The sequence below is a fragment of the Equus quagga genome, chromosome 11 (genome assembly GCF_021613505.1).
Source record: "Equus quagga isolate Etosha38 chromosome 11, UCLA_HA_Equagga_1.0, whole genome shotgun sequence".
Lineage (NCBI taxonomy): Eukaryota > Metazoa > Chordata > Mammalia > Perissodactyla > Equidae > Equus > Equus quagga.
The window spans coordinates 57,308,962-57,379,239 of record NC_060277.1 but is presented as its reverse complement, the minus strand read 5'-3'; the positions used below and the strand labels follow the sequence as shown (position 1 = coordinate 57,379,239).

At 46.5% G+C, this 70,278-nt stretch overlaps 3 protein-coding genes across 6 annotated transcripts in view; 2 read left to right on the top strand and 1 right to left on the bottom strand.

Annotated features, from left to right (window-relative positions):
- The first annotated feature begins 17,034 nt into the window (after positions 1-17,034).
- On the top strand, positions 17,035-43,870 carry SHMT1 (serine hydroxymethyltransferase 1). Of its 2 annotated transcripts, none has more exons than XM_046674982.1 (12): positions 17,035-17,186; positions 23,121-23,235; positions 24,711-24,856; positions 31,294-31,409; positions 31,795-31,955; positions 35,312-35,393; positions 36,191-36,403; positions 37,805-37,921; positions 39,325-39,447; positions 41,593-41,709; positions 42,290-42,400; positions 42,746-43,870. In XM_046674982.1, exons 2-12 carry the CDS (start codon positions 23,140-23,142, stop codon positions 42,916-42,918), a joined length of 1,455 nt encoding a protein of 484 aa, XP_046530938.1. In that variant the 5' UTR covers positions 17,035-17,186; positions 23,121-23,139; the 3' UTR covers positions 42,919-43,870. The 2 variants fall into 2 exon arrangements, with proteins under 2 accessions (XP_046530938.1, XP_046530939.1); XM_046674983.1 differs by lacking the exon at positions 17,035-17,186 and adding an exon at positions 17,258-17,435.
- Positions 43,871-45,935: 2,065 nt separating this feature from the next.
- On the bottom strand, positions 45,936-57,152 carry SMCR8 (SMCR8-C9orf72 complex subunit). Its single transcript, XM_046674981.1, has 2 exons — positions 54,353-57,152; positions 45,936-48,732 (listed from the first exon to the last, which is right to left on the bottom strand). The coding sequence occupies exons 1-2, from the start codon at positions 56,710-56,712 to the stop codon at positions 48,279-48,281; spliced, it is 2,814 nt and encodes a 937-aa protein (XP_046530937.1). The 5' UTR covers positions 56,713-57,152; the 3' UTR covers positions 45,936-48,278.
- Positions 57,153-57,503: 351 nt separating this feature from the next.
- TOP3A (DNA topoisomerase III alpha) overlaps positions 57,504-70,278 on the top strand; it is a 36,337-nt gene continuing 23,562 nt past the window's right edge. The window contains exons 1-3 of one of the 3 annotated variants that reach the window (XR_006890536.1): positions 57,504-57,869; positions 68,279-68,338; positions 69,233-69,306. Coding sequence is in view for 2 of the 3 variants with exons in the window: in XM_046674979.1 (XP_046530935.1) it covers positions 57,690-57,869; positions 68,279-68,338; positions 69,233-69,306 (314 nt within the window). In the remaining variant the exon portion in view is untranslated. Of the gene's footprint in view, positions 57,870-68,278; positions 68,339-69,232; positions 69,307-70,132; positions 70,240-70,278 lie in introns of those variants that run through there. The other 2 variants (XM_046674979.1, XM_046674980.1) reach the window with 2 other exon arrangements.

Sequence of the window (70,278 nt, the reverse complement as noted above, 5' to 3'; positions counted from 1 at the left end):
GAAATAGCATGTCTTCAGAGTTATCAGCATCGGATATCATGCAGATACATAACTTTCATTCCACCTGGATTTATTAGTCAAATAAGCTCATATTATCCCTGTTACAAAATTTGTCTGAAAAACATAACTTAAAATGATAGCCAGTTTTGTCTAATATTTCATGAAGTTTTGGCAGACATGCTATACATAATTATTGGAAACAAACTGAATAGATGCAAATAAGAGAAAAGCTTTTGGGTGAACATTTTAACAATAATTATGTGTTATGGTATATGTACTTAAAATAACTTCAAAACCTTTTGGTAAATTGAAGCCTTACATTTTTGTTAAATTAAGTTAAATGATAGAAATTTATTGATTATCTAGGTCATTTTCACATAAGGTAAAATATTAGATATAAATTACTAAACATAGATTTATCTACCTTGGGCTTCTTATTACAGAGAAACTACAAAAATATTTGAGTTTATTGATAAACATGTTTTGTGCCTTGCAGAGAAATTTTCTATGAGAAAGCAACATTTCTAGACAGTATTGGTGGATCTGCCAGTCCATAGGATGCCAATGTATAAAAAAAATAAGGAAAGTAAGATGTTCATTTTCCGTAAAGAAAATTTAAGGAATGGAGATATTTTTGTTTGTTTTGTTAAGAAGGATAAATTTATCCTAAAGTACTGGGAGGGAGGGAAGACATGGGACAAATTCTGAATGTAAAAAGAAAGTTATAGAAGGCTTGCGGAAGAGGAACCTTAAGGAAAGAGTTTTGTACACGGTCAGGTTGGCTAAGATTAAAATGAATTTAATTAAGTGAGTAAGTTTTAGTATCAAAAGGAAGCTGATAGAAACATTAGCATTTGATTTTCTTTCTCTTAAAAGAACAATTTCCTTAGACTTTTAGTCTGCTTTTGATAAAGAGATTATAAAAGGTTTTTCTTTACTTTTGAGTAGTCTACCAGAAGGGTAGGGATTTTATGTTTTATCAAAATAAATTTCCTGTATTGTTTTTATCAGATCTTTAATCATGGGAGCTGAGGTTTTTCTTATAGCTATTTACTTTTCTGCATTTTCCTGAAAATCTTTAATTGTCACCATGGCTAAAGGGATAACTAAGCATTGTTTCACAGTGACCTATGATCCTGTTTGACTAAGTGTTTTAAAATCTTTTGATATTTTTGACAAGCTTCCTCAAAATTCAAATCCTGAAGCCTTTCTTTTGACCTGAAAGTAACTTTGGGATTTTCCAGTGGATCCCTGGGAATTCTCAAAGAATTTGTTCTCTCTTCCTATAGAGAGATGTTAAATTAATTAGGTTTATTTGGTATATTAAATTGCAAGGAAGTATCATCAAGTAAATGATGATGTACTTTCTTAGGTTATATTGAGTAGATAAATATTATTCTCTATCTTAACTGTGCTACCTTGCTTCCAGCACCACAGGAGAAAAATGACTACAACCGCATTTTATTGTCTAATTTTTTTACAGGTGGATCTTCCTTAAAAGACGAGCAGAGACATTACCAGGCTGGATATGCAATCAGCCTTGGGAATGCCCACTGCTCTCTGTTGACCCTGCTAACCCAGTGAAAGATTTCCTTCTACAGGCTCAAGAAATTGCCATGGAAGAAGAGAAACAAATATGGCAACAAAAAGGGGGAATTTATTATTATTATTGTTGAGGTCAATGATGGTTTACAGCATCATGAAATTTCAGTTGTACATTATTATTTGTCAGTCACCATATAAGTGCGCCCCTTAACCCTTTGTGCCCATCCACCAACCTCCTTTCCCCTGGTAACCACTAAATGGTTCTCTTTGTCCATGTGTTTATCTTCCACATATGAGTGAAATCATATGGGGTTTGTCTTTGTCTAGCTTATTTCACTTAACATAATACCCTCAAGGTCCATCCATGTTGTTGCGAATTTTGTCTTTTTAAGGCTGAATAGTATTCCATTGTATATATACACACTATGACTTCTTTATCCATTCATCAGTTGATGGGCACTTGGGTTGCTTCCAGGTCTTGGCTATTGCGAATAATGCTGCAATGAACACAGGGCTGCGTAAGTCTCTTTGAATTGTTGATTTCAAGTTCTTTGGATAAGTACCCAGTAATGGGATAGCTGGGTCGTATGGTATTTCCATTTTTAACTTTTTGATAAATCTCCATACTGTTTTCTGCAGTGGCTGTACCAGCTTGCATTCCCACCAGCAGTGTATGAGAGTTCAAAAAGGGGGAATTTTTGAAACCACTAGGCAGATGTGGTTTGAGCATGATAAAAAACCATACTACCTATTGGAGCACAGTTGCCACTGCTCCAGCATATGCATCAATTAACCTATTGGTCACCTGGAAAGATGACTTTATGGGGAAAACAATATTTTTGGAAACTTTCTCCCATAGTGGCTCATAAAGCAGATACTATTTGTACTATATGACCTAAAATATAATCCCAGGAAAACACTTCATGGACTGCAAGGTCACTTCCCCCTTCCTAAGGGACCCTTTAGGAATGGCAATTGAACTTTGCTAAGAGCCACCATCTCAAGGATATAATTATGTCTTAGTAATGATCTGTGTGTTGTCACATTGGGTTGAGGCCTTTCTTTGTAGAAGAGCAACAGCTTTAACAGTAGGTAAATTATTACCGGAAAGGATAATTCCTGTTTGGAGAATTCCTACTGGGTTACACAGTGACCGGAGAACTTATTTCACTGGACAAGTAATTAAATCTATCTGCGACATTTGGCCAATACTGCAGCACTTTGACAGTGTTTATCATCCCCAGTCCTCAGAATTAGTGGAAAGAACTAACGGCACTAACAAAACTCAACTGGCAAAACTTTAGAAGCATTTAATCTCTCATGGCCAAAAGCTCTCCCACTAGTACTTCTCAATCTTACACCTTTTGGTAAATGTTGGCTGTCTCCTTCTGAAATAATAACAGGATGGCCTACGCAATTGGATGAAAGGATTTATGAACCAACTTTGCTTAAGGGAGATATATTACATTGCTGTCAGGGCCTCATTACGGGGCTTAAAAGAAATGAAAGTTTGGTGACTGATTCCTTTCACAGAGAGCTCCTGGGAGATGAAGACCTTAAGGATCATGGACTATAACCTGGAGATTTTGTTTATTGGAGGAGGCATCAAATAAAAGACTCCCACAGCCCCAGTGGAAAGAACCATAACAGGTTCTTTTAACCAATCCATATGCTGCAAAATTAAAAGACACAGACTCATTGGTTCACATTTCTCATTTAAAAAGGCCACTCTGTTAAAGTTTGGCACTCTCCACTTCAGCAGCCTGGGTTTGGTTCCTGGGTGCAGAACCACACCACTCATCTGTCAGTAGCCATGCTGTGGCAGCAGCCCACACAGAAGAACTAGAAAGACTTACAACTAGAATATACAGCTACGTACTGGGGCTTTGGAGAGGAAGAAAAAAGAAGGCCCCTTTTCCTGAGTGGATTTCAACTCCTGTTTCTAACATCTGACTTTGACTGACCAAGACAAATACCTCCAAACCAGGATGAGAAGAAGATGGCATCTGTCGTAGACAGCTGTCCCAAGACTCTGGACCAGGCTTGTATTTCCAAGCTTCTATCTCCTCATTGAAACACTTTGTTGTAAGACTGGCATGCAGGCTGGAGTCATGATTATTCAACAATTTTAGAAAGTTGATTGATCTCATAACTCTGGATGAATTTCTTTTCCTGATGAAGACTATGCCTAAAACTCATTCTTTTAAACTAATCATTTCAAGTGTTAAGTTTATTATGATCATTATAAACAATGTAATCATAAGAAGTCATGTAAAAGCACATGTACAATGTTTGTGTGATAATCTAAGAATAATTGACAAATTACATAACTATGAAATCCTTCCCCATCAATATACACCTCTATGCTTGTCCACTATATCCAATTATTTCCCCTCAATGTGGATAACTGGGTAAATCGATGAAATAAAAGCCTAGCACCAAGGGACATGATGGACCCAGGGCAGGCAGCAACCACCCTGGCAATGAGGGACAATATCTTGATCATCAATGCTTTCTATCAAAAGATTATTGATTTAAAGGGGGAAAATGACAAGAGATTTTCACATATTGAGGTATGGTGTAACTATCTTGTTCAAAACTGATTCAGCTTGAACTAAAGAAGCCTGACTTATGGCCTATCAAACATATTTTGAAGGCTGGCCCAGTGGCATAGTAGTTAAGTTTGTGTGCTCCAATTTGGTGGCCCAGGGTTTGCAGGTTTGGATCCCAGGTGCAGACCTAGCACTGCTCATCAAGCCACATTGTGGTGGCATGGCACATAAAATAGAGGAAGATTGGCACAGATGTTAGCTCAGTGACAATCTTCCTCAAGCAAAAAGTAGATTGGCAGCACATGTTAGCTCCGGGCCAATCTTTGACACACACAAAAAAGAAAAAAAAAACATTGTACATATGCTTTAACCATTAAAGAATGTACTCTCTTAATATAAAAATGCACTGGAGGCATATAATGGAGAAAAGAAAGTTTCTTCAACAAATGGTGCTGGGAAAACTGGACAGCCCCATGTAAAAGAATGAAAATTGACCATTCTTTTTCACCATTCACAAAAATAAACTCAAAATGGATCAAAGACCTAAAGGTAAGACCTGAAACTATAAAGCTTCTAGAAGAAAATATAGGCAGTATACTTTTTGACATCAGTATCAAAAGGATCTTTTTGGACACTATGTCTTCTCAGACAAGAGAAACAATAGAAAGAATAAGCAAATGGGACGTCATCAGACTAAACAGCTTCTTCAAGGCAAAGGAAAACAGGATTGAAACAAAAAAAACAACCCCCCAATTGGGAAAAAATATTTGCAAGTCATATATCCGACAAAGGGTTAATCTTCATACTATATAAAGAACACACACAACTCAACAACAGAAAATCAAACAACCCAATCAACAAATGGGCAGGGGAGATGAACAGACATTTCTCCAAAGAAGGTATAGGGATGGCCAATAGGCACATGAAAAGATGCTCATCATCACTAATCATCCGGGAAATGCAAATCAAAACTACACTAAGATATCACCTTCCACCCATTAGAATGGCAAAAGTAACCAAAACAAAAAGTAACAAATGTTGGAGAAGTTGTGGAGAAAAAGGAACCCTCATATGCTGCTGGTGGGAAAGCAAACTGGTGCAGCCACTATGGAAAACACTATGGAGATTTCTGAAAAAATTAAAAATAGAAATACCTTATGAGCTAGCCATCCCACTACTGAGTATCTATCCAAAGAACTTGAAATCAGCAATTCCAAAAGTCCCATGAACCCCTGTGTTCATTGCAGCATTATTTACAATAGCCAAGATGTGGAAGCAACCTAAATGCCCATCAACTGATGACTGGATAAAGAAGATATGGTATATGTACACAATGGAATACTACTCAGCCATAAAAAAGAATAAAGTCGTCCCATGCACAACAAGATGGATGGACCTTGAGGGTATTATGTTAAGTGAAATAAGCCAGATAGAGAAAGACTATCTCTGTATGACTCTACTCACATGTGGAAGTTAAATGTGTGGACAAAGAGAACAGATTAGTGGTTACCAGGGGAAAAGGGGGGTCGGGGGTGGGCACAAAGGGTGAAAGGGTGCACCTACAACACGACTGACAGACAATAATGTACAACTGAAATTTCACAATATTGTAAACTATCATAATCTCAATAAAAAGTTAAGAAAAAAGAGCATACTTCTCCTCCTGTGCCAGGCTTGGTAACGCCCTATTGCCCTAGCGGTAATACCCGTATCAGTCCCTTTCCTGATATTAGGGTCCTGTCCCCACCCTGGCTCAAGTACAACTCACCTTATCACTCATCTATAGAATGGTTACTGGTTATTTTGTATTAACAAACTTAACAAAAGAACTTACACTCTGAAAACTACAAAACATGGTTGAAAGTAATTAAAGAAGATTGAAATAAATGGAAAATACATGAGAACATCGGTTCACTGACCTCGCTCAGCAGTTTCTGGAACTCCTTGGGAGCACAGGATAGTTGTGCAACTGAGCGACTAGGGAGCTGAGCTTTGGATAATTACACAATACCAAAAAGGGATAGGACGGAAACCTGTGCTCAGATTCTCTGCTCTTGTCTGTTTAATCCACACATGCCCAGTCAGTCTCAATGCCTGAGTTTACAGCATGTGGAGCTGTCAGCACAGTGGCAGCCACAAGCAAGTGCTTCATAAGTATTAGCTGAATTGAATGACATTGTGACCGTTTTTTTCTCATGAATTGCCTGTCAGCATTCTCTTTTCCTAAGTAGGACTCCCTCTGCCTTCCTATCTCTGTGAGTGTAAACATGGAGATTTACAAGGGACGATGTAGGGTCTCAAATGAATTGAGGGTGAAATCTAATCATGGCCCAGCATGCTTTATCCAATCTAATTCATAGCAACCTTGCTATCTCTGCTATGAGAATTACACATCTTACAAGCGGATGAGATCTCAGAAGCCTCTGGCACACAGTAGGAACTCAATCAACATTTTTACGTGATTGAGTCAAAGAAGGAATCACAGAAGTGGTCTCAGGGGACAGGGAAAATTTAGACAAGCATATTCCATGGAGCTGATCTGTGGAAACGTGTTTCCTTTTTTACAAAGATGGTAAGCCCAAGGAAACCATAACATCTTTTTGGCTTTTCATCAAGGTAATTGACTAGAACACTTGATTATTATGAATTTGTGTTATTTTAATCCACTAAGTTTTTGGTAATTTGTTAAAACAACAATAGGAAACTGACACAACGAACAAAAGATTTGAACAGACACTTCACCAAGTGAGATACGCAGATGGCAAATAGGCTCGTGAAAAGATGTTCAATCTTATTAGTTATTAGGGAAATGCAAATTAAAACCACAATGAGATACCACCACACTTCACCAACTAGAACAGATAAGTTTAAAATGACTGACCCCACCAAGTGCTGGAAAGACTGAGGAGGAACTGGAGTTCTTGTACACTACTGATGGGAATGGAAATGGTACAACCTCTTTTGAAAACAGTTTGTCAGTTCCTTAAAAAGTTAAACATACATTTACCGTATGATCCAACCATTCCACTCTTCATACTTACCCAAGAGAAAAAAAGCTTATATCCACAAGAAGACATACATTAATTTTTATAGCAGCTTTATTTGTAATAGCCAAAAACAAGAAACAACATGAATGTCCATCAACAAGTGAGTGGACAAATTGTGGCATAGCCACATAATGGAATATTACTTGGCAATGAAAGTAATGAACTATGGACATGTGCTACAACATGGATGAATCTCACAATAATTATCTCGAATGAAAGGGGACAGACAAAAAAGAGTACATATTGTATGGTTCCAATTATGTAAAATCGTAGAAAGTATAAATTAATCTATAGTGAGGGAATGCAGATCAATGGTTGCTTAGGGATGAGGTATGAGGGAAGGGACCAGAGGGAGGAATTACAAAGGGGCGGGAGGGAACGTTTGCGGATGATGATCATCTTCATTATCTTGATGGAAGTATATGGGGTAACTATTCTGGTTGTGATTGTTCTGATTGTTTTATGGATGATATGTAAGTCAAAATTTATCAAATTACACGCCTTATGGGGCTGGCCTGGTGGTGCAGCGGTTAAGTGTGCACATTCCCTTTCAGTGGCCGGGGGTTCCCTGGTTTAGATCCAGGGTGCAGACATGGCACCACTTGGCACACCATGCTGTAGCAGGTATCCCACATATAAAGTAGAGGAAGATGGGCATGGATGTTAGCTCAGGGCCAGGCTTCCTCAGCAAAAAAGAGGAGGATTGGCAGTAGATGTTAGCTCAGGGCTGATCTTCCTCAAAAAAAAAAAAAAATTACACTCCTTAAATGTGTACACTTTGTTTTTTTAAAGGTTAAAATATCTGAACAGACACATAACTAAAAAAGATATACAGAAGGCAAATAAGCATATGAAAAGATGTTCAACATCATGAGTCAGTAGGAAGAGGGAAATAAAAATCACAGTAACATTCCACTACCCAACCCTATTAGAATGGCTTTAAAAAAACACTGGTGGGGCTGGCCCTGCGGCCAAGCAGTTAAGTTCTCACTCTCTGCTTTGGTGGCCTAGGGTTTTGCCGGTTTGGATCCTGGGCGCAGACGTGGCACCGCTCGTCAGGCCACGGTGAGGTGGCGTCCCACATGCCACAGCTAGAAGGACCCACAACTAAAAATATACAACTGTGTAACGGAGGGCTCTGGGGAGAAAAAGGAAAAATGAAACCTTTAAAAAAGAAAAAGAAAAGAAATAAAGACTTTTAAAAAAAAAACACTGACAAAATCAAATACTGATGAGGATGTGGAGCAACTATAACTCTCTATACTTTATTGATGGCAGTGCAAAATTACACAGCCACTATGGAAAACACGTTTGCAGTTTCTTATAAAGTTAAACATATGCTTATCATAAGACCCAGCCATTCCATTCCTAGATATTTAGATAGGTGAAACGAAAACTTATGGCCACACAAGAAACCTGTACATATATGTTTATGGAAGTTTTGTTTATAATAGTGAAAAATTTGGTATTGAATTTGACAAATGCTTTTCCTTCATTTATTGTGATGATCATGTGTTTTTTTTTGTTTTTTTTTACAGATTTTATTTTTCCTTTTTCTCCCCAAAGCCCCACAGTACATAGTTGTATATTCTTCGTTGTGGGTCCTTCTAGTTGTGGCATGTGGGACGCTGCCTCAGCGTGGTTTGATGAGCAGTGCCACGTCTGCGCCCAGGATTCGAAGCAACGAAACACTGGGCTGCCCTGCAGCGGAGCGCGGGAACTCAACCACTCGGCCATGGGGCCAGCCCCAATGATGATCGTGTTTTTTTTAACCTTTATTCTATTAATATGGTGAATTGCATTGATGGATTTTCAAATGTTGAATAAACCTTGCATTTCTCAGGTAAACTCCACTTGATCAAATATATTATTATTTTTATATATTGCTGGACTTGATTTCTTAATATTAATGTTAAGGACTTTTTGTCTCTGTTCAGCAGGGATATTTGTCTTTAGTTTTCTTTTCTTCTAATGAGTTTGTCTAGTTTTTTTAGTAACACTGGGCTTATAAAGTGTATTGGAAGGTGTTTATTACTTCTCTATTTTTCTGAAAGATTTTGTACAGAACTGCCATTATTTCTTCCTAAAATGTTTGATAGATAGGGAAACTATCTGGGCCTAGAGTTTTCTTTATGGGAACTTTCAAAAATAATAATTCAAGTTCTTTACTTGGTATAAGACTGTTCTAATTTCTCTCTCTTCTTAAGTCAGTTTTGTTAATTTGTATCTTTCAAGGAATTTGTCCATTTCATTTAAGCCCTCTTATTATTCTTTTAATGCTTTTATGATATATAGTGATATCCTCTTTTTCATTCTTGATATTGGTAGTTTGTGTCTTCTCTCTTACTTTCCTGATTAGTCTAGTTCGAGTTTTATCAATTTTGTTGATTTTTCTAAAGACTCTGCTTTTGATTTCATTGACTTCTCTTCTCACTATGTTCATGCAATGGTTGGGAATAATTATAAGGCTGCTTTAATGTTCTTGTCTGCTAGTTTCAGCACCTCAGGCATTTCTGCATCTGTTTCTATTCACTGATTTTTTTCCTAGTTATGCGCCAAATTTTTCTGCTTCTTGGCATGTCTACTAATTCTTGATTGGATGCTGGACATTGTGGGTGTTATTTGTTGAATATCTGGACATTGTTGTCTTCCTTTAAAGTGTGTTGGAAGTTGTTACTTGTGGATCTGTTTGATCTCTTTGAGACAAATTTTTTAACTTCAAAATTATTACAGATTCATAGGAAATTGCAAAAATAGAACCAAGAGATCCCTGTATCCTTCACCCAGTTTCCATGGCTATGTCTTCCATAACTATCAAAACCAGGATATTTACAATGATAAAATGTGTGTGTATAGTTCTATGCCATTTTATCACACATGTAGATTCATGTAATCACCATTGCAATCAAGATGCAAAACTATTCCACAAAGATCTCTCTCACATTACCCCTTTATTGTCCTGCCCGCTACGCCCATCCCAAACTCCTGGCAATGAGTAATTTGTTTTCCATTTCTATACTTATGCCGTTTCAAAATGTCATATATATGGAACCATACAGTTGGTAACCTTCTGAGGTTGCCTCTTTTCATGCAGTGTGATGCCCTTGAGATCCATCTAAGTTGTTGTGTGTATCAATGGTTCATTTCTTCATATTGCTGACTAGTATTCCATAGTATGGATGCTTGTTCAACCATTTAAACAAACCATAGCAGTTTGTTTAACCATTCACCTATTGGAGGACATTTGAGTTATTTCCAGCTTTTGGTTATTATAAATAAAGCCGTTATTCACATTTATGTATAGGTTGTGTGGACTTGAGTTTTCATTTCTCTGGGATAAGTGCCCAGGAGCATGACTGTTGAGTAACGTTGAAAGCGCATGTTTAGTTTGTTAAGACAGTGACAAACCATTTTCCAGAGTGGCTATACCATTTTACATTCCTACCAGTAATGTATGAGAGACCCAGTTTCTCTGCATTTTTGCCAGTATTTGGTATTGCCACTGTTTTTTAATTTTAGCCATTCTGATTGCTATGCACTGAATTGTATGTTTCCCCCATGCCCTGCCAAATTCATGTTGGAGGCCTAACCTCCAGTGTGACTGTACTTGGAGATAGGGTCTTTAGGAGGTAATTAAGGTTAAATGAGGTCATAAAGGTGGGGCTTTGATCCAATAGGATTAATATCCTCCTCGGAAGAGGCACCAGAGATCTCTGTCTGCCACACACACCAAGGAAAGGCCATGGGAGGCAACAGTGAGAAGGCAGCCATCTACAGGCCAGGAAGAGAGCCCTCACCAGAAACCAAATGTGCTGGCACCTTGATCTTGGGCTTCCAGCCTCCAGAATGCAAGAAAACAAATTTCTGTCGGTTAAGCCCCCAGTCTGTGCTACTTTGTGGTGGCAGCCCAAGCAGACCAGTACATTGACAGGTGTGCGATGATAGCTCATTGAAATCTTTGTTCGCTTTCCCCTAAAGGCCAGTGATCTTGAATATCTTTTCATGTGTTTATTTGGCATACCTTCTTCAGTGAAATGTCTTTTGCCAAATTTCTAACTGGCTTGTTTGTTTTTTTAATGTCAAATTTTATATATTGTGGCTGCAAGTAATTTTTCTAGATATTTTCAAATATTTTCTCCCAATCTGTAGCTTGCCTTTTCATCCTCTTAACAGAGTCTCTCACAGAGCAAAAGTTTCTAACTGTGAAGAATTGCAATTTATCAAATTTTTTTCTTTTAAGGATCATGCTTTTGTTGTCATGTCTAAGAATGCCAAACCTTGGATCCTGGAGATTTTCTCTTATTCTTTGAGACTTTCCCCCTTCTCTAATGCACTTGGTGCTATAAATTTCCCTCTCTGCACGGCTTTAGCTGTGTCCCACAAATTCTTAAATGTTGTACTTTCATTTTCATTCAGTTCAATCTATCTTTTTTTTCTCTTGAAAATATATTTTTTAAATATAGTACTTAGAACTGTGTTGTTTAGTTTCTAAGCATTTGGAGATTTTCTTATCTTCCTGTTAGTTTCTAGTTTGATTGCACTGTGGTCAGAGAACACACTGTATGATTTCAGTTCTTTTAAATTTGTTGCAGTTTGTTTTATGGCCCTGGATATGGTCGATCTTGGTGTTTGTTCATGGTCACAGGATAAGTGTGTGTACTCTGCTGTCGTTGGGCAGAGTTTTGTACAAATGCCAACTAGGTCCAGTTAGCTTAAGGTGATGTTGGTTCTTCAGCGTCCTTGCTGATTTCTGTCTGAGGCTTGTTTTAAAGTTTCTCTGGGTTAGCGATGTAGGTTCACAGATGTAGATTAGCTTTCCCTCCAGGGGTAGTTTAGACTTATTGCCACAGCGCGCCCCCTCAGGGGTTTCCACTGCTTGCCCCGAGTTGTCACTGAGGAATTTACGCTGGCTGCTCAGAGCTTGAACATCTTCCCCTGTGTGGACTCTGGGAACTTTTCAGCTTACAATTCGCTGGTTGTTCTGTGTTTGTGGGGCTTTACTCTACACACACAGGTCACATACTTGGCAAAAACTCAAAGGAACTCCACACAGATTTCTAGAGCTCTTTTTCTGCACAGCTCCCTCCTTTCCAGAACCACACTCCACAACTTCCAGCTGCCAGACTTCTCCACCTCCTTGTCTCCTGGAGACCACCAGCCTCTCTGCGAGCTCCTCTCTCTGGAACCGTGGTCCACAAATTGCCTCCATGCATCAAGCCAGGGCAGTTCCAGGACTCACCAGTTAGTTTCCCTTTCCTCATGTGTCCTAGCCCTATGCTGCTTGTTGTCCAATGTCTGCAAAGACTTAACTTATGTGTTTTGCCCAGTTTTCTAGTTGTTTATCACCGAGGGTTAAACCCAGTCCTTTCTACTAAGCCATAATTACGAGTGGAGGTCTGTTTTATATTTTTAACATTCTGAGAATAATACTTTTACATGGGAACACGGGGAATCGATGACAGTAGAGTTTTAAGTTCTCTCTCTCTCTCTTTTTTAAGTTGTGCTGAATAGTAAGGAGAAAAGACAATTAAAGAAGCAGCGTGGTGTCAGGGATGAAACAATGGACGAACTCCAATCATGTCTACACGCTCTCCTGCCCGCTTCAGCTCCCTTCCACCTCTTTTTTTCTGGAGAAATCAGACTCGTGATTCAAGGTGCAGCTCACATGATCCTGACTTGGTACAGGTTTCCTCGCCTCCATGGGCAGAGGTGGTTAGTCTCTTCTTTGCCACCCACCCTCTCCCCACCTTCTTGCCTCCACCTCCACCCAGATTTGTCTCTCCCTTTCTTCCAACACTTGTGACACTTCACCAAGGTGGTGGACTCAGCCTGGGGAGCAGATGAGCTTGTCTGGGGAGAATGTATAGAAGGAGAACCAAGGCCACAGATGGAGTCTGGAGAACCCAAAGCCTAGAGGAAGACAAAAGAAGAGCAAGAGGAGGCCAAAGTGGACTAGATAAAGGCTCAGATATGTCAAGCAACTTACTCAAGGCCACACAGCACATATACTTCGCATCCCTCTATATGACTTTGTGATGAAATCAAGGCTGATATTAAGCTAGTTTGCACTGGTTTGGCTATCCTTGTTTCTAGCTGGTGTCCACTCTAACTGGTCTGTGTGGCCTCTTCTAACTGGTTAGCAGCCACTCTATACAGGTGGTTAAATATTTAGATCACTCCCTGGGTAGGATGATATTTTGATCCACTTACTGATATGTGCTCTCCCCACCAGTATGGGCTGCAAATCCTATTCTCCCTCCCACTATAGTCCCAGGATGAGATGATAGAGCAAAAGGCAGAGAGAAAGAAAGGTGCCAATTCTTGATCTCTGAGTCATTTGGGAACCTCCTCACAGAGCAAGTGCTTTGAGAGAAAAGGGTTTGGGGTTGCAAAAGTGGGGGCATTTGGGATTACAAAGGGCTTTGTGTGAGGAGATTTAGGGTAGAGAGAATGTCTGGTGAGTCAGAGATGGTTTCCCATCCCACCCAAGCCTCTCTAATGAGAGAAGTCCCTCCAGCCTGGAGAGAGAAGCAGTCTGGAGGGGAACAGTTGGAGAGGCAGGGGTGCGCTCCTGAGGAGACTCTGCTTCCTGCCAGGCTGCAGGGCTGTGTGGGGGGTGGGTAAACAGAAACCCCAAGTGGGTTTGGACAACCTGTGAGTGGAGAGGACCTGTGCTCAGGGAAAGGGCAGAACCCAGGGTTCTCTGTGTCCAGCCTGTGGAGCAGAAACAGTCAAGTGGCCTGACACAGCCAGCACAGCAGAGGTCTTCTCATCCCCTAGCCTGGCACTCAGGAGGTGGGCACAGAATTCCCCAACACACGTTTCAGGCACAGCGGAGACAGGGGGTGCCACAAGACCAATGAGGCTTGGTGGTGGGAGAGTACACAGCAGTGAATGATGACTGAACACACAGGGACCACGGCCAAGAATGTGGATACTAAAGACTGTGGATACTAATGTGCACAGAAGTCCGCACAGAGGGCCCTCACCACAGTCCATGCCTTGGCATCATGCAACCCTTGGAATTTAGATGCAATACTGAGGACAGTAGGGGAGACCGTGATTGACTGAGAGCAAGCTCAAGATACTTGGCAAAATGAGGGCTTAAAGTTAAATTGGGAATCTAAACAGGACTAAGGCTACATTTCTTGTACACCTGCATTTGTGGTTTGAGATTTGCGCTCACTATACTCCTATCTCTAACATTCAGATTGTTTTTCTTCTGCACCTACTGTGTGTTGTGCCAACCTCTAGGGTGGCTGCATTATTTGCCACAAAGCACCATGGACACAGCCCTGGCTTCAGAAACAGAGACCCAAATTTGAATCAGGTCTCCATCACAGTAGCTATGTGATTGTGGGTTGTCTGAGTCTCAATTTCCTCACATGTAAACGAAGTTAATGATATATCTTGTTGGGGAAATATAACTAAAACCAAAATCTTCTCCCAGCTCACAAATCTCCACAAAGGTCATAGAAAAAGAAAACACTTTTGGGGGCTGGCCTGGTGGCATACTGATTAAGTTCGCATGCTCTGCTTCAGTGGCCCGGGGTTCAAAGGCCCAGATCCTGGGCACCGACCTACACACCACTCATCAAGCCATGCTGTGGCGGCGTCCCACATAGGAAGATTGGCACAGATGTTAGCTCAGGGCAAAACTTCCTCGGGAAAGAAAACACTTTTATTATGAATGAGCATTAAACTAGAAGGCAATATGTAATACAATCGGCTAAGAGATTGCATAGACAGAAAGGAATCCCACCCCCTTATATAGCCGGGCAGCACACCCCATTACACACGTGTTCTCAAGATAAACGATAAGTAAGAGGACTTGATAGCACCATTTGTCACACAGAGTTCATCCTGACTTTACCTGGTAATCGGGGATTCTCTCTGTGTTAGCTCCTCGGCTTCATCCAGAGGAGTCACAAACTTCTCCTATCTTTATGACCAGAGGTAGTTTTGCAACTGAGAAGGAGGTACCTCTCAGGCTCCTACCCTCCCACAGAAGCTTGGAGACAGGAGTGTCAGCTCCCTTGATGTTTACATTTCAAAAAGAGGGCTCCCCGTCCTTGAGAATAAAGTTCACAAAAGACCTACCTATCTTCTGAAGGATTTATATACATTTCAAGAGAGAAGAGAAAGTACTTACAAGTTTTCTAAAGTAAATGCTCAAAGAAAACGGAGAGGAGGGAAATCTCTTATTTTAAACTGGGATAATTAAGGCTTTTATTTTCAATTTGTATTTGTCTTTACAATCTACCTCCTGCCGGACACTCTAAATTCCAAAAATCCACGGTGGGGGGGTGGGGGGCTGGGGTGCTAGGGGAAGGAAAGGAGTTACTAGGCAAAAAAGCTATTTGACAAAATCATTCTAAGTTTATGTATTGTAGTAGGCGACTCTCCTGGAAGTAACAGTGCTTCCTCTCTGGCTTCTTATAGATGACTCTCTCATTGTCTTTCCCTGGACTTTTCTGAATCAGTTTTGAATCTTTTTTTTTTGGTGAGGAAGACTGGCCCAGAGCTAACATCTGTTGCCAATCTTCCCCTTTCAGCTTGAGGAAGATTGGCCCTGAGCTAACACGTGTGCCAATCTTCCTCTATGTTGCATGTGGATCTCCACCACAGCGTGGCTTGATGAGCAGTGTGTATGTCTGTGCCCAGGATCTGAACAGGAGAACCCTGGGCCCAAAGCTGACCATGCGACCTTAATCACTACGTGCCACAGGGCCAACCCTGAATCTATTTGTTAACTTTCACATTAGCCACATTTGTTACAACATTTTGGAAATTGCTTGACACTGTAAGAGGTGAAGTGTGGTAGATATGCTGAGGACTGAAAGATTAGGAGCTGTTAAAGAAAAAATTATTCAAAGACGCAGTAAGGAAGACTATTCAAGGAGGGACTATTTCAATCTGTATAGAAAGCACTGCAGTGGGGGAGGGAGATGGGGTTCAACTCTGAACATGCACAGGAAAGTTGGGATTTACAGCCAAGAGCAGAGTGGGAATTAGTAGATGGAAAATCATTAGGACGAAACGTCAGGGGAGAGGCAGATTCCAGCTAAACTGACCGGGCCAGGGTAATCATACATCACCAGGATGGTGGAGGATGAGGAATCCAATCAGATATGGAGTGTGGGGGCTCTGGTTAAACTGACTCAGCAGGATTCTAGCTAAAATTGGACAATGCAGGGACAAACATGACAAGTCCAAAAGTCAGGCTCAGCTGACAAAGTTCAGGAGAGCCTGGGTAAGAATTCAATCAACCAGAGAATCTTCGTCAGCTCTTTCCCCCATATTGTGCAGCCCCTCAGTTTTTATTAATCTTAACAATGGCTAATATTTATTGAGCCCTCATTATGTGTCCGGCACAATGTTAAGTGTTTTAGATACGCTATTAATCCTCCTGACAGCCCTGCCAGGCAGATACAATGATCTCCAATTCAAAAATGAGAAATACGAAGCTCAAAAAGACAAGTGACTGGTCTAGGATTCCGAATGGACAGAGCAACAGTGGCAGAGTTCGAGCCCACGTTTGTCTTATTTAAATAACCACTGTGCTAAACTCTAAGTAGGACAATGGAAAAGTTAAACATAATCACAAAACTTCATCCTTAATGCCACGGCGCACCCAAGTTAACTAGGGCAGGCCCTCCGCTGTCTTTCCGGAAAGCCCCGCCCCCCCGGCCCGTAGCCCAGCACGACGGCCGCAGCGCCGCCAGGCCCAGGAGAGCAGGGGCGCCGCGGGACCCGGCCAGGCCGGGGCCAGCCCCGCCCACCGCTCCGCTGCAGCCAATAGCGCTGGCGCGGCGGCGGGGCGTGGCCCTGCCTGGCTGAGCACTCTGATTGGGCGTCTCCGGGCGGGGCTGGGCCCCCGGCGGTGCGCAAGCCGCCGCGCGCCAAGTTCGGGGCTTCAGACTAGCGCGGCGGGTCACGTGGCAGGCGTGCGGCCACGGCAGGTCGGCTGCTTTCGGACTCTGCTCGCGCCGGCAGGAGCGTGTGGCCTCGGTGACTTCAGGCTGGTGCGCGCCCCGTTCCGGTAGGTAGGCGGCTTCAGGTACCAGGCCCTCGGTGTCCCCGGCGCTCGCGGGGGTGCTTTGGGTCCGCGCCTTCCGGCCGAGCTTGCCCCGCGCCTCTGCGAAGCCGGAAGTGTGAGGCGCGCCTGTTAGTGCCTGGGGTGAAGGGTCGGACAGCCGAGCCAGAGCGCCTGGTCCCTGGTCACAGATCGGTGCAGCGCGGGTGGCGGCCTCGGCCTTTGACACGGAGCGAAGGCTTGTTGCTGATACAGGTAGCCGCGCTCTACTGAGTACTTTTCTCGTTGAGCTCTTAAACTTAAGTGCAGCCTTTCACCTCGCGGCAGGATCCTCACAACAGAGCTGCAAGTCCGGCGCTGTCTTGTAGCCCGCTTTACAGAGAGGCTCGGAGAGAAGAGCCGACTTAGGCGCGACCCTGCAGCTAGCAGAATGGCACAGCCGGCAGGCGAAGCGAGGATCTCGGAGCCTGTGCCCTCAACCACTACGTATATGGTCCACCTGTCTTTGGAACGTGCGACCGGGTCCGGGCTGCGCCTGTTGTCTGCAATCTGTCACCTCTTGGTCTAGGAAACAAATGTTGCCCTGCAGGGTTCTTGGCCCGGTGCCCTGTGCTTCAGGTCCTGGAAGTTAAGCGACCCTTGGTCAGCTGAGACCAGCACAAACCTGTGCTTTCCATCAGGCAGTTGCTAGACTGGAAACACCAGCTTAGGTACTTATGGATTCATATCTTTAATCTCTTACTTGAGAGGGCGTGTAGCAGAGGGGGTAATTGCACTTTTGTTTACTGCTGTGTCACGGAAAGGGCTTTGAAACTAGAAGTAAACCAGGGTTCAGATGCTGACTTAATAGTCTATCTTAGACCACTCAGCTCTCTGAGCACCAGTTTCCTCTTCTGTAGAGATCACAATACCTATGATAGACAGATGGCATCCGACAGTGTAGTTCCCTCAGCAGACTCCTGGCTGGTTCCACGTATATGACAATGGCCCAGGGGAGATTTGGAGGCGTAGGGAGGCTGGTCACCTTGATGAGTGACTTCACTTACTAGGTCTGTTTCCCTGGGGTTGAGGTGAGGATCATGCCACACAGGAATGACATTTCCCCAATAGAAATATCTAACACTGTAGTGACAGTGGCAGCCTCAGTGAGCCGTGTGCCCCTGGGGTGCCCAGCAGGGGTTACTGAGTGGCAATGAAGATGGCCCTAAGATGCCCAGGTTTCTCTAGCAACGATAGTAGCAGGTCCTTTTTGAGTAGTACTGACTCTGTGCCTGGCACTGTTCTGAGTGCTCTCTGTCTGATACCTCACTTGATTCTCACAGCCAGCTTCAGAACCCTCATCATCCCTGTGTTGTATTGAGGGGACCAAGACACAGAGGTGTCAGTCCCTGGGTTGCATGTGAGGAAGTGTAGAGCGGGGTTTGAACCCAGCAGTCGGGCTCTGTGGCGAGCCTCAGCACCGTCTGCTCCGGTGTGGCCATCCTTGTTGGAAAGTGGGAGGATCGAGGCGTCCAGCTTGTGAGATGGCCACCTGCTCTTTTACATAAACCTTGATCTTCTCTAGTTGTTAGTTTCAGATTTCACAGATGGATTGAGAAATGGCCCCAAACCAAAGTTTCTAGAAAACAGTTTGAAACTTGTGAAACATGTACTGTCACGGTGACAATCTGTTTTCCCATCTTCCTCTTACCCTTGGGCCTTTGAATCTCTTCCGTGCTGTGCTTTGTTCCCCAGGCTTCAGCTACACGGGCCTGATTTCTGACCCTTGACAAGGCGAGCTTCTTCCTGTTAGGGCCTTTGCACCTGTGTTTGCTCCGCCCGGTGTTTGTTCCCTCTTAGCCCTGATCTCATAAGCTTGGCTCCTTTCCGCTGTTCAGCTCTCAGCTCAGGGGCCTTCCAGGCCCCGTCTAAAGAAGCCCCCCACTCGTTTATTGTCCTGGTAGCAATCACCGCCGCCTGAAGTTATCCTGTGTGCTGCTTTTTTCCTAGCTTATAGTCTGTTTCTCATGAGAGCAGGGCCTGTGTCTCGTTGGCCTTGGCAGTCTTAGTTCCTAGTTGAGTGCCTGGAATATAGGAGTTGCTTAATAGATATTTGCTGAAGAAATGAGTGAATTCCTTGTAGGCTAATAGTAGTGGAGTAGAGCTCTTAAATATCAAAAGTTTATTTTGAATTAAAGATAGAATTACTATATGATCATATTAAACATGGAATTATTCTGTGACCCAGAGATGCCACTTCTGGGTATATTCCCAAAAGAATTGAAAGCAGGGCCTTGATAATGTACCCCCATGTTCATAGCAGCGTTACTAGCAATAGCCAGAAGGTGGAAGCAAACCAAGTGTCCATCGACAGATGAACAGATAAACAACATGGTGTATGCAGACAATGGAACATTATTCCTCTGAAAGGGAAGGAAATTCTGACACATGCTGCAGCATGGGTGAACTTTGAGGACATTTTGCTAAGTGAAATAAGCCAAACACAAAAATATTGTATGAGTTCACTGACACGAGCTACCTGAAATAGTCAAATTCAAGACCAGAAAGTAGAATAGTTGCCGCCACGGGCTGGGGGAGAAGAGGATGGAGAGTCGTTCAATGGGGACAGGGTTTCAGTTTGGGAAGATGAAAAAGTTCTGCAGATGGATGGTGGTGATGGTTGCACAACTGAATTGTGGATTTAAAAATAGTTACAATGGTAAATTTTATGTAATGTGTATTTTTATCACACTTCAAAAAAAATATGAGAGCGAAGTTCAAGGTATATTGTTTTTCAGCCAACCTCCAGACCTTGAGAAAAGATGCTGAGTATGTCTTCCCTGAAGATAGGATTAGCTAAACGTGATAATCTTCTCTCTGCATCTTAAAACGTACAGTCTCAGGATCTTTGTCTTTCTCACTGTCATTCTGAATGCCCCAGGATATAAGATATACTTGATTTAATTGAAACACGACAAAGACTCTTGAGCTCTTTGTTTGAATAAAAAATTCAGACTTTTTCATGGTTAAAAACAGTGTAATTTGGGCTGCAGTTGGGATTTCATGGGGGCATGGATGAAGTCCTCCACTTGGGGGATGACTTGATCTGTATGTAATAGGGTGCAGGGGAGAAAACTCCTTCAGGTGGGCGGGCAGTGAGAGCAGGATGGCCCTGCAGGCCTGAGGGGGCATCACGAGGTAACTGTGACTCAGAATTAGCGTGTTGGGTCAAAAAAGGTTTGCAGTGAGGGCGAAGGGCAGCAGGTGGTTATGCTGGTGTGAAATGAGTGAGACCACAGCTGGAGGTGGAGACTGTGTTTCCCCGGGCAGAGTGGAACTGAATGCCTTTCACGGAATGGTTGCACGTTCAACCGTCCTTAGAGGAGAAGGGTTCCAAGTGGACTTCAGTTATTTGGTGGTTGAGAAATATCTTCTCTGCGTTGCTTGCCGTCATTGAGTCCTTTTTAACCTTGAATAGTCAATATTTAAAAGAAGTTTTTCTCTTTGAGATTCTAGGACCAGAGGGCCTATTTTGGCTCTTGTGCTTTTTTGTGTTTACCACCTGCCGAGGGCACGTGTGTGGCCCATGCAGAGGTCGTTGGGTTGCACTGGCCATTCTCCAGTACAGAGGTCAGCGCAGAGAATCATGGGCATAGTGCCCAAACCATCTACACGCCTTGCTCCACCTCTGACGGGAACGTGGACATGCCAGACACATTCGAGGCTGCCGGCCTTCAGCGAGGTGGCACTGCTGTTGCTGCAGAGGTGTCCACTGCATTTGAGTCCACGTGCTTGCAGTGTGCTTTGCGTTTTGCAGCCGTGGCTGTGTTTCTGATCGTGCTGTGCTTCTGTTCAAAAAATGGCTGCTTTGGAAACCCCCCTTAGGAATTTCCTGGTTAAACAATATTGATAGTTTCTTTTTAGTAGCTCTGCCAGAGATTAAGGAGGATCACTGTGATTTGGGACTCTTAAGCTGTTTTACTTAATGGGTACATTTGTCTAGCAAATGATACCGTATGTGTACTTGTGTAGGAAAACTGCACCCTTCCTGCTGTGTGTGTCCTTTATTCTCACACTACTACCACACTCAGAACACTTCTGACTCCAGATGTGGGGGTTTTCCACACATAAGCAATTCTGTCACACCAGCTGGGTATCCTGCCGTTCACTTCTGACACTCACCGGAGTTAGGGCAGACCCCACAGGCTGAGGGCTCAGACCTACAAGACTGCTCCCACTTCAGACGCCAGTCACAAGCACTAGGTCCCCAGGTTACCCACACTTTTGTCCAGCCTGCTACAAATCTGAGGTTCCCACGACCCACCTCCTTGGATTTGATCATTTGCTAGAACAGCTCACGGAACTCAGGGAAACATGATTACCAGTTTATCATATAACAAAGGACGTCATAAAGAGTTCAGATGAACAGCCAGGTGATGAGGTATATAGGGCGAGGTCCGGGAGGATCTTGAGCGCAGGAGCTTCTGTCCACGTGGAGCTGGGGTGCACCGCCCTCCTGCTACAGGGATGTGTTCACTAAGCTGGAAGCTCCCCAAACTCACACTTTGGGGGTTTTTATGGAGGCTTCATCACATGGGCGTGATCGATCATTAGCTGCATTTCCAGCCCCTCTCTCTTCTGCAGAGAATGGGGGATGGGGCTGGAAATCCCAAGCTTCTAATCATGGCTTGGTCTTTCTGGTGAGCAGCCCCCATCCAGGAGCCCACCTGGAATCACTACGTTAGAGCAAAAGATGCCCCTGGTGCTCTCATCACCTAGGAAACCACAAGGCCTTAGGAGCAGAGACTGTTATTTCCCAGTGCTCTTCCCTCGTGATTGCTCTCTCTCAGGCTAGACGTCCTTTCCTCACGTAGACTACCCCGACCCAGCTGTCCAGTGAGCCTGCCAGTCCAGCACCCAGGGCTTGCCCTCTGTGGCACTCCCCTTGTCTTATCCGTCTGCATTTAGGGCACCTGTTTCGTTTTCTGCTGTCTTCCCCACAATGGAAGCCCCATGAAGGCAGGGCTCCTGTCAGTTTTGTTCACCATGTGTTCCCAGTACCAACGCCGAGGCTGGACAGGGAAGGCCCTCAATAAATGGTTATCAAATGGATAAACTTTACATGAAAACTTACCAAATTAACGGGAAAGTACTGAACTGTTGATTAAGGGAGATTAGTTCCTGTAAATATTTCACCTTTCGCACTAGTGAAAACAGTGGAAGTTCCACTGATCACAAATTCTTGTTCTTTGTAGAAACATGTTAAGAAACATACATTTTGCAGCCGGCTGTATTTTAATGGGATGCAGTTTTCTGATGAGAAATGTAGACAGGTGGATCTGACCGGCAATTCTCACAGGAGGGTTTGTGTTGCCAGCGTGTGCTTCCTTCACAGCTCCTGCGGGAACTCAGGCTACTTAGAGCGTGCGTTTTGGAGTTTTGATTCTAATCTTCATGGCCAGCTTGCTGTGCAGTCCAGGGCTAAGACACTTTACTTTTCTGAGCCTCATTTTCATTACTTGAAAAATGGAAAAAATAATACTTATGTCAGCAGTTCATTTGTTCAGTCATTTGGCAAATATTACTTCAGGTACATCTGTGCTGGGGACTGTGGGAGAATTAAAAAAAAAAAAAAGAAACTCTCAGCCATTGCCTTTGAGGATATTAGCTTGGTTAGGAGGATCAGCCATGCCCAGGAAAAGTTCAGTGGAGGGAGGTGGTGCGGCCGGTGGGGCATGGGGTGGGGGCGGTTCTCGTTACTAGCGGGAAAGCAAGCTGACAGCCACAGTTCACAAAGGAACCAGAGGGCCACACCACGGTCTTGCAGTCAAATATCTTCATGTTTACTGAGCAGCTCTGAGGGAAGGGCTAAAAAAATGTGTCAGCACTTTGGCAACTTTGGAGAACTAACAGGTTGCGATGAGCTTTGACTAAATTTAATGGAAGTTTTTCCATTTTTAGGCAACTTCGAACCAGTGCAATGGCGACTCCAGTCAATGGGGCCCACGAGAATGCTGACCTGCGGTCCTCACATGATAAAATGATGGCACAGCCCCTTAAAGACAGCGACACTGAGGTGAGATTTGTGGGTTTTCATAGATGTTCTTAAATTGGAGGCTCTTGCTTCCATCTCTACTTCTAATCATAAATAAACTTTGTTCAACAGCCTTACAAGTAGTATAAGAGTGTCACATTTAGAGGCAGTGGCTGACAAAGTGGCTAAAAGTCCTTTGAAGGTAAATTGAAATATTTCTGAGTTTCTACAAAGTGCAGAGCAATGTGCTGGGGGCTCTGGACGAAAGGGGGGCAGAGGCAGGGGGTCACTGAGAACTGACCCTTTCCTTACTGTTCAGAGGAGCATATCTAGACACCAAGAAGCATCTTTTATTTATGTATTTTTATAACAGCTTTATATATGAGATATCATTCATTTACCATACAAGTCACCCATTTAAAGGATACGATTCAGTGGTTTTTAGTATATTCACAATCAATTTTAGAACATGTTCATCCCGTCAAAAAGAAACCTTGAACTTGGGCTGGCCCTGTGGTCTAGTGGTTAAGTTTGCATGCTCTGCTTCAGCAGCCCAGGGTTCGTGGGCCCAGATCCCAGTCACGGCCTTACATGCTGCTCATCAAGCCGTGCTGTGGCGCTGCCCCACATACAAAACAGAGGAAGACTGGCACAGGTGTTAGCTCAGCAACAATCTTCCTCAAGCAAAAAGAGGGAGATTGGCAACAGGTGTTAGCTCAGGGCCGATCTTTCTCAAGCAAAAAGAGGAAGATTGGCAATGGATGTTAGATTAGGGAGAATCGTGTGTTGTCCCCCCCTCCCCCAGCAAAAAAAGAAACCTCGAACCCATTAGCAGTCGCCCCTAGGCCCTGCCTAACTCCCCACCACTAGGCAACCACTAGTCTTCTTTCTGTCTGTATGGATTTACCTAAGCATCTTTTATTTTAAGGAAAAGGAGCAAGGAGTAAGGTTCAGGGAAGGAGAAAGTTGGTAAAATGTAGGGATGAAAATTAACAAGATGGCGTAGAATTAAAAATTAGGTGGGATACATATTTTAAAGATCATTTGCAGGGGCTGGCCCCGTGGCCGGGTGGTTAAGTTTGCATGTCCAGCTTCAGCGGCCCAGGGTTTCACCGGTTTGGATCCTGGGCGCGGACATGGCACCGCTCACCAGGCCATGCTGAGGCGGCGTCCCACATGCCACAACCGGAAGGACCCACAACTAGGTACTGAGGGGATTTGGGGAGAAAAAGAAAGGAAAAAAAAAAGATCGTTTTCTCTCCAGTCATTTTGTTTTTCTTAATTCATTGTCTTCTATTAATTCCTTCCTAGATGCTAAAATCTTTGAGGAAGATTTCTCTATCCCTTATGTGCTATGGAAGCCTTCTCAGTTTGGTTATTTTGGGTTATGGTCAGCTTCTGAGGCAAAATATGAATCTATAATAGTGGCTCTTCTCTTTATTAGGTTATTGCTTTGATTACAGCAAAATGTTAAACCAAAATGTCCAAAGGTTTAGCATCTGTTTTCTTCTCCTCAGGTTTATAACATCATTAAGAAGGAGAGTAACCGGCAGAGGGTCGGATTGGAGCTGATCGCGTCCGAGAACTTTGCCAGCCGAGCCGTTTTAGAGGCCCTGGGCTCTTGCTTAAATAACAAGTACTCTGAGGGGTACCCAGGCCAGAGGTACGTGAATGTGGTCAAAGACCTGCTTCTGACATTGTCATGTGAAGTACTGAGGGAGTATAGAGTCCAGACAATTTGGAAATTTCAGGAAACAACAAAGTTTTCAACTGTGGTGACTTCTTTTCCACTCCTGCTCGCTGACATAACTCAAAAGAGGTTAGGGTCACTTTAGCAGTCCCTTTGGGGGCTTTCTAGAATAATAGGCCAGTCTATAATGAGTGTGGAGCTGCTGGACTGTTGTCAAGCTTCTAGAAAAGGTCAGTACTCTGAGTGATGCCATGGAAGGTTGCTGTTGCCGTGTGGGTAGTCGAATCTGTATCAGGAGTGACCCGGAAGTGGAAACTGAGTCTGTCACACTGAATCTGTTGTGCTGGAAACGGTTTCTGCATTATAAATGTGGGATTTACATATGCAGTGATTTCAGTCAGCTCCTGCACCCCGAGAGCCATGATAAGTATACTCATTTTTGTTCTTTACGGTCATCATAATCAGGCAAAGATGATGATCACAGAATTTAATATTGCACATTTGTACGTTTGTATCCCAAAGGACATGGAAAAAGAAAGGCCACCATGGAGTTGAAGTGGCCTTCTATCCTGAGACACCCCTGAAGCTCTCTGTGGCAGAGCTGAGACCCAAGTTGAGGGTCTTTCCTGCTGTGAATCATCAGCTCTTACACTGTGCCTTGAAGAGCTCATTGGGTGTTTTCACCACTGATATGTCGTGTGACCCTCATGGCAGCCCTATAGGGCAGTGGGTGCTGTGCTCCACATTTTAAAGATGGGGAATCTGAGACTCACCAGAGTTCAGGGACTTGTCAAGTGTGCACACAGGTAGTGGAGCTGGGACTCGACTCCAGATGTTTTCACACTGTGGTGTGATAAAAAATAAATATCCGGACTTTGTCCCTGGTTCCTGGTACTGAGCTCCTAAAACCCTTGGAATTGCTTGGTGATAGGAGTGTCTTCTGTTATTCATAATGAGCCCTTTTTGACCACACCTGAGTTTATGGTAATGCAGTGACTCAGGGTGGGGCCCCTGCATGGCTTCAGGATGGAGGCTCGTCACCGGAAAGATCAGACTTGTGATGTGAAGGTCAGAACTTTCAGCTCCCTACCCCCAACCTCCAGGGATGGGAGGGGAGGCTGGAGCCGGTGCTCGTACAGCTTGAGGTGCTGGAAGGGTGGCACGCCCCCCATGCCTTGCCCTGTGCATCTCTTCCATTGGTTCCAGAGTTGAATCCTTTATAATAGACCAGTGACAAATAAAAATGGCAAGCAATAGGATATATTGGAGACTGTGAGGAAGCCATTTGGTATAAACCTAATTCGGCCTGACCTTGTCTTTCTAAAAGGGCCTGACCGAGGCCGTTGAGCATGCATTGTATATCTGCTTAGACATTCCCTATGGCAAGAACAAAGGCCCTTGAGATAAAGGTGCAACTTCCCTCCCCCTCCCAACGTTGGCATCTCCTTAAGGATTAAGCATCTTTCCTTAGGCTAGAAACTGATTGCTGCGCTCACCTGTGACCGCCCAGCTCGAGACAATAGACTTGACTCCTGCTACGCCCTCCGAGATAGCAGACCCACTACCTGCTGTGTCCATCAAGCACTGTGCTGACAGGGCAATCTTGTGACTATTGTGGGAGGGACATTTCAATCATATGTGAAACGTCCTGTTTGGGGGTATATAACCACTCTGTATACCTTACTTCTTTGGTGCCCTTTCTTCCTTTGGGAATAAGGGCCCCGGGCCATGGTCCTCAGATTTCAGCTCAGAATAAACTCTCCCAAATTTTCATTTATAGATTGGTTATGGATTATTTTCGTCGACACCAGTAATCGTAAGGAAAGCAGTTTCTTGAGTTTTGTGAGTTGTTCTAGTGAATTATCAAGCCTGAGGGCTGGTTATTGGGACCCCTGAATTGTAGCCAAGTTGGACAGAAATGTGGGTAGCCTGGGGACCTGGCACTTGAGACTGGCATCTGAAGTGGGGGCACCCTTAACCTGTGAGGTCTGAGCCAACTCTGGCTCGTTGGTGTCAGAGTTGAATGGAACTGTTGGACACCCAGTTGGGGGTCTGAGAATTGGTTGTTGGTGTTGGGAAACCACACACACGCTCCAAATCCCAGGCTGGCCCAGAAGTTTCAACATTTGTGGTTGATCTTGTGGAAAATACTCTGATGGCTCCTGGGCTTCCCGTCCCCACCTGGTGAACAGAGGGATTCCCATGTCTGGGGAGTGGAGACAGGTGGTCTCTGGCCCCCGTGAGGTGTTAAAGAGTCACTGTGTTTGCTGCTGTGGTTTGAGGGCACCCATTGGTCACTGGTGGCATCTCACTCCTCCGTGAGTTTTGTTGCAAAGGGGAACAGACACAGATGAAGAGTCTTAGTGTTAGGTGAAGTCGGTTTGAAGAGCAAGCTTAGCTGCCAGGCCACATCAGGCTTCTGGATCCCTTGCCGAGAGCTGGGGTCCCCACACAGTTGGAGACAGCAGCAGGGGACTGTTGGCGTTTATTGAGTGCTTGGCTGAGCTTCATCAGCACTCAGCTCTCATTTTTTTACATTTTAATGTCTCTGAAATTGGCATGAATCTGATTGATAGCGAGTCATAATATAATTGAAAATACTTTTCTCATCCTCAGTCATTAATAAGGCAATGGTCATCTTGTGGTTGAGCGTCTCAAACTGAGCAAGCACAGCAGTGCGTGTTCTAGGCATTGGGCTGAGTGCAATCCCCTGCGGCCCCCATTCTTCTGTGCTCTGCGGCCAGACTGCAGAGTCAGCACTCTCAGGGTCTTTCAGGATAAGGAATTAGACTTGGGTGGGTGAAATAGGTGCCCCCAGTCCCACGGCTGGTAAAGAGAACTGGGTTCCCACGGGCGCTGTCTGCACAGCACACGCTTTCCGCGGCTCCCTGCCGCGGCTTGTCTGTTGGAGATGAGGCAGGCAGGGGCTCAGGGCCTCGCCATGACCATGAATCGCTGGACTGTGTTTGCTCCCCTGGAAGACGGTTCTTTGCTAAGGCCCCTTCAGCCCTGACATCTCTGATGGTTCCAGGCATGAGCTGCTCTCCTTCAGGCTTGGGGAGACCACGCCCTCCCTTGGTCACAGAGCAGAGAATGAGGCTGGAAGGGACCTTCAAGATTACTCAGTGAAGCCCCTTTTGGTTTCAAGACTCATTCTATGATTTTTAATTACATAGGTGAACCAAATGAGACTAATATATATTAGAAAAACTTAAATAGAAGAGAGTTAAATCGTTTATTCGTTTTAAAGGACTCTTTTAAAAGGTGATTATTACCCATTTTCATGATCATGTTTTCTTAATAACATCAGTTTATCTTTTGGGATGTTATTAGTGATCAAAGTTAACGTATGAAAACAATATTGATCTAGCGTTAATGACTTTGCTTGATACAAATCTAAAAACAAAGTTCTGGTTTTTAATTTTTCTATAGCAATTTTATTGAGATATAATGTACATGCCATGCAGTTCACCCAAGTAAAGTGTGCAGTTCAATGGAAACCCCCTATGGTACCATAGAAAGATATTTGGTCTTTTTTTTTTTTTAAAGATTGGCACCTGAGCTAAGAACTGTTGCCAATCTTCTTCTTTATTTATTTTTTTTCTGTTTTATCTTCCCAACCCCCCCATACATAGCTGTATATCTTAGTTGCAGGTCTTTCTAGTTGTGGGATGTGGGACGCTGCCTCAACGTGGCCTGACAAGCAGTGCCATGTCTGCGCCCAGGGCTGCCGCAGCGGAGCACGCAAACTTAACCACTCAGCTACGGAGCCAGCCCCTGGTCTTTGTCCCATTCCTGACACACCTTTCAAATGCCTTGAGCGTCTTTTGTTCATAGTGAGCCCTTTCGAGACAAAACCTGAGTTTATGTGAAGGAAGTGGCTCTTGGTGGCCCTCTAGGTAGCTTTAGGATGGGGGCTGGTAGCCAGAAAGACCAACGCATTAGAGGCTGGAGACGGAGTTAATCACCAATGGCCAATGATTTCATCAATCACACCTCATAATGAAATCTCCACAAAAACCCTAAACGGGGAAGTTTGGAGGGCTTCCTGGGGGGGGTGAACACATTGAGGTGCTGGGAGGGCGTTACTCCTGGAGGGGGCATGGAAGCTCTGAGCCCTTCCCCATGCCTTTCCCTGTGCATCGCTTCCATTTGGCTGCTCCTGAGTTGCAGCCAAGTATAATAATAATAAGTTTATTATAATAACTTATAATAAACCGGTAATAATAAGGAAAGTACTTCCTGAGTTCTGTGTCATTCTATTGGATTATCGAACCTGAGGGGTGTCATGGGAATCCCCAAGTTGTCAGACAGAAATGTGGGTAACTTGGGGACCTGATAATTGCAACTGGCCTCTGAAGTGAGCATCCTGTGGGACTGAGCCCTTACCTGTGGGGTCTCTGGGAACTCCGGGTAGTTAGGTCAGAATTAAAGTGAATTGTATGACCCTAGTTGGTGTCAGAATCAGTTGATGTGAGGGAAAAACCCCACACATTTGGCATCAGAAATCTTGTCAGTTAGAACCTCTCGTTCCCCTTCTTTTCTTTATTGCAGTAAAATGTGCATAACATAAAATTTACCATTTTTAAGTGCACAGTTCAGTGGCATTAAGTACATTGATGTTGTTGTGCAACCCTCACCATCACCCATCTCTAGAACTTTCTCCTCTTGCAGAAACAAAGCTCTCATTATACAATAACGCCTGGCCAACAAGCACATGGAAAGATGCTGAACCTCTGTAATCATCAGGGGATGCAAACCAAAACCACGATGAGGTGTCACCTCACACCCTTTATAAAGGCTACTATCGGAAAAACAAAATAACAAATGTTGGCAAGGATGTGGAAAAATTGGAGCCTTGTGTACTGCTGGTAGGAATATAAAATGATGTAACCACTGTAGAAAATAGTGTGGGGGTTTCTCAAAAAATTAAATAGAATTACCACATGATCCAGCTATCTACTTCTGGGTATATAGCCAATAGCATTGAAAGCAGAATCTCAAGATATTTGCTCACCCATGTTTATTACAGCATTATTCACAATAGCCAAGAGGTGGGAGCAACCCAAGTGTCCATTTACCGATGCATGCGTAAGCAAAATGTGGTCTATCCATGCAATAGAATGTCCTTCAGTCTTAGAGAAGAAGGAAATCCTGTCACATGCTAAAACACAGATGAAGCTTGAGGACATTATGCTAAATGAAGTAAGCCAATCACAGAAAGACAAATATGGTATGATTCCACTTACGTGAGGTGCGTAGAGTAGTCAAATTCATAGAAACAGAAAGTAGAGTGATGGTTGCTAGGGGCTGAGGGGAGGAACAAATGGGGGGGAACAAATGGAGAGTTGTTTGGTGGGTATAGAGTTTCAGGTTTCTGAGATGAGAAAGTTCTAGAGATCTGTTGCACAACAATGTGAATATAGTTAACTAAACACTACTAAACTGTATGCTTAAAAATGGCTAAGATGGTAAATTTTATGTGTTTTTTAGTCTAATAAAAAAATGTATATATGTTTCATTTAAAAATTTTAAAGGTGTTTGTGAGCACAAGGCCCAAGTGTTAAAAGTTTCTTCTGAGCCAGCCCTGATGGCATAGGGGTTAAAGTTCCGCACACTCCACTTCAGCAGCACGGGTTTGGTTCTCGGGTGCAGAACCACACCACTCGTCTGTCAGTAGCCATGCTGTGGCGGTGGCTCACACAGAAGACCTAGAAGGACTTACAACTGGAATATACGACTATGTACTGGGGCTTTGGGGAGAAAAAAAAAGAGAGAGAGAAAGATTGGCAACAGATGTTAGCTTGGGGTGAATCTCTCCCAGCAAAAAGAAAAAATTTCTTCTGGATTGAGTTATTATGATTATTAATAGTATACAGATAATCAAAAACATAAATACATGGTAAATTTTGATATGTAATTGTCAAACAAAAAGTAAAATTTTATTGGAAATGCAAAAACAACCCCAATAACCACCCCCCGGCACACATACACACCGCTGCCAGCCCCTGGCACCTCTGCTCTGCTTTCTGTCTCTATGGATCTGGCTGCTCTTCGTACCTCATGTAGGGGACGCACACAGTAGTAACTGCTTGTTTCTCTTAGCATAATGATAATGCCCTCAAGGTCCATTCATATAGCATGTGTCAGAATTTTCTCTCTTTTTAAAGCTGGAACCCACCCCCTCTTTACAGCTGAGGAGCTACTTGCTCAGAGTCACACAGCTGCCTGGGTCTTCTGACCTCAGCACTGGAGGCACTGATGGAAGATGAGTTGTGTTGGGTTCAGGATACAAGTCCTAACCAGTTTTCCACTTGTGGTGTTCTGTCCTACCCCAAGCTGTGGCCTCTGCACTGAGCACAGAGTTTCGGGGCCAGAGTGGGCCCAAGTCTCTTGCTTTCCCCTCGCAGGTATTACGGCGGGACTGAGTTTATCGATGAACTGGAGCTCCTCTGTCAGAAGCGAGCGCTGCAGCTCTATGATCTGGACCCCCAGTGCTGGGGGGTCAACGTCCAGCCCTACTCAGGTAATTGCCATGTCCGGGCAGGCCTGGGCAGCCCCCTTCCTGCCAGTCTCCCGGGCTGATGTTCACAGCAAGAAGTCCTAAAGAGGACTGCCCGTAAATGAAAGTGAAAAATAAGCTAAGCCCCTCCTGGTTTGTGCGTCTTTCTCCATTGCCCTTGGCTCCCAGCTGCACTCGCCCCGCCCAGGCGGTGTCCTGTCTCTGAACGTGCCCCTCCACCTACAATCAAAGGCGTTGTTGTCGGGGAACTTCTAGGGGGCTTGGGGAATGCATAATGGCAGCCAGGCCTGTTCTGGCCATTCCTGGTTGATGGCCTGGTTGCCAAGCTCCAGGCACTTCTTAATGCCTCTGGGAAATAATCCTGCCTCCTCTGGTGTGTGTGTTCCAGGCTCCCCTGCAAACTTCGCAGTGTACACCGCCCTGGTGGAGCCCCATGGGCGCATCATGGGCCTGGACCTGCCCGATGGGGGCCACTTGACCCATGGGTTCATGACAGACAAGAAGAAAATCTCCGCTACATCCATCTTTTTTGAATCTATGCCCTATAAGGTAGGAGTGCATCTCTCTTCATAGCCCGGTGGTCTGTTTCCTCACAAAACCTCCAGCATTTCACTGTGCCTCTAGGAATAAGTAGTTTTGTTCACCTGGCACTACAGAAACCCCCACCTGTCACTGTTTGTCATTCCCTGCTCTGGGGACTCCACAGGCATTCAGGGCTCTTTGGGGTCAGCTGGGATGGAGAGCGGGGGTGCTGAGCTGAAGTGCAGGGAGATGGGTGGGGGAGGTGACTGCCCAGGAGGTTTCAGCTACAGCAGGGGTGCTGGCTGCTTCAGAACTAGAGGCAACGACAGCTGGGGTGACAGCTCCCAGCCCCCAGGGCAGCTACAGCCTGGCGCCTAGTGACAGCCCTGCTCAGAACCCCTGCGGGCCAGCAGCTGCAGCCCTGGCTCCAGCACGGATGCCAGCAGCTGTGTCAGCACCCAGCGCTCCACAGCTCAGTCAGAGCCAGCCCCTGCGGCCGGGAGGCTGGAGCCAGGGCTGCATGCCCACCCTCGCCTACGATGTCGCTGTTAGGAGAACAACTTGCCCCTGCACCCTGCCACCTTCCCGCACAGACTTGCCCTCAGCCAGCCACAGCCAGTACAAGCCATATGCCCAGCATGTATTTAAGTGAGGGTCTTTGTCATTATAAACAATTTGGTCAGAAAATGCATTAAGATTCATGGGCTCGCGCGAGGCATAGTGACTGTCTATAAAGATGATTCGAGTGGTGGGTAGAAAAGAGGTAACTTGCATACTTGTTTATGGTGCCCATGCTGATTCTTCCTCATGTCCAGGGACTGTCCTCTTGTGTTGATTGATGGTTAGTTTCATGTGTCCCACCATGAGCAGTGGTGGCAGTGCATCATTACGCTTGGCAGGATATCAGACACATGATTTTATCCTTTTAAGAAAATCAAGCCCGTGTTCTCTCTTGGCATCCGTGGTCTTTGTTGCATACCCTCGACTGCTCCCTCTTTATTAGCCTCTGTCTCAGTTCTAGTAATTGCACATGTGCTTTTTGTGTATAGATGACAGTTCATTTTTCATGGAAAGCCTAGGTGTTTCCAGTCACAGCTATCCTCATTGGCCAGTGCTGCCCTTGAAGAAGGACTTTGAAATGTGACAATAGTGCCAACGCTCTGTCTTTCCACTTAGAACACAAAAGCCAGTTTCTCCAGTTTCTTGTACTGTGGAAAGAATGGTGGCAGAGAGTCATCAATGGTTTGTTTTTGGACCTTCAATGAGGCCTTGGGCAGCCCCATGCGTTTTAGCCCAATGTCCTGTGTCACTGAAGAGTCTCTTCTGGGCATTGGCAAGCTCAGGGCTGCACCCCGGTCCCCCGCAGCCGCCCCTGTTTATGACGCGCACTGCTCAGGCGGCACCCCCGTGGGTGCAGTGGGGGATGCGAAGCAATGGGGCCTGGGACCCTGGCCAGCCTGGGCAGCAGGAGGCACAGCTCACCTGTGGGCACCGGCCTTGGTGGGCAGGGAGGACACAGCCTTACAGGCCTCCAGCAGTAGCCAGCATGGCTCCTCTGCCCACCAAGCTGCCTCCCTGCCCAGCCTTTGCCTGGACCCCTGCCCACTCCCTGAGACTCTCTCCACCCTCCAGGCAGCCGTCCCACACGAGCCAAGCGTTTCATCTCTGGAGAAACAGCAACACGAGCTCCAGCCGTGACTAACGAGCGCCTCCCCGCCGGCCGGAGCAGCTGCGGGGCTGCCCTCCTGCCCGCTGCCCCCGCAGCACTCCAGCTCCTCTGTACTTTGTTACCAAGACCCCTAAATTCTTCCAGGAGTTGTTTTTTGTTGAATTTTCAAGAGTAAAAAAGCAGGAAAACTTTGTGAAAGTCCCACAAGTTTAAAAAGCAAAATGTGAAAGGAGAGCATGGCAATAGATTTTTTTGGTAATTATGTCTTTTAAAAAATTTTTAGAATTATGTCCATTTTTTTACTGTGGGTCAGCTGTTGATTTTTCATTAAGATAACAGTTTCTTTGCCAAGTTCAGGTGACTGAGAAAGATCGGCTCACACCCCCAAAACAAACTCACAAAACCAAACCCCAAATGGTCCTTCGGCCTGCCTTTCCAGATGGTGCCTGGGCTTCTGTCCCCTTACCCACAAGCTTCGTAATTGAATTGAATTGTAAGCGCTCTTTTTATTGGGAGGGGTAACCACCAAACCCGAAACCCTTCCCTCTGGGGGCAGGGGCTTCAGAACGTGAAATTCCTCTCATGACCTCCTCCCCGGAGGGCTCCCATGCCCAGTGCCCCTAAGTTTACCTACAGGAAGCCCCCTTGATCATTTTTACTTCTCTTTGGCACTTTTTTGGTGCTTTAATCTAACTTTAACAAACTGAACTTACTAAGAAATGTGTTGCCAGAAAAGAAGAACTTGTCTTACGTTTCACAGGTAGATGGATCCACAGTCTGTCTGGAGTTGATGTGCGTGTGTGGGGTGAGGCAGCTGTCCAGAGAGCATCGTCTTGTGTGTGCATAAGCAGTTGACCCAGTGCCATTTACTGGAAGACCACCTTGCCCTGCAGTGCCACCGTTGTCATCCATCGATGACTGTGTCACCAGGGGTTCAGTTCCGCCCGGAAGACTGGCTGCTCTTCTACAGGCACACGCTGCCTTAGTCACTAGAACGTTTTTAAGTGTTCTTAAATTTCTCTCAATAGTGTTTTATGTAGAGGCCTTGTACATGTTTCATTAGGTATTTTATGGTTTTTGACACTAATGATACTATTAAAATGTCATTTTCTGGTTTTTGTTGCATACATATATAATTGATTTTTGGTTTTTGACCCTGTATCCAGTGACCTTGCTAAATTTACTTACTAATTCTAATAGCTTGCCTGTGGAGTCTCGGTTTTCCAGATGCAGTGTCTCAGTGTCTTTGTGTAATGTCAGCTTATGCCTTCTCACCCTTATGCTTTTTCTTTCTTTTTCTTGCTCGTTGTACTTGGATTGGAAGTCCTGTTGGCGGGCATTTTATCTCACTCCTGGAGGAAACACTGTTGCGTGGTGCGTGTCTGCCACTCCTATTTCATTCTGCAGCAGCTTTTTGGTTCCTTCTCGTCAAGCGGTAGAGCCCTGCCCCTGGAACCCCTCAGTGCACCCTGTCCCCGTGAGCGATACCTGGTTGTCTATGCCACTTGTGCAGGCCGAATACACTGGCACTCCTCTTGCCCTCAAGCCCTGGTCTGGGGCATCTCCCTGTCTCCATGGCAGCGCAGAGTGAGCAGCTTCGGGCAGGTGCAGGAAGGCCTCTTAGCCTTGACAGCTGGCGGGAGTGCAGGTGGGAGGGAGGCACACCGTGGCTGAGGAAGCAGCCTGAGCCTGCTATCTCTGTGACATTCCACAGGTGAACCCCGAGACTGGCTACATCAACTACGACCAGCTGGAGGAAAATGCTCGCCTCTTCCACCCAAAGCTCATTATCGCAGGTGACGAACCAGGCAGAGAGCAGCTGTAGGGTCAGCAGATCATGGCTTGTGCAGAAGGAAGATGTGAAGATGCCTCCCACTGTCCTTGCTTACTGCACTGCTAGTTTCTGCCTTAGATAGCTGAGCTGCTGGGGTCTAAGTGTATGCTTTTCTTTTCTTTTTTTTTTTTTAAAGATTGGCAACAGTTGTTAGCTCAGGTGCCAATCTTTTTGGGTTTTTTATCTGCTTTATCTCCCCAAACTCCGCCCCCCCCCACATAGCTGTATATATCTTAGTTGCAGGTCCTTCTATTTGTGGCATGCGGGCTGCCGCCTCAGCATGGCCTGATGAGCGGTGTCATGTCTGCACCCAGGATCCGAAACAGCGAAACTCTGGGCCGCCGCAGCGGAGCACGTGAACTTAACCACTCGGCCATGGGGGCCAGCCCCTGTATTCTTTTCTTTCAGGACAAATGTCATGTTTGCCACCATTAGTACTAGGGTGGAGTAAGATCCAAGGCTGTTCTTAGAGAACCATCTAGAAATGTTAATCCCTGACTGATTGGGGGTGGTAATAATAGTTGGTGGCCATCTCAACCACCATGACATCAAAGAGGCAGTGATCAGAGTGGTTGCCTTTGACACAAAAATGTTTTCCGAGGGCATTCTTCATTTCTGTTCCCAGACATTTTAGAGGGAGAAATCTCCAAGCTTTCAAATAATGCATACCCTGAGGCCACTTTGCAGATTTGCACTGCGGCCAATTGTGAGCTGGCCACGGGCATCTCTGGCTCCATCGTGTCACCTTTACCATCTTAGGAACCAGCTGCTACTCCCGAAACCTGGACTACGCTCGATTGCGGAAGATTGCAGATGACAATGGGGCGTATCTCATGGCCGACATGGCACACATCAGTGGGCTGGTGGCGGCTGGTGTGGTGCCCTCCCCCTTCGAGCACTGCCACGTGGTGTCCACCACCACCCACAAAACCCTGCGAGGCTGCCGGGCTGGCATGATCTTCTACAGGAGAGGTGTGCTCCTGCACGTGGGCTACAGGCGGGGTGCCGGGGTTTGCCTTTTTCCTCTGGAGGCTCACATTTGGTTTAGGAAGCTGGGGAAAGCTCTGACCTGGGAGCCCTTGAATATTTTAGGATCTCTTAAAGAGCTCCTTAGGAGGGGGCAACAGCAGCCTTTATAGAAGCGATCTAGAAGGAGGCCCTGAGCACAGCTGTCCAGGTCCTTGGGGAGGAACAAGGGCATTGTGCTGGGTGCCAGTGTCTTTTAGCTTAGCTAACCCTGCCCGAGAGGCAGACGTCGGAGAGAAAGGAAAGCATGCGTGGCTGGCGGGGGCCACCGGAAGGCCTCACAGCGCAGTGTTACTCTGCTGAGCTCCATGGTAGCAAGCAGGCTCCGTGGTAGTCAAACCATGAGACACTGATGCATAACCCACAGTACCAGTTTAGTCATTTTAGTGAGGAGTTTCTCTTTCCAGTAATGGAATGCTTACAATCCATGTGCAGGTGCTCCCCTTATCTTGGGATTCCCATACCTGAGCCAGCCAGATAGTGATCAGATCATCATTCAGCCCATGGTGAGACCTGTGCAGTAACCTTGCATCAGCCCTCTGGTGCATGGGTTTCTCTTTACCTCCAAGGCAGGGTCTCCTCACCCAGCCCCTGGCCAGGGCTGGACACACTCATGGCTTCTCAGTGCCCTGTTGCCTCCAAGCTACTCTGAGGTCCTTCTTCAGTCACGCTGAGGTTTCTGAGGCAGGCAGCCATTCCCACCTGCCTGGGAGATGTTTGTTTTTCCCACTGTCTGTTGGTGTGATTTGTTTGATCCAGCCAGCCAGATGGTTCTGCCATGTATACACTGTGTGATCTTGGAATAAGTCGTACAGCCTCTCTGTGCCTTATTACCTCACCTCACCGTAGGGTCTGATAATAGTACCTGTCCCTTCGGACTGCTGTTGCGAGGATTAAATGAATTAATTTAGCTAAAGTACTTAGAGCAGTTCCTGGCTCACAAGCAGCTCTCTATTAGAGGGACAGTAGCAGTTACTATTACTGATGATTAACTCTTTGTCAGAAAGAAAGCTTATTCCCTGTATCTAGCCAAGTGAGTCTCCTCCCCTTCGGAGTATTCATCTTGGAAGGCTGCTCTCTTGGACACTTCTTTGAGGAAATACGCCCAACGCAATTTCTTTGTTACAATCTCAGTGGGGGAAAATTTTTATCCTCCCGTGTCATCTGTGAAAGGGTGGCCTGCCCCCCTCTCCTCTGCAGCATTGTGGACCAGGTCTAGCCTCCAGGAGCAGAGGCCAGGCTTGTGCTCAGCGCCCCCACAGCCAGTCTGGGTTTGAGTCCAAGCAGGGAGGATACAGAGGGGACAGCCTATCGGGTGTTCCCATTCTGATATTTGTCTTCATTCAGGAGTGCGCAGTGTGGATCCCAAGACTGGCAAAGAGAGCCTGTACAACCTAGAGTCACTCATCAACTCCGCCGTGTTCCCAGGCCTCCAGGGAGGTCCCCACAACCACGCCATCGCTGGTAAAACTTTCCCGCAGCCACCCCAAAGCCCTCAGATGGCCCTTCACCCGACAGTGGCCCTGGCAGTCTGGGGTTCTCTCACTTTTGCTCATCCCGTGAACCCTAATTCCCATTTCACCTGTCCACCCAAAGTGTGTGCCAGGCCTTCCACGCTGGAGTAAAATGAGAGGAACAGCTCTCTCTAGGAGATGCTAACAAGGAAGAAAAGGGAAACAGTGGTGATGGGTGTGGTAGGGACAAGAAGGAATGATGGCCACTCCACATGCATGGCCACCCCTAGGCAAAACTGAGAGCCAGGCCAGGGTCCCTGTGCAGCCCTTGTAAAGAAACAACAGGGAGGGGATGTGACAATAGAAGGCATAGCCAAGGGAATGTGTGATTAGCAAGGACAAGTTGCTGCTCCCCTAACATCCTGACCTCCAGTGGACGTGGAGGCACTGTGTCTGACTCTCACACTGTTGACCTTAGGGTCACACTGGTAACTCGTGGGTCCAGTTCCACAATCACCCAGCAAGCTGTTTGACTTGTTTCTTCTCTGTTTATACAAGTGGCTTAGCAAATTTGTGATGATTTCAAAGTTATCCCACTATCTCATTTGGAACAAAGCAATTGTTAAAGGAGCCCAGGGGGAAGGTGTAACGTCTCCATCAAGAGAAGCACTAGCTTTTCCAAAGAGCGAAGTAGAGGAAGCAGTGAGTGGGGACTTTGAGGCCCCCGGGGCTGGGGAGGGGCGCGTGTCCACCGGGGTGTTTTCACGTTGCCCCTTTATACCTCCAAGCCCAGCACCTGCAGTTTTCTCAAATCTAGGATGATGGGATCGCCTGGTCTCCAGCAAGTCCAGGCCATTTCCAGTCATTTCCACAAACATTGGTTGGAGGCTTCTGTGCCAGACTCCGGCACACATATTTTGCATTCTCCTCCATCTTCCGTGCCACTTTACACAGCCCTCGGGACTGAGTACAAGGTACCAGATGAGTCTGGAGGTGCAGGATAAAACAGCCTGCTCCTCCAGCTGGACTCTGAGCTGAAAGATCTGCATAATTTGGCAATAAAGCATCAGCTTTTGGGGCAGCTAAGTAATTGTTTTCACATAGCAAGCTTAAAAAGGACTGGAAAATCCCTCTTGCTTAAGTGCAGCTTTCCTGTGGTAATCTCATTAGCCCGAGACTTCCATGCCTGGGGAAAGGCTGCCTCAAAGGCACTTCCCCAAAGAGAGGAGGTCTAGAGGTCTAGCCAGGTAATTGTAGGGTTAAAAATAGATGTCATTTTGGGGCGAAATGTAACCCAGCCCCTTTGGTGACACTGAGACGCAGGGGAGCCTGAGTGGAAGCGAGGGGTTTTTGACTCACAGTCTGTCTTTTGATCCCGTCCGGCCTTCCTGACCCATGGTCTCTTCCTGCCAGGGGTTGCTGTGGCCCTGAAGCAAGCCATGACTCCGGAATTCAGACTCTATCAGCGCCAGGTGGTGGCCAACTGCAGGGCTCTGGCTGAGAGCTTGATGGCGCTGGGCTACACAGTAGTAACAGGTACCGACGGAAAGTGCTGGCTGGCACCCTGCTCCTCGTGGTTGCACTGAGACTTGCAGCCCGGTTCGTCCAGTCAGGGTGTGGCTGTGGGCCGGTGGCCCTGGGCTCCTCCAGAGGAACCGGCGTGCCCGTTGTGGCCTCCCCCTCCTTGCACTATGCCAGCTGCCTCCTCGGCCACGCCATAAATGATGGTCATAGTAACTGCTGTTTGTTGCCTGGCGAGTGAAGCCACAAGTCCTCGGAACAACTTTCTACAAGGAGTTCCTGAGGCTCAGCTGAGAGGTCACACAGCTGATGGAGGGCAGGACCCAGGGCCTTCTTGACAGCAGTGCCTCGCACTGTCCCACTGGAGTGTCCCCACTCACCCCCGAGGGTCAGGGCACAACAGGCCCTCCCACGGGAGCTCGGGGGTGGTTGCTATGTCCATGTTGGCTTTCATACAAAAGATAGTGGTGCTGAGTAGCCTGAGTGAGATGGACTTGCCAAGGGAGGGCCCACTCGGTGCTGTCCGCCTGTCCCTGCGGCCGCCACAATCAGGACAGCATTTCTGGCAGACAGCGTGCCATGTTATCCAGAGGAAGGGCAGCTTTCCTCTGCTCACAAGGCTGCCGTGTATGCTAGCAGTGGGGTGGTCCAGGGAGGTGGTTCCTGGCATCCCCTAGGCTCGGGGGCCCACCCTGCCCGCTGCCCTTCACGGGGTCTACAGGCCCCAGTCTGAGGAGTGGGCCCCCACCAAGCCTTGTGTTCGTGAGGGGCAGAGCTAGGTAGGACCCTTCTTTTCTGTGTTACTTCCCTTCCTTTCTTTGCTTTCTCCTTCACCCTCTACATCTTCCAGTAAGAAAGCCCCAGAAATCTCAGTGTGGACCGTGACCTTCAAGGTCCTTTAGGTCACTGTTTCTCACACTTGGATATGCACACAGATCCCCTGGGCACCCTGTAAAAATGCAGGTTCTGACTCCATAGGTCTGAGCTGGGGTCTGCCTTTCTCACCAGCTCCCAGGTGATGCTGGTCCAGGAACCAGGCTTGGCATTGCAAGGATTTAGGCCAAACAGGCGTCACATGGCAGCCTGGCAGCCCTGGCACTGCTCAAAGCCTCCCAGCGAGTCTTCTCCACCTTACTAAGCTCCCAGGCCTGCCCTCAGCCCTTGTTCACTCTGCTCTGAGGACACATGCAGATAGCTGACGCAGACGATGTGACCACAAGAACAGCCCGCATTTGTGGATACCTGCTTTGTGCCTGGTGCTCGCCAAGCACTGTATACACTACCTTTTTTAAACCTCAAAACAGGCTTGTGAATTATTGGTCTTACTTTACAAATAGGCGTCTGAGGTTCTAAAATGTTGAGCTGCCTGACTAGAGCCACATCGCTAATAAGTGGGTGGCTGTGACCTAGTTTACTTGAATCTTTGAAGTCGTTGCTGTTATCCAGCTCAGTGACCTAGGATTAGCAAGAGTTCAAGGTGGAAAGATGCAGGTGCTCGGACTCCTGGGTGGCCTTGGGCCAGTTCCAGAGAGTTCTGATAGCTTCAATATCCTCATCTGCACCATTTTGGTAATACTGTCACCCTCGCAGGATTAGGGATAAAATATATGACAGACTAGCAGTGTCTGGTGCCTACAAGGTGCTCAGTGAATGTAGTGGTCACCCACCGTGACCATAAATTGAACCGCTACCTGCTACTCTGAGGCCACTTAGGGGGAATCTTGAAGATGGATTTCAGAGACACATGAGAAATTCCCAAGTGATTTGTCAGAGAAAACAGAAGTCACGAATGGCACTGAACACACTGTCACTCCCCAGACAAGCTTCCAGGCCCTTCCCCGGCTCCTGGTGTGTTGGGTCATGGCAGGGGGTAGTCTGGGCTGTGGAAACCACTGGTCATTTTCCTCTCAGCCTCACAGGCCCCCTCTGCATCATCAGGTACCCTTTTTAAACTACTCTGTCCTTTCAACTCTTGGGCCCTGGGCATCTTCTTTGGCAGGTGGTTAAAGCCTTCCCGGACACACGATGGGGTGTGCACTTTCCTCACCTCCTCTGCTGTGCCCCCTCCAGCCCTCATCCTCATTTCTTAGAGGAGAGAGATTCCTTCACTTGGCATGGAATTGGCCTTCTGCATTCCTACATGTCCAACTTGGTTTCCAGGTGGTTCTGACAACCATTTGATCCTCGTGGATCTCCGTTCCAAAGGCACAGATGGTGGCAGGGCTGAGAAGGTGCTAGAAGCCTGTTCTATTGCCTGCAACAAGAACACCTGCCCAGGTGAGAATCCTCCTTGGTCTTCTCTTCTCTACCTCTCCTGTCTGCATTTCTTATAGTCAGAGTTATAGCTGATGATAATATGGCTCTGGGGACAGACATCAAATGACTTGGGGGCATAGACATCCCATGCTAGATGGGAACCAAGTCATGGCTCTCCTGCCTGCTCCTTCTGACACAGCTCTAACCCTGCCAGAGACAGAGACGGAGGGACAGGAGGAGTGCTTGGAGGTGGGGAGGCATTACAACGAGGGGAAGGGGCCTTGAAAACAGGCCCAATTTCTCAGTGGGTTGTTAATCAGATGTGACGCATCTCAAACCCAGACAGATGCCAGCCTCACTCGTAGGAGCAAGGGCCACATCACAGAAGGGGACTTTCTTACTATTTAAAACAGGGCGGCCAGAATGTCCCCCTGTCGCCTGTGCCCTTGCTTCTGCCTCTAGTGTTGGAACCAGCTGTGCCCTTCTCGCGGGACTGAGCCAGCATCTGCAAGCCTGTTCCTTTTGCCCAAGTATCCTTTGTAATGCAAGTGGTCACTGGTGAGTGGCGTGGGCCCAGGGACAAAACTTATTTATCTTGAAGGTGACAGAAGTGCACTGCGGCCCAGCGGACTGCGACTGGGGACCCCAGCACTGACCTCGCGCGGGCTTTTGGAAAAAGAGTTCCAAAAAGTAGCCCAGTTTATTCATAGAGGTAAGGATAAAGGTTTGGAGGTTTGCCACGTGGTGGTGTGTGTATGGAGGCTCCGTGACAGAGCAGTTGAGACCTAGCCACTGAAGGACATTTCTGTGTCGAGGCTGAGTGCTGGGGACAGGAGACAGCAAAAATCACCTACTAACCCATCTGCTCTGAGAGGTCTTACCCAGGGAAGAGAGCATGCAAGTATTGTTTCTGGGGTGCACATTAATGCCCACAGTTGTCACGCCCCCAGCTGCCAAGGGCATTGGGGCAGCCGGGCCTCGGGTATGTCTTGGGCCCGCTGAGCCCCAGCACAGCACTGTGGCCCAGAGGGGACTCGTTTGTCTTTTGCCGCCACAGGGATAGAACTGACTCTGCAGATTCAGAATGATGTGGGCATCAAGGCCACCCTGAAGGAGTTCAAGGAGAAACTGGCAGGGGACGAGAAGCACCAAAGGGCTGTCAGGGCTCTGAGGGAGGAGGTGGAGAGCTTCGCCTCTCTCTTCCCTCTGCCCGGCCTGCCTGACTTCTAGAGGAGCCCACGGTCGCACCTGCCCCCACACCAGAGCACCGGGCCTGCCCAGGAGCCACCTGCTCAAGGACCCAGTGCCCTTCTGAGGAGAAAGAGCTGCCCCACACGGGACCTCACCGACTTCTTTGTGCCTCTTAGATTTCTTTTTGGACTCTCATTACATTATGTTCTTGACAAATCAAAATTTGTTTAAGGACCATTGTTAGTAATTCTGGAAAAAGTTCTTAAGGAATTTAAATTTGAACCTCACTATCCCACAGCTATAAATAGTTATTCTGGAAAAATGAAATACTATCTAGCATTTAGCCTTAATTCATTTAGACAATTGAGTAGGCCAGAGCTATTGGAAAGATTCCAGGAATTTTACTCACCCTTCTCTTAGTTACTGGGCTTCCTCCTGACTCGCTGCAACAAATAAGAAACACTCAAGTTCATGGCTCATAAAAGCTGCCCATTCTTAATATGTTATTACCTGGCAGGATGCCAAAGGAGAACTGAATTGTGATGGTTACAATTGAAGAGAGAAATCCTCCTGAAGTTTCTGCTGTGTGCTTTCAATAAGAATTGTAAGTTAGTCAAGTCCACGCCGGGTGCCACCAGAGTTTGTTGGCAGCTCAGTACACTGTGGAAATGGTCTCCGTCACCTACCCCCCTAGGCAGGTGGGGGAGCCTGGGGCACCTAGTCCCGTCCTGGTGTGAGCACCAGCCCGGGCCCTTCCTGCTCTGCCTGAGACAACCACCTCCCTCATGTAGTCAGGAAACCAAATGTCACCTTCCCAGAGAAACTTTATTTTTCACAAAGCTGAAGTGCAAAACATGGATGACCATTTTTAATAAGCAGAATCAAGTTTTTAACCACAGAATGTCTACAAGAATTATAGCTTTAAAAAATACAACCAGTTTTTATATTTCAAAAATATTACAACTCAAATAAATTAATTTCTTAAAAAGTACACTTCTCATACTATTTGGCATTTACTCTGGTTAAACTCTGGTGCAGCCACACTTAGGAGCTGCTGTCACACACTTGTCTGGCATACTCTTGTCCTCAGCCACCGTGATGATGACCGCAGCTCACGTGGTGGCCGGACTCACATTCACACACACAGACAGAGGAACATGCAGTAATAAAATAGCTTTCCAGAAAATAACAAATACGACTTCCTCAAGACTATGCTTTTCACTATAACCTTAAAGGCGGCATTTATCTCCACCCAACTGTGCAGCCAGCCAGCCAGTGTCAGGCAGTCAGTGGGTGAGGCACCCGGTGGTCCTGTCTGGCAGGCGTCCCTGTGGTGGTATACTCCAGCACGGCTGGGACAGCTGCTGCAGTCTCCATGGGGTGTGGGTGACACACCAGTCCCACATCTCTCCATTCAGTTTGGGAGCCATTATGCTGCCAAAACAGTCTTACATTCAGGGTTTGACTCTTCTCCAACTGAAGACAAAGGGACATCTCCAAGACCTCTTTGTAGCCTCCACTTTGGAGCTGAACAGTCATCCCAGGAAGCCGGAACCTCATAGCAGCAGCTTAATTCACTGCAAAGTGCTTGTTCCATCCCCTCGCCACTCCTGCTTCCTCCTTCCCATGGCCAAAACCCAAGCTTACCAACCAAGGCCAGATTAGGTCATGCTCAAGGGAGAAAGGGCTCAGGAGAGCTTGGTGTGCTCAGACCTCATCATCTGAGACTGGTTTTGTTTCCAGCCAGAAGTAGAAATTTGATGCTTTTTCCTTATTTCAGTCTGTTGATACGCTATCTCTTTCAAAGATTCCAGTTTTATCACTTTCCATCACACTACTGGAGAAAAGCCAGAAAGCTGGCTGGTTTGCTTGAAAGCACGAACCAAGGCACTTCCTTCTGACTGAAGAGATGGGAGGTAAAATCAGATTGCTGGTTTGGGGGATCAGTGCCTCCGAAGGTTGTCCACCTTCCAGTGGATCCCCACCAGCTAGGGAGTGTTACTACCTGTGCAAAGACGACAGGGCAGCAGCACAAGAAGCTGGCCTGCCATGCAACATGCAACAGGTCCGGGGAGGCGTGGGCGTGCGTCTGGCACTGGAAGAAGTGGTGGTCAGTGTGCGTGTGAGGTTTTCAAGACTGCGTGCACTTGGCCTCCAGAAACATGTCACTGAACTGCAGCAGCCCTCGCACTTGGGGTGGGATCTCTTGGCCTTCCTAGGATTTTGAAGTGGGATTTGTTGTTTGTTCGCGATTGAAGTCTACTCTACCTTGAATATAGTAACTGATCTGAAACGAAGTTAAAAGCTAGGGAAATTACAGGTGAGCCATCACGGCCCATCTCCACATTCTGGTGCAATGTGTATTAATTTCAGCCATTGCAGTAAATTACAGAAAAGTCACAATTTCTAAAATCAAAAGATTCCACTAAAGGAGCAAGGGCCCTAGGGAAGCTGTGAGGTGCGAGCAGCTCAGGCTGGAGTGTCCCTGGTGCCCCAAGTGCTATAAAAGGCTCCGTCTGGAAACGACTTCTCTAAATTAGAGCATCTGGAAGTCACTACTGTGTAAACGCTCGCCTGATCAGGTTTTTCTTAACCTGGACTGCTTTAAAAAGGGAGGGGCAGGTGATGGATTGGAAATAAGGGTGAAACAAACCTCAAAGTTCGGGTGCCTAGCCTTCAAAGTGATGGGACTGAAGAAGCACTAAGGGGCTCTGATGTCCTGTTTTCTGGGAAGTGTTTTTAAATGTCTTATTAACACTTAATGACCTATTACTAGAGGAAAGCCTCAAGTGAAAATTCTTGAAGAGATTACTCCTACCATGAAGATTTATAGATGCGTCTGAGTCTTCAGTGGGTTCCACTTCTCCCAAGTGGGGGGCACTGGGGAGGGGCAGCTTCATGGCCTCACCTGCCTCTGCCCAGAGGGGCTCAGTCCTAACTCCACTTGATCCCTTTGCAAAGAAACATACTTGGCATCAAGCAATCCTTTGAAAGTGCCACATTGAAGTGTTAGATTTTAACCAAAAATTTCAATCCTTGAGTTCAACCACTAGTCAGTCCATGAAGCCAGCTTTATTTCTTAACAAACAAACAACTCAAGTGAGATGCTCCCCGTTTGCTCTTTCTGTGGCTGGCCCCACAGGACAGTGCGTCCTGTTCACACCCCTCTGGTCTCTTGCCTTCGAGTCCTTGGAGGTTCCGAGCAAACACCCTCCAAAGGGGACTTCTACTTCAGCCCACAGCAGTGCGTGGCTTTTGCTTCTAGAAGGCCAAGTATGACTGACCTTCTGCCTTTAACAGTTTTCCAGTTGAGAACAGCATTAACTGTAGAGTCCACATTGGAGTGAAACACAGGAAAGAAATAGCCATGGTGGTGCCAGTGATCACTTTCCATTTTGTCATTTGGACCCCACAGACCTCTCTTCTCTTGGAGATAAATGTCACAAGGTCATGTCCCTGGAGGCCTAAATAGTCAGCAATTGGCCACCCAGTTAGAAAACCAAGCAGCATCCAGAACATGAGGGAGGGGAGGTGGTAACAGATGAGAGGAGCCCATGGAGAGAAACAGGCTTCCCATGTAGCCTTCCCCATGGGCAAACACACACTTCACATTTAAAAGCTGCCAAGACAGTCCTGGTGACTCCTCTGTGAACATATGCAATGGGCACAGGTATAAAGAAAATGGATGAGATGGAGGCAGCACCATCTGCCACAAGGAGCACAGCCTCAGAAGCAAACACACACCCTCTGACAGGAACAGGGACCCTGGGCAGAGCCAGTGGCCAGGAGCCAACAACCATATCTTGTGCAGAAGACCTGGGCAAAAAAGGGACTACTGGAGTCATGGGACACAAACCCTCCCTGGTCACCAGGGGTTTCTGCCTCCCCTCTGTGACCTCAACAGTGTGCCACAAAGCTGGAGGGTAGACCACGTCTCAACAGTAGGACCCCAGCTATAGGGAACATGGCCCCACTAGACGTATACACACATGCTCAGGAGCAACCACTTGTGGCTGGTTCAGGTCTATTTTATCACAATTTTCTGGGAACAAATTAAAAAGCAGTAATACCAAGAGTTCTCCCTAATTAGGGGAAAAAACAGCTTGAAAAGAAAAAAGGTACAAAATTTTCAAGGTTGCAAGAAACCATCTACGTACCTGTGGCATTTGTGTACAAAGCCTCAGGGAGGTCTTGGGTGAACCAGGGAGTGGCTCATTCCACAACTTGGGAGACCCACATGAGGAGAGAGTGAGCTGTGGTGATGTGTGTGTACCTGGGGGACATGCTGGGGTGGGAGTGAGCTGCCGTGAGATGTGCATACTCCGGCCTCTGGGGCCTCCCAGAGGCAAATCAACAAAGACAGCCACACAAGGAGGCTTTCTTCCTTCGTGGAGACAATCCCTGCTATGAGTTATCACCAGCTGGGCTGTCCACCCAAGACCAGCCAGCTGCACAGAACTCTGCTGTCACCTTGCCCACGAGACCCTGTGAGAGGTAGTGAAGTGGTTGCAAAGGTTTGCTATGGGTGAGAGGACTGGGGGGTGACCTCTGCCGAGTTCCAGCATATCTGCAGACCTTGCCCAAAGGAACAGTGCTCACTCACTCTGGCCAGAAAAGCTGGTGGACCGGGCCCGAGAGCCTGCTGGCTCTTCATTGCTTGCACAGTGGTGATGGCCTCATGACACCTTGGCCCTGCCTGTCTCCTGGGCTTTCCTCCTCACAACCAGGGACTAGTGACTGTTTAGTCACTTCTGCTGACCATGGGAGTGATTTCCAAGGCCCACCTACAAGCAGAAGTGAGGATGGGGCCAGGGTGTCTTGGGGTTCAAAAGGCTGTGTGTTTTCGATCACCCAGCTGGGGCCAAGCTTTCTCCCCTCCACCTCACTCATGCAGGGGCCTCCCCTGGGATGATGGGCTCTAGGAGGCCAAGTAAAAGGTCCCAGCTGGGGTCTAAACGAGGCAATGGATGGTCCACCATCCTGTTTTCCACTAAATCATTCCAGGTAATGGACTGCTTCCCTTGATTTTGCTGCTCCAGTGTTCAGCAGAACTGAATGAGGCCAGCATGCTCCTCCCATCAGGCCTCGCCTTCCTGCCCCTCATCCCACCCCTCAAACCTTTCTTCTGCCCTGGCTACCAGTCCTCAGCAGGGGCCACTCCTCACCAAGGAGCTGAGAGAGCTGTTACTGTCCTTCCAGAAGCCTTCAGAGAGAGCCAGGCTCCCTTCTCTGCCCAAGTCCAACTCACAGATTGCCTGGAGCCAAGGCTCCCACCTTGGTTTCCTTCCCACTGATTACACCAGAAGTCTCAACAGCTCAGAGGACTGCTTGGTCATGCCAATCCCTCCCCTCCCCATACCCTGAGTCACAGGTCTTGGTCACAGTGGCTGGGACTGACCTCAGATTTTGTACAAAAAGCTGGGGACATAGTCAAACCTGAGCGTGGGATGGCTGGTCCCATGAGACTCCTGCATATAGTGCAGCTTCAGCAGCTCAGCCAGGTACTGGACCACCTTGACATCTTCATTCACCAAACCCAGGTTCAACTTCAAGAAGCTTGCCTGGCGGCTGGCAACCAATTCCTCTGTCTCCTTGTCGTGGGCAGGCAGGTGCAGGTGGTGGCAGAAGGTATAGAGGAAGGCCTTGGAGCAGAGCTGGGTGAGCATGCTCTGGACATGCAGGTAGTAGGTGCTGCCCCGCTTGATCTGAGTGCGGTGGTCTGCCAGCCGGGGCACAAGGGTGCCTCTGTAGAGCGGGCAGCGCAGGGTTTTGTTGTCTAGGTCCAGGATGCTTGTGTAGCGGCTGTAGCGGCTCAGAGAGTGCAGGGTGCCAGCACTAGCAGGGGACGCCACTCTGAAACACACAGGTCAAGGTCAAGAGGAAGAGCAAGGACCAGGAAGATGGAGGCAGAATCTTGGGGGTGGGGCTTCCTGTCTCTGGGCCTGCTCCCACCTGGCCAACACTCACTGGCTCTTTCTGGAAGGATCTGATCATCACGATCTTTGAAGGCCTCCTCACTACCCTCATGACTAAGTTTAAGTGCCTTGGTGTGGCCCAAAAGGCCCTGCACAACTGCTGGCCTCGGAGGCCTCTGCTGTTACCTTCCGGATGACTGTCCCTTTCAGCCATGCCAAGCTTTTGGTGGAGCCCCAAAATCACAGGTCTATTTGTTCTGCCTGGAATAACCTTCCCTCCCTTTTGTACCTAGCTTATGCCAATTTAAACCTTATCCGGCCTTCCCTGATCCTTTCTTTTGCTTTCTTGCTATGTGACCTTGGTCAAGTCTCTTACTCTCTCTGAGCCTCATCTATAAATCAGAGATAACATTTCCTACCTCATGGGGTTGTTGCAGAGACAAATGAGTTGTGCTGAGGATAGTGCCTGGCCCTCAGTATCATCAGCCTGGTAGCGACCAGTGTGGTGACTACTGTTTGTCTTTTCATCTTGCCCACTGGACAAGAGCTTCTGCAGATCCAGGACTGTACCTGATTTGGTACTGTGCCCAGCACATCAGAGGCAGGTGGGCAGGTTTGTTCAGGAAGGGAAGGAGGTCAGAGTGGTCAGCCTGAGTAAGCAGCTCCTTAAAACCCTCCTCAGGTGCCAGTTCTCCCTGAGGAGCTGGGATTACCTGCAGTCCTGCAAATGGCTGGCTGAGCAAGACTGACTGATACACAGACTGATACAGCTCTGGAAGTTAGGGCTGTGTCAGACCAAAGGTGACACATAAAAAGGACTCACAGTCACTTGGGACCAAGGTAATCCCATAATTTTTTTTTTCCTGGGGGTTACCTTCTTGTATAGTGAACATTCATTCACTGAGCATTGACTGTATTCCAGCCAGTGACCTGGGGGCTGAGCAGGCAATGAAGACCGAGCCTGGTCTGGCTGGGAAGACGCACACACAAGTACACGAGTGAGGGGAGACATGGGCTCAGTCTCCAAACGAGAGGCCTGTGGCCAGGAAGGTCCTAGAGGAGTGGCCTTGGAGCTGGGCCATGAAAGAGAGGTGGGCTCTGGGAACTGTGGAAGGCATTCTAGAACACGGCAAGAGCAAGGTCACAGAGATGGGAAAGCAGAGAGCCACATGGGCCACTTGTTCTGAGAACCAGAAGGAGAGCAGTGGGCTGCAGCCCGCATCCCACGGGTGATGGAAACGCAGCCTGCAGGTGTCACACTGGCTTCTCAGGGAGGCAGGCCTTTTCCTGCATGCCCCCAGGGTGCTCAGTCTGCTCCTGAGGCACCTTTACCTCCCCTAAGGGGGCCAGGCCATGAGCCAAACACCACCTCGAGCTTGGCATGTCCAGCCCACCGAGGCTCTGCGGCAGCAGCATAAGCAGGCCTCACCTCAACTTCCTGCCCCTCCATTTCAGCCACTCATCCCCCTGGCCTCAGGCCCAGCTTCTCCCAAGGCAGCTCTGAGGCCCCCAGCCACACACACACTCCTTTTAGAAGATGCTGCTCCTTCTAACTCTCACTCCATTTCTGTTTCCCTCAAAGTTCCTCATCAGGATGCCAGATTACATGGGAAGAGGTAAGCCCCAGGCCTCTGTCCCTTGGCTGCTTTGCATGGGCGCCTGGGAGCCTGAGACTTCACCTCCCACACCTGTCTAGATTCATGAGGGCTCATCCCAAAGCCAGGGAGGCAACCTCTGTAGAGATGCGGACACTGAGGCCTAGAGAGGAGCTGTGCCTTGTCCAGGATCACCCAGCTAGAAAGTGGCTGAGCCAGGACTCAACTCACGGCCTCCGACCCACACTAGCACTGTTTTCCACCAGAACTGAGCTGTTTTTCAAACAGTCCAGGGCTTGTTACTGCTGTTTAATAGGCAATACAATTATCTCTGGTTTTGATTTAAAACAACAGAAGACCAAGTTGATTTCAATACCCACAAATGGCTGATTTGATTGAGAAGCATTTCTAGGCAGAGGGCCTACTTTAGTAGGGGGAAAAAAAATCCAGGACCAATGACACTGGCTGTTCTGGGGTGAGAGTCCTTAAAAATAGTTCATGATCTGAACTGGTTTTAGCTGAAGTCAAAGCACCCAAGGGGGAAGAGACACTCGTGGGTCAGCTCTGATTCCAGAGTAGCCCAGCACAGGGGACCAAGCCCCTCTACAGCTGAGCACCCCCATGGACGGGAAGTTCATGACCACAGAAAGGCACCCCTTCTACTCGTACTGTTCAATGCTGATCCTCAGATGGGCCTATCTGCCTCCCCATCTATCCACAACTCTGAGCACTTCTAAGGGCCAGGCTCTGCACTAGGGCTTTACATACATCCTAGGGTCAACCCTTCCTACAGCTCTGCATGGTGGGTACTGTAAGTCCCATCCACAGACATGTTCAACAGGCTTTGTTGAATGAATGAATGAATGACAGGAGATGACTGGTCCAAATCCACACAGCTAGTAATGGCAGCACCAGGACCTGAACTCAGAACACCTACTGCCTCCCTCTCTAACAGCCACGGACCACAACTCCACGGATTTTCATCTTATACTGCTCACCTCCCAGGACTTCTTTGGGTGAGATGTGGCAAATCCAGTCCCCACTGCATTTCTGGCCCCTCAGCTGACCCTCCAAAGACACATCCCCTAGGGAACAAGGCCTCCAACCCCTGCCTCCCACACCTCATGCCTGAGCAGGACCTTCTGGAGGCAGATGCTCCCAATTCCCAACATTTGTGCATGCTCAGGAGGTTTGAGAAGGAAAGCTTAACGGGAGAGTTAATCACTCCCATTTGGGAGTCTTTGGAAAGATCTCAGCTGTCACTTCCGATGGGCCTCTTGATTTTATGGAGGGATGCTTCAAGGTTCTGAAGTCTGGCCGTGAGGGCCACACTCAGCTCCTGCTGCCCCACCTTCCCTGCAGTCTGTCTGTGCCCCTGCTAGGCTATCAGAAGAGCGCTCACACTGACCAGGCACAGATACGATGCAATGTGCCCTTGGACATCTGCTGTCACGAGGTGGGTCTTGCCAGCTCCATCTGCAGATAGAAGCAGCCTCAGAGAGGTCAAGCTGACAAAATGGTGACAGAGCTGGATCTGGAGTGAGGGCTGCCCATGAAGGTCACGCTCACCTTGCCATGGGATGCACCACGGCTGATTCACCTTATAATTCTGGCACTAGGTACAGCAGCTGGCACTTAACAGCCCTCCATAAATACTTGGCAAATGATCTTTCAGTGACCCAACCCTCTTATTTTCTCAGGAGGCAACAAAGCCTCAAGTGGAGGAGTGACTTGCCCACTACGGATGAACAGTGGTAGGGCCGGCCCTGGACTCAGACCACCTCCTATTCTACTCTAGGGTGCCAAATACACCGCCCACCTGCCAGCTACCCTCTCCTGTACCCACAGAGACATCGTTAATTGATGACAGGAGGCTTTCCAGTGCAGCGCAACCTAGGCCTCAGAATCCTCCTCAACATAGCACTCCAGTCAGGTACCCAGTAGAGTCAAGCTAGCATAAGAGATGAATCTCTTTTGCCATTCTGGCACATTCTAAGGAGGAAAGTTCAGGGAAGGCCTCTGGAAAGGGCAAGGCTGTCCAGAGCTTGGTCCTGGATAAGCCAGCTGATGTCAGTAGACTGATGTGTGTTTTAGATTCTCCACTTTGAGGTAAAAAAAAGTCAAAGACTAGCATTGGGGTGAAAGGACTGAGTTGGACACAGAAGATATGTTTGTAAGGCATACCAACCCATCATTCCACCACAATAGCAAATCCCAGTCCCTGAAAAGCCCTCCCCTTCCTAGGACAGACTGGTTAAACCAGAGAGCACAGAGATGGCACCAGCAGAGGGAGAGGATCTTGGGAGAAGGACGGAGCCTGCAAAGGTCCTTGGGGCAGTCACCTAACCCACTGAGCCTCAGACCCTGCATCTGTAAGCAAGGACTGATGGCTTCCTATGATGCCCAAGGAATGGGCTTGTCCAGCTGTCTCAGGCACATCGCACCAAGTCCCCATGTCATCACTCTTCCACTACACTGGCAACCCACTCTCCCGGTCACTCAAGCCAAAGACTCCAGACCTTCTCCAGGTACCTTCTCCCTCACTTCCTGAAGGTCACTAAATTGCTCCCTTTGTTTTCTTAGAACACAAGCAGCACCCACTGTTATGGCAAGGCTCTGGTCACTTGTCTGTCCCCTCTCCTGGACTAGGAATTCTTCCACAGCAGTGGACTTGCTCAGGTACCTCCAACTGGTACCCCAGCACCTGCCGGTGTGGCCTGGATTAGATTCTCAACAAGCGAGACTGGGGATGGGGGCCTCGTTGATATCAGTGACCCAGTAAACGGAAAGCTGGAAAATTAGAACAAATGGTGGCTGACTACAGTGTGGAAGAAATTCTTTTTGCCTTTCTTTTGTGGCGTGGGAAGCAGACTGTCACCAGGGACTCCGGTGATGACCTAGCTCAGCACCTGTGATTCAGAGAGGAGCGAAGTGGGGTTCAGAGAATGAGGAAGCAGAACACAGTGCATATGCTGAGGGAGAGTCCTTTGCGCCACACAACTTCTCAAGGAGTATTTGGAAAAACAGAAAGAATCTCCTAAAGCTTAAGTTGGGTCACATGAGGAAATGAAATAGAAAGCATTTAAAGAGAGGGAGAAGGAACTGGCTCTTGCATTTCCTTATTAGGACAGCCTTCTAGGGCAACCAGGACAGTGGAGTGAAAGCCACGGGAGCCCTCTGATGTCCCTCTCACCAGTGATGGCTGCCTGCTCCTATTACTACCACAGCCCTTTCTTAGAAGCAGCTCTCTCCTTAGTTACACCATCGTGTGTTCTGGGAATCAGCAAGGACCTGAGATCAGTCCTTCTCAAACCTTGCTATACACCAGATAAATTCCATGTCTTACCCCACACCAACTGAATCAGAATTTCTGGGGGTGGGGCCCAGGAACCCATGATTTAAAATATCCTCCCAGGGCCGGCCCCATGGCCAAGTGGTTAAGTTCACGCGCTCTGCTGTGGCGGCCCAGGGTTTTGCCAGTTCGGATTCTGGGTGTGGACCTGGCACCGCTCGTCAGGCCACGTTGAGGCGGCGTCCCACCTGCCACAACTAGAAGGATCTGCAACTAGGATATGCAACAAGGTACCAGGGGAATTTGGGGAGATAAAGCAGAAGAAAAAAAAATTGGCAACAGTTGTTAGCTCAGGTGCCAATCTATAGGGAAAAATAATAATAATAAAAAATTCTCCCCAATAATTCTGAGCCAGCAGGGTGCAGACCAAGTTTGGCAACTACTTAAGAACTGCGGTCCCCTCATGTGACGGGCAGGGGGACAGGAGGCCAGGCAAGGGGAATGATTTGCCAAAAGAAACATAGTGAATCGCTGCTGGGCTCAGCCTGGTGGCCAGGCCTCCTGATTTGGGGTCCGCCACACCCATTTCTTAACCTCACCGAGAGGGATGGACATCTGAAGCCTCATCTCTAATTGGACAGGGCCCTTCCCCACCACCTGTAACCAATTACCTCTGCAGACCAATAAGCTTCCACTTCTGAAAATCCATAATGTGCAAAGGGGAGGAGACCCAATGCTTCACAGGTTTGACAGAGCGGCTGTAGTTGGGGACAAAGATGGACAATGCTGTCACAAGCTTCCTGACTATGGCCTCGTCCTCCCCCAGGACCACGAGCGTCCTCCCGCTGAGCAGGGAGTAGATGGCTGGGTGGGCAAAGGGGTACTGGCGGATGAATTTTAAGGCGTTCTGGCCAGCCCTCTTTTGATGCCTCTCTGAAGAGGGGCCAGCAGGATGAGCAGAGGAGGGAGTCCTGTCCGAGCTGGTGGAGGCTACACTGCTCACATAGCTGGTGGTGTCTGAGTAGTTGTCCAGGCTGCTCTTACTAACATCCCGGCTAGCCAGCAGGCGGCTTGGGTCAAGTTCATAAGCAGGGAAGCCTTCAGAAGTGTTGTCTTGGGAAGGGTGGGCGTTTTCCACTGCCAAGTCCACAGGGAACCCCTGGTCCTTCTGCCTGTAGTGCTGTGGGGGGCTGCTAACTACTCCATCCTCGTCAGAGAGTGTGTGGACTGGAGTGGAGGGTGGCACTCCCAGACTGTCACTCTCCTTCCCAATGCAGCAGGAGGAGTCTGTTTGTGACGGAGTGTTTTCCAAGCTGCCCTCCTCTGCCTCATCCAGCACTGGCGGGCTGATGCTTGCCTGGAAGTGGATGGCTCCCTCACTGTCACCTGCGTATGATTCTTCTTCATTAATGGCACTTGGGTAGCTGGCCTTAAAGTCGTCAGGGATGAGGGCCTCAGAAGGGCAGGTGCTGAGGACTTCAATACTGTCCTCACTGATGGTCCTGTAGCTGACAGCTTTGCTCCGGACCACTTGTGGGCTTAATGGCACCGTGAGGCTGGCCTGGCTGTCAGACTTAGACAGCACAGAGGTGGACTTCTCCGTGCCTAAAACCTCAATGCTTTCACCACTGCTGATACTCCCTTTCATATCCAAATCCAGATAGTCCAAGTTTTCCTGGGCATCAAAACTGCTCAATTCCGTCACTTCCACTTCCTTGTACTCCTGATCTCCCGGTTCCTGCTCCATCTTGATCAGCACAGACTCCACGCTAGACTTGTAAGAGCCAATGCTAATTAACACTTGAGGGATCGGACATTCTTCTAGAGACCTGGAAAGTGGCCTGTCTTGACAGGGCTGAGGGAGTGAACTCTTTTGTGTCTCTACCACCCTGTCACTGACCTCCACCAAGTCTTCAAAAAGGAAGTTTGTTACGTGCTGTTGCTTTAGTAGTGCTCTGTCAATCTGGCTGGTCAGGAGGTAGCACAGGTCTCCTCTGAACATGTGCTCAATGTGCCTGAGCTGAGCCAGGGTCTGAGTGAAATACTCAGTGTCACAGAGCTCTTCCAAGGTCTTCAACTTCTTGTCAAAACACTTGGTGGACTTTGCTTTGATGAGTTTGGGGGTGTAGCTGGGCCTGCAGGTAAAAAGGTCTGTGTCAACAGACTCATCAGGGTTAGAGGTAGTGGCTGCCTGGTCCGGCTGATCCTGGATGCGTTCCATCTCCCCAGAACACAGATCGGACCCCTTCAACTTCCGATGAGGGTATGAGCGGATCTGCTTCAGCAGGTCTTGATGTTCAATGATGGACTTCTCTACGCTGGCCAGTTCATTGGCTTTCTCAATTGCCTGAGATGAGTAAAAGCCTTTGTCATTAGCTTTCTTCTGGATCTCTGTTTCGGTGTGCAGCACTGTCCTGGTGTAATCCAAGTCTTTCAGTTTTTTTTCAAGTTCCCCAGCAAATGCCTTCCTGTTGCCTGTCTTCAAGCACTCAGAAGCTTTAGAAAATTCAGTTGAAAGCTCCTGGAACTGCTGCATGATTTTGTGCTGATCTGCTGAGATATAAGCCATGCAAAAGGGCCTCACGAAGCCACGGGCCTCCAGGTCATACAGGGTAAGGTGGTGCACATATGCAAAGGCTCCTTCCTTGGAGTCTCCCAGCACCACCTTGGAGTCCTCCACGAAGTTCAGTTTGGGGTAAGCAGAACCAGGGGGATGGCCCACGAAAGAGGCCTGGTAATCCACAGACATGATCCGCAAAGAGAAGTAATTGAGATCAAAAGTACCAAAAACTTTGGTGTCATTGGGGATGGTCAGCAAGGGTTGGGGTCCCACCTGCTCAGAGAACTCAGAAATAAGGATGAAGTCTCGAGAGAACTTGGCCCCGGACAGTTTGGACCATGGGTTAGTTCCCTGGCTGGCGAAGGGAAAAAGAGGCACCGAGTACTCCTCGGGTAGAGCCGGCTCATTGTAAGGTTCCTCCTCGTACTCGTCTTCTTTAGTGAAGGCCACCACGTCAGGGGCGCTGATCATATTTCCAGATATATGGAGAGCACATTGAGAGGAAGTGGGAGAGGATGCGGGGGTAATCAACGCGGGGAAGCCAGGCCTGTGGAGGAGGAAGCAAAGTCGCTGCGGTCTTCGTCTACCCTCAGGGGTACTAGGCAGCCCCCTCAGAAGTGTAGCTCCTCCAGTGCCCTCGGAGGCCTCATGAACTCCGCAGGTCCAGAAGACCGGGGAAGCCAGTTGACTTCCTCCTCCTCCGGGTATCGCGGCCGGCGCAGGGCACCTGCAGCGAGGTCACCAGCACTTCCCCGAACCCACCGCGACAGAAAAAGCCCCAGCACTGAACGAACGCCTAAGGAAGGGCTACGGGCCGCCGCAGGGACCAGCCAAGCGTTGCGGTCCCCACGGCCCGAGCGCAGAAACCGTCGCAACTCCTTGGTCGCCACAACCCGAAGCCAGCTACCGCGGCGACGCCATCTTGGTATCACATGACTCTCAGTGTCCACGTCGCGTGACCCGGAAGCGTCCGCGCAGAGTTCCCGGCAGGAGAGAAAAACATCGTGAGCAAGAGAAGCTTGGGCGGGACTATCGAGAGGCCTCTCCCAAGGACGAATCGACTAGCCAACCACTGACCAGAAGGAAAGGAAGTGAGGCGGAGAATCGGAAACGTGCTGGGACGAGTGGCCCCGTAACGCGGGGCAGTCTGGGAGTTGTAGTTCGCGGTCCTGTGGGACTCGCGCCGGGCGGAAGTGGCCCGAGAAGGCGGGCGGAAGCGGCTGCCGAGGTACAGGATTCGGCGCGAGGCGGTAGTGGTGAGGAGAAGGCGTGGTCGCCGCTGCTCTGAAGCCCGGTGGGCTCGTGGGAGGTGCCCGGGCCGCGGGCGGCGGCGGTGGCGGCTCCCTGACGCTCTAGTTCCCTTAGGGTGGGCACCGGGCGGACCTCACCTCCGGCTCCCCCAGCATGCGCGGGCGCCCGGGGAGCGGCCGTGGCCGCGGGACCTAGGGATGCTCTTCCCGGCTGGCCGCTGCGCGCTCCGGTGGCTGCGGCGGCCCCGAGTCCGGCCCTTGTCCCGCGCCGCCATGGAGGTGGCGTTCCGAGGCGTGCGGAAGATCCTCTGTGTGGCCGAGAAGAACGACGCGGCCAAGGGGATCGCCGACCTGCTGTCCGACGGCCGCGCGAGGCGGGTAAGCAGGCGCGTTGCCACCCGGCCGTGTGCGGGGGGGGGCCCGCGCCTGGGTGTCGGCGCGCCCGGCCGGGCGGGGACGCGGCGGCGTGTGCGCAGGTGCGGTTCCGCGGCCGCCGTCCGACGCCCGCCGCGGGCTCCGGGCTCGGGGGCTGCCGGTTGCTCCCCTGGCCGCGGCCCTCCTAGTGCCTGGCGCGGGGCGGGGACCGCGGGACGCGCTCGCACGTGTTTGTTGCGTGAATGTTGGCGCTGAGGCGGGGCCGCTTTGCCCGCTGGCGGAAGCAGCCCGTGCGAAGAACGGCCCGACGGCGGGAAACGGCAGCCGGTTCGCGTGAGCAGCTGGGAGGTGGCCCGGAGGGGAGGCCGCTGGAGGCGCATCACGAGGGTCCCGAGCACCCTGTGCTTTATGTGCAAGTGTCAAAGTGCACGTCCACTTAGCATGTTAGTCGTTTTGAGGTGCACAATTCAGTACGTTCAGTACGTTCGCAGTGCTGTGTAACCGTCACGTCTGCCTAGTGTCAGGTTTTTATTACACCAGCAGGAAACCCCGTAGCCTTCAAGCAGTCAGTCCTCGTTCCCCGCTCCTCCCGGCCCCTGGCAACCCTAGTCTGCTTTCTGTCCCCAAGGATCTGCCTGTTCTGGACAGTTCATATAAGAAGAACCAAGTAGGGTCTGGCCCGTGGCGCAGCGGGTACCTTTGACCGCTCACTTCGGCGGCCTGGGTTCGCAGGTTCGGATCCCAGGCGCGGACCGACATCGCTCGTCAGCCACGCTGTGGGGCGTCTGGCGTACAAAATAGAGGGAGACTGGCACAGACGCTAGCTCAGGGCCAATCTTCCTCAGCAAAAAAAGCCCAAAACAATCATATAACATGTGGCCTTTTGTCAGGTTTCCTTCACTTAGCATGATATATTTGAAATCCATCCATGTTGTAGCTATTAGTATTTTCTTCCTGTTTGTGGCTGAATAATATTCCATTCCAGATCCCATTTTGTTTATCCGTTCGTCAGTTGGTGGACATTTGGGTTGGTTGCACCTTTTGGCTATTGTGAATAGAGCTGCTATTAACATTCATGAACAAGTTTTTTGTTTGAATATCTGTTTTCAGTTCTTTGGGGTAAATTCCTAGGAGTAGAATTGCTGGGTCGTAAGTTAACTCTGTGTTTAGCTTTGTGAGGAACTGCCAAACTGTTTTCCATAGTGGCTGAAATAGTTTACGTTCTCACCAGCCATGTTCCAGTTTCTCCCCAACACTTGTTATTTTTCACTGTTTTGATTATCACCATTCTAGTGGGTGTGAAATATCTCACTCTAGGTTTGATTTGCATTTTCCTGAATGACCAGTGACACTGAGTATCTTCATGTGCTGGTTGGCCGTTGTGTATCTTCTTTGGAGAGATGTCTCTTCATGTCTTTTGCCCATTTTTGAATTGGGTTGTTTGTCTTTTTTGTTGTTGAGTTGTAAGAGTTCTTTATATATTCATGATACTACATCCTTGTTAGATACATGATTTGCAGATATTTTCTCCCATACTATCAGTTGTGTTTTCACTTTCTTGATAGTGACCTTTGATGCACAAAAGTTTTTAATATTGATGGAGGCTCATTTATCTATTTTTTTCTTTTTTTGTTGATTATGCTTTTAGTATTAAATCTAAGAAACCATTGCCAAATCCAAGGTCATGAAGATTTGCCCCAAGTTGTCTTCGAGTGTTAGCTCTTATATTTAGGTCATCGATCCATTGTGAGTTGCTTTTTCTATGTGGTGTAAAGTAAGAATCTAGCTTTATTCTCTTGCATGTGAATTTCCAGTTTTTCTTAGCACCATTTGATGGTCTTTGCACCCTTGTCAAAAATCAATTGACTGTAGATGTTTGGGTTTATTTCGGGACTCTCAGTTCTATTCCATTGTTCTGTCCTTTTGCTAGTACGACATTGTTTTCATTTACTGTAGCTTGGTAGTAAGTGTTGAAATTGGGCTGTGTGAGTCCTCCAACTTTGGTCTTCTCTTTCAAGATTGTTTTGGTAGGGCCAGCCCCGTGGCGCAGTGGTTAAGTTCGCACATTCTGCTTCAGCAGCCTGGGGTTCGCTGGTTGGGATCCTGGGTATGGACAAGGCATCGCTTGGCAAGCCATGCTGTGGTAGCCGTCCCACATATAACGTAGAGGAAGATGGGCATGGATGTTAGCTCAGGGCCAGTCTTCCTCAGGAAAAAGAGGAGGATTGGCAGCCGATGTTAGCTCAGGGCTAATCTTCCTCAAAAAAAAAAGAAAGAAAAGATTGTTTTGGCTATTTGGGGCCCTTTGCAATTCCATGTGAATTTTAGGATCGCCTTTTCCATTTCTTCAAGAAAGACTATTAGAATTTTAATAAGGATTGCATTGAATCTGTAGATCACTTTGGGGAGAATTGCTGTTTTTTATTTTCTTCTTCTCCCCAAAGACCCCCAGTACATAGTTGTATGTTCTAGCTGTGAGTCCTTCTGGGTCTGCTATGTGGGATGCTGCCTCAACATGGCTTGATGAGCGGTGCCATGTCCACACGCAGGATCCAAACCAGCGAAACCCTGGGACGCTGAAGTAGAGAGCGCAAACTTAACCACTCAGCCAGAGGGATGGCCCCAGTATCGCCTTCTTAATAGTAAGTCTCCCAGTCTATGCACACGGATTGTCTTCCCATTTATTTAGGTGTTTAATTTCTTTCAGCAGTATGTTGTCGTTTTATTCATGCTTTTGGATGCTATGGTAAGTAGAACTGTTTTTTTAACTTCCTTTTCAGATTGTTCATTGCTACTGGTTTTTGTGTGTAGATCTTGTACCGTGCAACTTTGCTGGATTTATTAGCACTAATAGGTTTGTGTGTGTGTATGGCTTCTTTAGGATTTTTGTCTTTAAGATCATGTTGTCTGTGAATAGAGATAATTCTGCTTCTTCCTTTCCAATTTGGATGTTTTTTATTTGTTCTTCTTGCCTAATAGCTCTGGTTAGAACTTCTAGTAATCTTGTATAGCAGTGGCAAAAGTGAACATCCTTCTCTTGTTCCTGATGTTAGGAAAAAACTTTCAATCTTTCACCATTGAGTGTGATGTTGGTCATGGGTTTTTTGTAAATGCCTTTTGTCGTGAAGGGTGTTGAATTTTTTTTTTTTTTTTGTATTGAGTTCATATAGTTTATATCATTGTGAGATTTCAGTTGTACGTTGTTTCTTGTCTGTTACCACGTAAGTGCTCCCCTTCACCCCCTGTGCCCACCACCCACTCCCTTCCCCTGGTAACCACTGAACTGTTTTCTTCATCCATTAGTGTATTCATATTCCACATATGAGTGAAATCCTATGGTGTTTGTCTTTCTCAGTCTGGCTTTTTTCACTTAGCATAATTCCCTCCAGGTCCATCCATGTCGTTGCAAATAGGATAATTTTATCTTTTTTATGGCTGAGTAGTATTCCATTGTGTGTGTGTGTGTGTGTGTGTGTGTGTGTGTGTGTGTATATATATATATATATATATATATGACTTTTTCTTTATCCAGTCATCAGTTGATGGGCGCTTGGATTGTTTCCATATCTTGGCTATTGTGAATAGTGCTGCAGTGAACATAGGGGTGCATATGCTACTTTGGATTGTTAATTTCAAGTTGTCTGGGTAGATACCCAGTAGTGGGGTGGCTGGGTTGTATGGTAGTTCTATTTTTAGTTTTTTGAGGAATCTCCATACTGTTTTCCATAGTGACTGCGCCAGTTTGCATTCCCACCAGCAGTGTATATGGGTTCCCTTTTCTCCACACCCTCTCCAACATTTGTTATTTTTAGTCTTAGTGATTATAGCAATTTTAACAGGCATAAGGTGGTGTCTTACTGTAGTTTTGATTTGCGTTTCCCTGATGATTAGTGATGTTGAACATTTTTTCATGTGCCTATTGGCCGTCTGTCTATCTTCTTTGGAAAAATGTTCATATCCTCTGCCCATTTTTTGATTGGGCTGTTTGTTTTTTTGTGGTTCACTTGTGTGAGTTCCTTATATTTTATGTAGATTAAGCCCTTGTCAGATATATGATTTGCAAATATTTTCTCCCAGTTGGTGGGTTGTTCTTTGTTTTGATCCTCGTTTCTTTTGCCTTACCGAAGCTCTTTAGTCTGATGAAGTCCCACTTGTTTATTTTTTCTTTTGTTTCTCTTGTCTGAGAAGACATGGTATTCAAAAAGATCCTTTTAAAATCATCAGAGTGTACTACCTGTATTGTCTTCCAGGAGTTTTATGGTTTCAGGACTTACCTTCAAGTCTTTGATCCATTTTGAGTTTATTTTTGTGTATGGCGTGAGATAATGGTCTACTTTCGTTCTTTTGCACGTAGCTGTCTAGTTTTCCCAGCACCATTTATTGAAGAGACTGTCTTTTCTCCATTGTAGATGCTTAGCACCTTTGTTGAAGATTAGCTGTCTGTAGATGTGTGGTTTTATTTCTGGGCTTTTTAAAATTTCTGTTCCATTGATCTGTGTGCCTGTTTTTGTGCCAGTACCATGCCGTTTTGATAACTGCAGCTTTGTAGTACATTTTGAAGGCAGGGATTATGATGCCTCCAGCTTTGTTCTTTTTTCCCGGTGGTGCTGTAGCAGTTCGGGGTCTTTGGTTGCCCCATATGAATTTTAGGATTCCTTGTTCTGTAACCGTGAAGAATGTCATTGGGATTCTGATTGGGATTGCATTGGATCTGTAGATTGCTTTGGGTAGTATGAACATTTTAACTATGTTTATTCTTCCAATACATGTCCGTGGAATCTCTTCCCATCTCTTTATGTCATCATCTATTTCTTTCAATAACGTCTTGTAGTTTTCATTGTATAAGTCCTTCACCTCCTTGGTTAAATTTATTCCTAGATACTTCATTCTTCTTATTGCGATGGTAAATGGAATTCTGTTCGTGAGTTCTCTTTCTGTAAGTTTGTTAGTAGAGAAATGCAACTGATTTTTGTAAGTTGATTTTGTACCCTGCAACTTTACTGTAGTTGTTAATTATTTCTAATAGTTTTCCAATGGATTCTTTAGGGTTTTCTATATATACGATCATGTTGTCTGCAAACAGTGAGAGTTTCACTTCTTCTCTCCCTATTTGGATTCCTTTTTTTTTTTTTTTTTAAAGATTTTATTTTTTTCCCTTTTTCTCCCCAAAGCCCCCCAGTACATAGTTGTATATTCTTCGTTGTGGGTCCTTCTAGTTGTGGCATGTGGGATGCCACCTCAGCATGGTTTGATGAGCAGTGCCATGTCCGCACCCAGGATTCGAACCAACAAAACACTGGGCCGCCTGCAGCGGAGCACGCAAACTTAACCACTTGGCCACGGGGCCAGCCCCTGGATTCCATTTATTCCTTTCTCTTGCCTAATTGCTCTGGCCAAAACCTCCAGTACGTTAAATAAGAGTGGTGATAGTGGGCATCCTTGTCTTGTTCTTGTTCTTAGAGGGATGGTGCTCAGTTTTTGCCCACTGAGTATGATATTGGCTGTGGGTTTGTCATATATGGCCTTTATTATATTGAGGTAATTGCCTTCTATCCCCATTTTGTTAAGAGTTTTTATCATAAACTGCTGTTGGGTCTTGTCAAATGCTTTCTCTGCATCTATTGAGATGATCGTGTGGTTTTTATTCCACAATTTGTTGATGTGGTGTATCATATTGATTTGCGGATGTTGAACCATCCCTGTGTCCCTGGTATAAATCCCACTTGATCATGGTGTATGATCTTTTTGATGTATTGCCGTATTCAGGTTGCCAATATTTTGTTGAGGATTTTGGCATCTATGTTCATCAGCAGTATTGGTTTGTAGTTTTCCTTTTTTGTGTTGTCCTTGTCAGACTTTGGTATCAGAGTGATGTTGGCCTCATAGAATGTGTCTTCCCTAATTTTTTGGAATAGCTTGGGAAGGATAGATAGTAAATCCTCTCTGAAAGTTTGATAGAATTCCCCAGGGGAGCTGTCTGGTCCTGGGCTTTTATTCTTTGGAATGCTTTTGATTACTGTTTCAATCTCTTCACTTGTGATTGGTCTGTTCAGATTATCTATTTCTTCTTGATTGAGCTTTGTGAGATTGTAAGAGTCTAAGAATTCATCCATTTCCTCTAGATTGCCCATTTTTGTTGGCATATAGCTTTTCGTGGTATTCTCTTATAATCCGTTGTATTTCTGTGGTATCCATTGTTATTTGTCCTTTTTCATTTCTAAGTTTATTTATCTGAGCTTTCTCTCTTTTTTTCTTTGTAAGACTGGCTAGGGGTTTGTCAATTTTGTTTATCTTCTCAAAGAACCAGCTCTTTGTTTCATTGATCCTTTCTACTGCCTTTTTTGTTTCAATAGCATTTATTTCTGGTCTGATTTTTATTATTTCCCTCCTGCTGACTTTGGGCTTTGTTCTTCTTTTTCTAATTCAGTTAGGTGTAGTTTGAGATTGCTTATTTGGGATTTTTCTTGTCTGGTAAGGTGTGCCTGTATTGCAATGAATTTCCTTCTTAGGACTGCTTCTGCTGCGTCTCACGTGAGTTGGTATGGGACGTTTTAATTTTCGTTTGTCTCCAGATATTTTTTGATTCCTCCTTTAATTTCTTCAATGATCCATTGCTTGTTCAATAGCCTGTTGTTTAGTCTCCACATCTTTGTCTCTTTCTCAGCTTTTTTCTTCTAATTAATGTCCAGCTTCATACATTGTGATTGGAAAAGATGCTTGTTATTAGTTCAATCTTCTTAAATTTATTGAGGCTTGTCTTGTTTCCCAACATATGGTCTATCCTTGAGAATGTCCCATGCATGCTCGAGAAGAATGTCTCTTCTGTATTTGGATGGAGTGTTCTGTATATGTCTATTAAGTCCACTTGGTTTAGCTTTTCATTTAATTCCACTGTTTCCTTGCTGATTTTCTGTCTGGATGATCTGTCCATTGATGTATGTGGAGTGTTGAGGTCCCCTACTATTACTGTGTTATTATTAATATCTTTCAGGTTTGTTAATAGTTGCTTTACATACTTTGATGTTCCTGTGGTTGGGTGCATAGATATTTATAAGTGTTATGTCTTCTTGGTGGACTGTCCCTTTTATCATTAAATATTGCCCTTCTTTGTCTCTCTTTCCCTGTCTTATCTTGAAGACTACTTTGTCTGATATAAGTATTGTGACACCTGCTTTCTTTTGTTTGCCATTAGCTTGGAATATCGTCTTCCATCCCCTCACTCTCAGCCTGTGTTTGTCATTGGAGCTGAGATGTGTTTCCTGGAGGCAGCATATTGTTGGGTCTTGTTCTTAATCCATCTCGTCACTCTGTGTCTTTTCATTGGAGAATTCAGTCCATTTACGTTTAGGGTGATTATCAATATATGAGGGCTTAATGCTGCCATTTTATCGCTCGTTTTCTGATTCTCGTGCATTTCCTTTCTTTCTCATCCCCTGTATTTTGCTCTACCAGTTGAGTTATGTGGTGTTTTTTTGTTTTCTCTTTATTTATTGTTTGTGTCTCTGTTCTGCTTTTTTGTTTAGTGGTTAACATTAGGTTTGTATTCAAAATCTCGTAGATAAGATAGTCCATTTTCTGATAGCCTCTGGTTTCCTTAGACTGAACCAATTCCCTCCCTTTCCTCTCCCCACCCCATCCTAAGTTGTTTTTCTCACATCTTATTCCACCTCGTGTTCTCATTTTGTGGTTAAAGTGACATGATTATGTTTGTTTTCTGTGTTTTCATTCCCTTTATCTTTAATGCTGTTCTTGAGTATTTGCTAACCTGTTCTGACATATAGCTACAGTTTTCTGATTTTATCTACCTATCTCCTTACTCCATGCTTTGTAACCCCCTTCTGAAGGGTGTTGAATTTTTATCAAATGCTTTTTCTGCATCAGTTGAAATGAGCAATAGAGGTTTTAAGTGAGGGAGAACCAGGGTCGTGTTTGTGTTTTCTAAAGTCACTTTGGCAGCAGAGGATTTGAAGAGCGAAAGCCTGGAGGTAGAGAGTCAGCTCTTGGAGTCGTCCATGTGAGGGTTCAGAGGCCTCAACTCTGGAGACCCTTGGAATGGTTTGTGTGGGAGCAGAGGGAATGACAGAAGCAATCAGAGTTTAACAGATACAAGTTCACTATGCTTTTACAAATTTTGATCCTTCTTCCTGGAATGATATTTTCCCTTTTTTCTCCTGATGAACTCTTCATCTTTTGAAAGAAAGAATAAAAGACAACCTAAATGTAACCTCTTTTATGAAGTCTTTCCTAAACATCCTGTCCATCCATTTCCTTCTCTGTTTCCAGATGCATTTTTGTCTCCCTTGATGATAGCAATCCTCCTTCATCGGGTTTTCTAGCTGTTGGTCCGTCTCTCTCCCAGGGAGTGTCACCTCCCTAAGAACACTGACAGGTCCTATTCTTTTATTTATCTCTCAAACAGATGAAAATCACATCAAATGACGTTATCCTTACCTTAAATTCTGATAGAGGAGTTAAATTCTGATAGAGGAGCTAAGACGGGCAGGCACACAAAACTCGGAATCAAATGGTAGCCATTGCAGCTTTATAATAGCAAAGAATTGCAATAACAGGAACTAGTAATGAAAACAGAATGGTAAAATAAATTGTATTTCCTTGTGATAGATTATTTGACATGATGGAAAGGACTTTTAAACAAATATATATGTATCTTTGAAAGAAATTCACCAAAACACAACAAGAGAGAGAATGTTTTCTGTTTCTTTTTTAACAGTGGTAATTATTGCACACAGTTCAGAGAATACAGATGTATGTCAAATAAACCATCCCCGCCGCCCACAGTAACCATTGTTGATAACTAAAAGATCTCTGAGGACTTTTCTTTGTGTGTACAATTTTTTTAAGATTTTGTGTTTATATTTAGAAAGATAAACCTTACAAAAGAATCCTACTGTCAATTTAGCGGCATCATTCTGATCAGTTCCTTGAGCGTGCTTAGAGAAGATGGGACTTGGACTCTTTTTTTTTTTTAATAGAGTGGATAGCACTGCACAAGAGGTAAGAGAGATCACAGAAGCTATGTTGTTGGTCTTCTACCAGGTGTTTTTCTTTCTCTAGGCTCCAAAACTCCACTGTATTTTGGAAGCAGCCCATTTCCCAAACACCTTCCCCAAGAGTGGGAAGTGCACGTGATTGTGTACTATCCTCACGTGGGAATTACAGGGAGGCGAGTACATCCTCAAGACTGTCCATGGGTAGAGGAGGCTGCCTGGGAGAGCCCTGGACATGGGGTCCTACACATGTTCTAGACAAGTCATTTGCCTGGAGAGGATTAGAACAGTAGATTTCAGACTGTGTTCCCAAGAGACCCAAGGGACCATGAATGTGCACCTAGGGAGCCACTTGAGTCTGGACTAGGGAGAGGCTGAGTTAGCAGGACTCGGCTTTGTTGCAGTCAGGGTGCATCAACCTTGTTATATATGAGGCTCTGTAGAAGATTTTGTTTGGGAAAGCTTCGATGCTTTCTTAAGAAGAAGTAGAAACCATTGATTAGGCAATTTCTAGTCTCTGTTCCTGAAAGAGCTTAACTAGCGATTGGAGTTTGTAGAGGGCAGTTTCTTTTCTTGACAACATTAAACCAATGAACTCTTAAGTATCAGATACTCTAACAGATTCCCTCTTTAAATTTGCCGTTATGCCTCAAAGAGAACCTCCTCCACACAGAAAGATTGCCTTTTTGAGGCTGAGGGAGAATCCTCTCGACACTGATTCTTCTTGGTCCTTGAACGTTTCCCCGTTCCCATTTTGCCTTTCTCTTGTCTTCTGGGCAGTGTTGGTGTGAAACTCACGTGCATACCTGCTTTTAACACCTGTGTAGAATGTTCATCCACAAGGGCAGCTGAAGAAGAGCTTTGTACACTGCATTCCAGTCCTGACTGGGGCTCATAGTGATACTGGATTTCAGAGCCAGAGAAACCTTATAGATAACTTTGTTCAAGAATAAAGGTTCTTGAAAGAAGTTCAGAAAGGCGAATAACTTGCCCATGGTCACCAGTTTATTGGTGTGATTGTATGACCAGGAAGTAGTAGAAATGTGTGGGGAGGAAGGAGAAAATTGTCAACAGATTTATATCCTAGTACTTTATCTGCCATTAATTTGTCATGTGACCTTGGACAAGTCCGTTCTCATGTATAAAAAGTTCTTATAATAGCTGATCTCAAGGTTACCTTCCAGCATAAAAACTGCATGGACTCTATCAAGTATATGCTTGTAACTGTGTTTTGAGGGACCACTTAGTAAATGGTCTTAGTAATTTAGTCTAGTTTTTATCTATGGGAAATACTGTTGCATTTTTAATATTCTCACTTATCAGGGTTTTGCTTGATCTTTATGCTATGGAGTCATTTTTTTAATGTAATTTATATAAGTTTTTAATTTTCATTTTGTTTTCTAGAGGGAAGGACTTTCTAAATTCAACAAGATCTATGAATTTGATTATCATCTGTATGGCCAGGTAGGTGCTGCAATATTTCTGTCATACAGCTGAAGTGTGCTTTCAGATCTATGTGCCATTTTAGTGTACATTCCTTGGGGTTTTAGTTATGGCTAAAAAGAGCAGCTGTAAATCCTCCCTAAATTGTTTGTGTTTTAAAGTTAGTTATCAAGAAGAATTAGCCTGGCCGTTGTAGAATATGTCACTGTCTTAAGAATAACTATTGTTGTAACCTGAAGATCCCTGATGACAGGTGATCATTTTATAATTTATAAGGAAGTCTCTTTTTAATAAAATATAGTCCCATCTCAGCTCTTTATAACAAGAAAGAAGCTAATATACAGTAGTTTGAGGAAATTTTAAATGCTACAGAAGGCATCATGGTACTAGAATTAGAATGGTAATTGTGTTACTATGGCTTTTGGCTTTGAAGAACTATATTTGTATTTGTTTCTTCCCAGTCACCTGTTTTTTGTTTTGTACACTTTATTTTTTTAGAGAAATTTTAGATTCAAAGTAAAATTGAGAGGAAAGTATAGAGATTTCCCACATACCCCCTGCCCCTACACATATATAGTCTTCCGCATTAATAACATCATTCATCAGAGAGGTACATTTGTTGTGATTGATGAACCTTCATTGACACATCATAATTACCAAGAGATTTGTTTACGTTAGGGTTCACTCTTGGTGGTGTATGTTCTGTGCGTTTGGACAAAAGTATAATGACATATGTCCATCATTGTATCAGACAAGGTGTTTTCACTGCTCTGAAAATCCTCTGTGCTCTGCCTCTTCGTTCCCTGTCTACCCAGCAGCCACTTTTTTTTTCTTTAATAGAAGTTCCTCTATTATTTGAATGACTTGGCAAAATGTAATTTCTAAAAGACTAACTCGAATTTTGTTATCATCCAGAATGTTACCATGATAATGACTTCAGTTTCTGGACACTTGCTGGCTCATGATTTCCAGATGCAGTTTCGCAAATGGTCAGTACAATTCCTGGGGGAAGAACTTTTTGATTATTACAGTAAGGTTTGAAATACCACAGGAATTTTAAGGCATGTTGATCTTACTGTGTAACTTAAACGTAATACAGTTTTACGTCATTTAATGATGGGGATACATTCTGAGAAATGCATCGTTTGGCGATTTTGTCATTGTGCGAACATCATAGAGTATACTTGTACAAGCCTACATGGTATAGCCTACTACACACCTAGGCTATATGGTACTTGTTATATGGGACCACTATTGTATATGCGGTCCATCGTTAACCAAAAACATCATTATGTGGCGCGTGGCTGTACTAAGATGACTGACTGAGTCCATTTGAGCTGTTGTAACAAAATGCCATAGACTGAGTGGCTTATAAACAGCGGAAATTTATTTCTCCCAGTTATGGAGGCTGGCAGTGTGAGGCCAGAGTGCCGGCATGGTCAAGTGAGGCCTGCCTTCTAGGTTGCAGACTGCTGACCTCTCCTTGTGTCCTCACATGGTGGACGGCTCTAGGGAGCTCTGTGGGGTCCCTTTTATAAGTGCACTAATCTCTTTCATGAGGCTCTACCCTCAGGACCTAATCACCTCCCAGAGGCCCCACCATCTGATACCATCACTTTGGGGTTAGATTCCAACATGTGAATTTTGGGAGAGGACACAAATCGTAGAGACCGTTGCAATGACCTGGGATTAACTGATTCGTTGTGACTTTTTACTGTATGTTTAGAATAAACAGTCACTCTTAGGTGTGTTCTCCCCCAAATAACCAGAGCTTTTTCATGCAGCCATTGGATTACGTGTATCCTCTTGCTGCAGATGTGTATGAAAGGATTCCAGAAGTTCTTCGCAGCTCCTGTTAATTGTCGTGGGAAGTGGACAGTGTACAGAGGGTCATAGCCTTGCTTTTAATCCTGGCATCTAATGTGAGACTTTTTTGTTGGGCATCTATCCATGAGTGCACT

What these genes read in the sequence shown, in the direction of transcription:
- SHMT1 (XM_046674982.1), top strand. Translation starts at nt 23,140, where the DNA reads ATGGCGACTCCAGTCAATGGGGCCCACGAGAATGCTGACCTGCGGTCC. An exon ending in CAACGTCCAGCCCTACTCAG is followed by an intron (nt 31,410 to 31,794) that starts GTAATTGCCATG and finishes TGTGTGTTCCAG; the next exon opens with GCTCCCCTGCAAACTTCGCA. An exon ending in CCCAAAGCTCATTATCGCAG is followed by an intron (nt 35,394 to 36,190) that starts GTGACGAACCAG and finishes TTACCATCTTAG; the next exon opens with GAACCAGCTGCTACTCCCGA.
- SMCR8 (XM_046674981.1), bottom strand. Translation starts at nt 56,712, where the DNA reads ATGATCAGCGCCCCTGACGTGGTGGCCTTCACTAAAGAAGACGAGTAC. An exon ending in AAGCTTATTGGTCTGCAGAG is followed by an intron (nt 48,733 to 54,352) that starts GTAATTGGTTAC and finishes TGTGTGTTTCAG; the next exon opens with AGTGGCGTCCCCTGCTAGTG.